The sequence below is a fragment of the Dasypus novemcinctus genome, chromosome 7, assembly GCF_030445035.2.
Source record: "Dasypus novemcinctus isolate mDasNov1 chromosome 7, mDasNov1.1.hap2, whole genome shotgun sequence".
Lineage (NCBI taxonomy): Eukaryota > Metazoa > Chordata > Mammalia > Cingulata > Dasypodidae > Dasypus > Dasypus novemcinctus.
The window spans coordinates 120,938,472-121,010,560 of NC_080679.1; positions in this window are offsets into that span (position 1 = coordinate 120,938,472).

Consider the following 72,089-nt stretch of genomic DNA (forward strand, 5'->3'; position numbering starts at 1 on the left):
CGGGGGTTTTGGAACATGTAGGGGTAGGTTACCGGGCAGTTGCGGGTGGTGAAAAGGAGCGCATCAGGGGGAGGCTCAACAGAGACGTTAAGTGGGGCTTGCCGGGGTAGAATGCGAGGATCGCACGGGAGGCTGAGGTTGCAGGAGGAGTGAAGGATGCGGGGAAAGAGAGGGCTGGATGGTGTGAGAAAGAGGAATCCGGGGGGCCGTTGGACGGCGGCCCAGAGCTCCATGCCTTGACCTGTGGTGGCAAGCGAGAGCATGATTATAAGCAGGGGTATTACGCCTTGGGGTTTTTCAGCGATGCGTTGCTGTGCCTTGGCTTGGTGGTAGAGTTTGATGATCGTGTCTAGACCATCCTTCTCCTCCATTGATGCTTGTTTCAGTCGGTGACACAGGGCTCTCATGCGGCGGCGTTCTTTCCTTGTGGTTGGCCGCTGTGGAGGTGGCTGGTTTGACGTTTCGGCCCGGGATCCAGATTGGCTGGGAGGCATCTTCTGGAAAGACACAAGCAAAACCTCTCCCTTGGGTGAGGAGGGGGCTGGGCCCTCTCCAGACATTTGTTTCTGGATCCTTCCAGTGGACCATCGGCATGGGTGTGGGCAAATAGGATGGTCCCCAGTGTTTGTGAATGGCCGAGAGGCCCTTGCCGCCAAATGTGAGGAGGTTAAGGTGGATGAGACATGCTGTGATGATCTCATCTGGAGTGTGGTGGGGATGGGTTTCCCTCTCCTTTTGTATTAGAGTTTTCAGGCGATGGTGTGTGTTTTCAATAATGGCTTGTCCTTGAGGGTTGTATGGGATGCTAAAGTGGTGTGTGATGTTGTACGTCTGAAGAAATAAGTAAAAGCTATTGCTGTGGTAGGCAGGCCCGTTGTCAGTTTTTAGGTCCCAGGGGATGCCCATGAACAGGATGGCCTGTCTCAGGGCCTTGATGGAGTATTTGGCAGACTCCCCTGGGAGGGCGGCCGCATAGGTGAGATGGGAGTATGTGTCTATAATGACGTGGACATACTTAAGCCTCCCGAAAGAGGGGACGTGCGTAACGTCCATTTGCCATCTGGAGTTGGGATTTAGGCCTCTGGGGTTGACCCCCTGGGGCTGCAATGGCCCAAGTGGAAGGAAAGGCACGCATGTTTTGCATGCACGCACCAGGTGCTTGCAAGTTTCTATAGGCAAATCTGGCAGCAGGTGCTTTAGTGAGGCTGCCGAGAAATGGAACCTGGCGTGCAGGGATTTTGCTTGATTTATGTGGTCTCCCGCCATGGTAAGGGCATGGACGGAGACGGCGCAGTCCGCCAGCTCGTTGCCTGCAGCCAGGGGTCCCGGTAGGGATGTGTGGCTTCTGATGTGTGCAATGTACCATGGCTTATATCTGCCCTCCAGCAGCTGCTTCAGAGCGAAGAGCGCTGCATCGAGGGGTGTGTTCTCTGGAAAGAAGGTGGCATGGGCGATAGTTTTGCAGACCTGCATTGTGTATAGGCTGTCCGTGAAAATATTTACGGGTTGGTCTGCGAAGGCATGGAGGCAGGCAATGACTGCTGAAAGCTCGCCTGCCTGTACAGAGTCTGGGTTAGTGAAGACCTGTTTTATTGGGAGTTTCTTGTGCCTGGCATATGCAACAAACACGAACTTATTTTTGGAGGCATCCGTGAATGCCATAGTACAGTGTGGCAGCGGAGTGGAGCTGGGAAAGGGGTGGTGCTGCTGAGCCAAGGGTATGTGGATTAGACCTTGGAGGAGCTTATGAGCGGGGTAATGATTATCAAAGGCCCCAGAATATCACTCCAGAAGTGTCTGCACGGACGTGTTCTCCTGTATGAGGTAATTGGTGTCCTTTGCTGTGAGAGGCCAGATGATGGAAGCTGGCTGGGTATTGTAAGTGTGAAGGCAGAGTGTAAGGAGGTCGTGTGCCAAGTTGATATAGGCTTGGATGGCCGGGTATATTTTTGGAAGTAAACTGCCGCAGCGCCTGCTCCGCCCCCGGGGTCCCCAAAGTGGAAAGAGGCAGACCTAGGCGGGGCGAGCATAGTGCTCATTGCCATTAGTGGCGAGCCTAGGTAAGGCGGCGCTGTTGGAGGCTGCGAAAATGGGTTGGTTGAGGGCAGCGCGGGCGGCGGCGGCCTGGGTGGCACGGAGGCGCCTCCCTTGCACTCCGGGCTGTCCTCCGTATAGGCAGGAGGGGCATCCGGGTAAGTTTTTTGCGCAGTGGTGGGCTGCGCGCCATTTTGGATTTCAGGTGGAAATGGAGGCCGCCGGTCGCCATTTTTTGCGTCGCTCGGAAAAGAAGGCGGAAGTTCGCCATCTTGGTGGCTGTCCTCGGGCTCCGGCGGAGTCGCGGCATTGAGGGTGTTATTGAGCCGGGCGACAAGAGACTCGGAGTCGTCGCCTGACTCCCCTTGGCCCTCCTCGCAGGAAAAGACTGCGGGGGGCGCGCTGCCTTGAAGGCAGGAGTGGATGGTAATGAGCGTAGGGATGAGGCCAGGTGGGAAGCACTTGTGCTCGTGCTCCGTGGCGGCCGACACACGGTCGATAAGCAACTGGTATGTGTTGGGATCCCAAAGGTTGGCTGTAGACAGCCAGGGGTTGAAAGGGACTAAGAGGTTCCAGTAGTGCTGTAGCTGTTGAACTGAAACCTTGCAGCTGTGGCACTCAAGGAGCGCAGCAAGCGCCCGAACCTGCGGGGCTTGGCGGCGAGTGAGTGAAGCTCCCATGCCGGGCCACAGGGTTACTTACCTGGGCGGAGATTCTCAGCTTGCCCTTGCCCCACGTTGGGCACCAGTTGAAGTTGCGGCTCGCTGAGTGAGGAGTCCGCAGAGGGGCCGCAGGCAAGTAACGACGAGGGGAAGAACCCACACGGAGACAAGGCTGATGGTGCAGGTCTGATTTAATGAGGAAGTGCTTGACAATATAAGCCTGAGGGAACGGGGGTGGGGCTAGCATGGGGTGAGAGCGGATTGGTGAGCACGGGCAGAATACCCTTATATGGCCAGGAGATGCAGCGCTGCAGACTAGTGGGTGGAGATGGGGCAGAGGTGGGCTGGCGAGGGGGCGTAGCCGGGGGCAATGTGAGGGCGGAGTCACCCGTACCAGGCGGAGGGCGTAGTCACCCATTCCCGCCACCCCTCCCGGGCAGCTGTGGCACCTTACAGCTGCCCCGGGCTGGCCACAGAGGTTAACCATACCTCGGCCTGCTTCCTCTCCTCACCTGATTACTCACATTTATTTTGCTTCTCTGCAGGGTTTGCACCCACCTAGTTGACAGGCAAGGACAAGAGACTGGGCAAGAGGAACTCTGGAGTGTTAAGTAGGGACAGCTTACAGAGTTTCTCTGAGAACAGAGGCTGAGCAGAGGACATTGGAGGTTTTGGGGTGATCTTCCTCAGAAGACTATGGTGTAGAAACCCCAGGTTGAGTTGGTGAATAAATGAAAGTATTCATATGCTTGGAAATGATGCTAAGGTTGGAAACCATTTGGAAAATAGTCAATTGGTTTATTAAATGGAAAGATCTAGAACAGAATTAGAACATTTTTGCATTCTACAGGTCTGTTTCCCCTCTCTTCTTCATGGAAGACACTGTTAATTGATAACACAGCTATTATTCACTGAGACCAGCTACAAGTCAACTCTCTTGCTGCAATTGCCAATAAAGTGCCAAGAGATTTGAAAATAAGGTAGGAGAACTAATAGGTATGAGGTAAATTATGACAAAGCAACTAAAATTTGAGACTACCAGCCTAAATATTGAAAATCTGTAAGTCTTCTATTTGAGAGACAGCATTACTTATGGTTAAGAAACCAGACTCTGGAGCCAGTCTGTCTGGGTTTTTATCCCATCTCTACCTCACTAGATGTGTGACCTTGCCATAGTTACTTCAACATCTCTGGACCTTAAATAGAGGGAGATTTGAAACATGGAGAGTAGGAACGGATATGTCCTTGGAGCAGAGATTGGAGGGACAGTAAATGTAAGCTTAACTCAACCTTTTATATACTGTTTAATATTCCACCGCATGCTGTGCTAGATGCCTTCCTTTTGTCTCTGCAGATTCAATATCCCCTTCTTTTCCACCCTGTTCTCAGCAAAGGGAGACAGAAATTAAATGACAACATGAAGGGGCTCTCCAGCACCAATCCCTTCCCTGCCCTCTGGTTTCTGGTTGGGTTTATCAATGGAGTGTCATAAAGAAGGAGATAAACAAGGTGAGTTGCTTATTTCTCAACTTCCTCCCACCTTTCTCCTATGAGTTTGCCATCTCTCTCTCTACAAATCATCATACCTCTTGTCAGGTGTCCTTCTACATACAACTGTCACAAGGTTTTGTTATAGCGCCGACACCCTTCCCTTCCATGTCCAGCAATATTAGGAGCTTGCCTGGGATCAGGATACAGTTCAATGGGCATCTTTAAACACTTTTTGCTGTACATTTTGTGAATGTTATTTTACAATTGATATTTGGAAGTGGAATATGGGGGTAAATATTGATATATACCACTGAAACTTCCTTCAGAAAGGAAGCACCAATTTACTCTCTTTCTAAAAGTGAGAGGGAAACGGACTTTGGCCCAGCGGTTGGGGCGTCCGTCTACCACATGGGAGGTCCGCGGTTCAAGCCTCGGGCCTCCTTGACCCATGTGGAGCTGGCCCATGCGCAGTGCTGATGTGCGCAGGGAGTGCCCTGCCATGCGGGGGTGTCCCCCGCGTAGGGGAGCCCCACGCGCAAGGAGTGCACCCGTAAGAGAGTTGCCCAGCGCGAAAGAAAGTGCAGCCGAGGAATGGCACCGCCCACCTTCCGGTGCCGCTGACGACAACAGAAGCGGACAAAGAAACAAGACGCAGCAAAAAGACACAGAAAACAGACAACTGGGGGAGGGGAGGGGAATTAAATAAATAAAAATAAATCTTAAAAAAAAAAAAAAGTGAGAGTACATATTTTCCCACTCCCTTATCATCACTAAATTCTATAAACCCTTCATAAAATATTATACAAAAATTTGATCCTGTTATGGCTTTAATTTTTGCTTTACAAAATACTGAGATTGAACTTATTATACTATACGTTATTGGTTATTTATACTTCTTGTCTGAATTGTTAGCTCAAGTCTTCTGCCATTATCATGAGAACATGGAATGCCTACTGGAGGACATGATGTGTTCTAGCCAATGCCATCCCAAAATAGGCAGCCCTGGCTAATTCCCACTAGCTGAATGCAGACATATGAATAAGCCCAGTCAGAATCAGCAGATTCTCCTGGCTGACTTGTATACTCACAGGATTAAAATAAGTTACCTTAAATGCTAAGAATTGGGTGGTTTGTTAAGCAGGAAAAAATAAGTGTTATAATCACAAATCATTGTTCTAAACATTTCTTTACTTTCTTGTTACTATTACATCCCACATTTCCCCAGTTCTCACAAGAATGTCTCCTGTAAGATTTTCAATTGGCCACTGTTTTATTTCCATTATTCTTCATAATACTGTATCTGGAGATGGGATAGGTATCTTCCTTGTCAAATCCAATCTAATGTTTTCTTCTTCCCCCAGTTTCGATAATGTCCCTTCTTCATCTTTAAAGACACCCACATTTATGCTATCACTCTTTGTTATGATTATATGTAGACCCTTAGGTTTCTTCTCAACACCTTTGAAATTTTATCTCCCAGCTACAGACACTGTCTGTAACATTACTTCTTTATAACTCATAGTGATTTAAATATTGATATAGATAATTAACCCAACAATCACAGTCAGACCCTTGAACCAATCATTACAAAAAACTGCAAGGTTTCCATAAATTTATGCTCCTTTCTGCTTACCACCTTTCTTTTCCCAGCTTATTCACACTAAAACCTACAACACTAATAACCAGAGTCTTAAATTCATTGATTCTATTATTTCATATTGTTCTGCTCCCATTTCATGCCTTTGCTTTTATTTTTATCCAGCTTAAAATCCACAGTAAGCCATTATAATCAAACTTTTGGATATATTTTCAACTCCCACGTTCCTCTCCAGTTGAGATATACTCACTTGGTAAAACCACAGCCCTCGTTCACTCTCTCTCCCTATTTCTACCTGTATCCATTCAACTGAACATGGTGGTTTAAAACACACTACCGTATTGATGGTTCCATTTAAATTCATGTTCAATAGCTTCTGGACCTATGCTACTTTCCAATAATGACATCATTTTTTCCATTTTCTCTTCATCCTATGACTCTTCTGGATATCCATCTGTATTAGTAAGCTAAAGGGGTACTGATGCAAAATACCAGAAATTGCTTGGTTTTTATAAAGAGTATTTATTCGGGGTAGAAGCTTACAGTTACCAGACCATAAAGGGTAAGTTACTTCCCTTACCAAAGTCTTTTCCCATGTGTTGGAGCAAGATGGCTGCTGATGTCTGCCAGGGTTCAGGCTTCCTGGTTCCGCTCTTCCTGGGGTTCATTTCTCTCCAGGCTCAGCTCCTTTTTATTCTCCATAAGGTCAGCTGTAGACTATGAGGCTCTCTAGGCCTTGCCTTTCTCCAAAAGGCCAGCTGTAGACTATCAGGCAACTGGCTCTATCTCTCTTGATTCTCTCCAGGCTCAGCTGCTCTGCTCCTCTGTGCTTACTTCCCAGGCTCCAGCTCAAAACTCCTGCATCAAAATTCCAACTAACTCCTCTGTTCTGCCATGTAGTTTTATTTGTGAGTCCCTGTCCATCATCCTTCTAATGTGGCCAAGTAAAGCCCTAATTATAATTTAATCATGCCCAGGAACAGACCAGTTTACAAACATAACCCAATACCTAGTTTTGGAATTCATGAACCATATCAAACTGCTACACTGCCCCAGGATTATCTGCTCTTCTCAAACCTCTAACACTCTTAGTTGATAATTTCACTTCCTGTTTTACTGAAGAAATTAAAGCATTCATAAGAGAACTTGTACACCACCAATACAAATCCAGCTGATTGTAATTGTGACAATATATATATGTTTCTAGACAAAGGTGACACCTTGAATTGTTCAGTAGAATCTATTCCCTTTCATTTCCCGAAGTACATCACCGCACCAATTTTGCCACTCTTTCATTTATTGTTTGCTAGCCATGTTCATGATCCTTCCTACCATCATTCAAATCTCTTCCCTTTTTTCTTATCATAAAGTGAAATAAAACAAAACAAAGGTCCTGTTACTCCTTGTCCACTTTACATAACAGCCTGGTTTTTCCCCTTTACAACAAAACTTCTTAAAAGACTTGTCTAACCTTGTTTATTCTAATTCTTCTCCTCATTTTATCACTTTAACCCACCAGAGTATGGACTGTTTCTCCTATAATTCTACCAAAACTGCTCAGACAAGGCCGGCAAAGGCCTCTTGGTCAATAAATGAAGTCGCCAATTCTTAGTCCTCATCTTACTTGATCTACCTGCAACATTTGCCTCTCTCATCCTTACATTACATTTTTAACTTGTGTTCCAGGCTGTCCATACCCTCCTGGTTTTCCTTATAAACTGCCAATCTATTCTCAATTTTCTTCATTGTTTTTCTCATCTCCTGCTCTTTAAATACTGGAATACCCTAAGGCTCAGTTCTTAGAATTCTTCTACTGACATATACATGCATACACTTATCTAATATCATTTCAATTTCATGTTTTTAAATGCAGTTTATACCTGCAATTGGTCTTCACTCCTGTTTTAATTTCATAGATACAAAAACAAGTACTGGAATTTATTGGCTCACAGTTTTTAGGCTAGGAGAAATCCAAAATTGACATGTCAACAAGATGATGCTTTCTTCCCAAAGACGCAGCATTCTGGGGCTGGCTGCAAGCCATCTTTGGTCTTTGGCCTTTCTATCACATTGCCATGTTATGTGGTGGTGTCTTCACCTTTCATTTCCAATTTCCATTGACGTCCAGCTTCTGGCTGCTCCCCATGGTTTCCTCCTTCCATCTCCAATTTCCTTTGCTTATCAGGACTTTAGCCATATTGGATGAAGGCCCACCCTCATTCAGTTGTGACACAGCTTCACTAACAACATATTCAAAGGTCCTATTTACAAATGGGTTCACACCCACAGGACCAGGGGTTGGAACATGAGCATGCCTTTTTGGGGAAACATGACTCAATCCTCAGTGACACCTGAACAAAAAATTCATATAACCAATCTGCTACTTGGTGCCTGTACTTGTTAACTAGGCATCTCAAAAGAAACATGCCACAAACTGAACTCTCAGACTCCCACATCTCACCATGACAACTATTTTTCCTATGGTCTTTGTCATCTAAGTATAAAGCAACACTTCGTTATTCCATACTCTTTGAAAACAAACGATTTCAAATGTCCTTTAAAACTTAAATAAGTATAATCAATATAGATATTGATAAATAATGAATTTGAATTAGGGTATATCCAGAATACAATGAATTCTCCACATCTGCACTGCTACCTTTTGGAACAAGCCATGATCATCTTTTTCCAAATTATTGAAATAGCTTCCTACTGGTCTCTCTGATGCCATCCATATCCAGCATTTAGGATATTCCCAATGGTACAGCCAGGGTCATTCTATTGAAATGCTAAACACTATTATTCCTTTTTAAGTTCTTACCTGACCTGCCCCATGATCTGTTGGTTTCAGTTCTTCCTACACTCCCTTCGTTTGCACCACTGTAGTCAAACAGGCCACGTGCCATCTCCTCAGTGCTGCTCACCACTCAAAGTCATTGTACTTGCCATTTCCTCTTCTTGGAATACCCTCTCCCAGATATGCACATTGTTAACTGCCATATTTTTCCTGGAGCTTTTTTAGTATTGTCTTCCCTGGATACTTTATCCAAAATAGCAACCCCTGCCCCTCAACTTTACTGATCCTCCTTTCCTGCTTTATTTTACTCCTTAACACTTATCATAATCCAAAAAAATACACTCTCTGTTTTTTTACCATGCCCCATGTCTGCCATCAATTACATGAGTGTAGGGGTAGGGTTTGTTACCTGCTTCCTTCCTAGAGGTGAAAATATGCCTGGTACAAGATGGGCTCTTGATGTGGTGGATTAACGGAATAAATGAATATCTGTAAAAAATATTAGATTTATCAATTATATGCATACTTGTTTGTCCTTTGAAAGATATGCAATTATCAGCCCCTTTACCTTCATATTAATATTCTCATACATGTTTTTCTAATACTTCTTACCTAAAATCTGATTTTTCCCTTCTTCTCTTTCACCATTTATCAGATGTTTTCTTTTTAAATGTAGCACTTTAAAACAAGGGGAAAAAAATCATTACTTTTTAAGCCCAATCTGAAATCAAGCATTTAAATTGTTGAACTTTACATGTACATTTGCTTTGTGATTACTGAGATATTTAGACTATTTTCTGACAACTTATGTTTTCTACTTTCTTACCTTTTAAAATGTTATTATTCTTATCTTTTGATGGACTGATGCAGTTTTTGTTCCATTTTTTTTCTGGTTTGAGACTTTGACATACTAGTAAGACTTAATGGTTGCCCTTGAAATTGTAATGTGTATATTTAAGCTTTGGCATTTCTATGCATGTTTAATGTTAATCATTTTCTTTACATTTTCTCATATACATCAAGAATCTAAACACTGACATTTCTTTTTCCCATCTCCTGTCATCTTCCATATAAGTGGATTGAAAACTGTTCTAATCTGAGACCATCAATAAATTATTTTTAAATTAAAGTTGTCATTTTTCTCCCTTTATAAAAACCTTTATTTAACCCTAGGTGTTCATTTTACTGGTTTCATTGTTCTTCACTATTTCTTGTATACTCTTTCTATCTTAGAGTCATTGATATCTTTTTTTCAAAGTATAGTCTTTAGTTATTCTTTCAGATAGAAAGATAAATGAGAAACTTTGTTTGTGCCTGCTTTGAAACGCTTTTATTTAATTCTTTTTAGTATTAGTTTGATGTACATAGAGTTCTAGTTTAAATCTTTTTATTTGAGAGATTTAAAGGCATTATTCAGGGACTTGTGTCTAAGATTACTTGTAATCTAGGGTTACATTTGGAATGACTGATTACAAATAATACTTGAGTAGAAGAAGTAAGTTTCAGTGAATTCAGTCTCACTGCTCAGCAAGGATTCAAATTTAGCTCATAGTCACACATTGGCAGCAATAATATTTTCCAGGAATAACTTAGGGTAACAATTTAGAAAGGATAATTGTCTTGGAAAAAATACAGAACTTAATTTTTCTCCAGGAAAATAATTTTTTATGCAATTGCTTTTATGTATATGGAACAATATTGCCTTATCTAGATAGCATGACTCAGTATTATAATTTCCTATAAATTATCATGAATACAGCAATTCATATCACTGAAACAACCATTTTGAGTTAAGCAAATATAACAGATGATGAGTAATAATGGCAAAAAGTCACCTAGATCAACTCTTCACTTTAGTACTGACAGTTCTAGAATGTCAAAGAGATGACTAAACCCACAAATGATAAAGTATCTGTATTCATCAATCTATGCTGTGGTTATTAAGTATGTACATGAAAGGAGAACTTAGAGCTCTCATGTTCAGAGATTATGTGATATTGTCATAATTGTTATATGCCTATCAAATATCTGGACAAATAAAAATAGCCAATTTAAATCTAATGGATGAGCTAATCAGTCCAGATAGCAATAGGAAAAAGTGTGAAAAGTTAAAAACAGACTTTAACAAATAGAAAAATAAATTACCCGTAAGAGTCATCAGAGAAATAATTTATAATTTCCTTTCAATGGAATAAGACAAGTTATTACAAAAACATTTCTTATGATAAAACAAAGGGTTTGAGAAAATCCATTTTCAACATTTGTTAGGCAATGACCCTATCTTCACATGGAAAGTCAATGGAAATATCATTGAGATTCACTATATTTGTAAAATACAAATTCAATTCTGTTCCACTTGAATTAATTTTTAAAAAATTATTTTTTTTGAACCTAGGAATTCAAGACATTGTGGAAGACGTCAAGCAGCATAAGATTCATCCTTTGCAGCATAGGGGCAAAAAATGAAAGTGCAGTAGTAGTCACGTGGGAGTAGCTGTAATCAAATACAAACATGTGCAACAATGGATAACAAATACAATGCATTTTAGAAACGTGTAAACATGGTAAATAGCAGTCTCCCTTTGAAGATTTCTGTGGGGCTTGTAAAATGAAAGAAAACATCTACGGAAAGAATACATGTCCACAATTTCTTATCTATAATTCAGAATTCCAGTGTCAGAGAAATAGAGTTGTGGGGTTTTTTTCCCTCAAACCTTTCTTGGCAGACAACCCTGACCTGAACTGAGTGAGAGGATCCTGGAATAGTTATATATCCATACTCAGTGTGGTTATTCACATGTGTTGCTAAAGACATGGTAACAGGAAAAGTTACTATAAAATAATCATGGCTATAGCAATTCATACGGATTTTGGGGAGTGTTACTTACAGATGATATATTTTTCTAATTCTAAAAAGTTCTTATATCTGAAATATGCCTGACCCCATGTTTTTGTGTTTTGTTTTGTTTGTGTTTGTTAATTGTTGCAACATCTCATTTTGAACATCAAACATTGTGCCAAAGTGAGTCATTCATCGCAAGACAATTGTCCTTACCATAACTAAGAGTACTGTACTGATGTTTACACTTTGTTTCTGACAATTTGGAACTTCTTAGTGGCATTACTATCACTACTAATCAAATACTTCATCATAGACTGAACTTAATTATTAAATTGAAAGGGCGAAGTTCCCCCCTCCGTTTTTTTTAACCTTCAAAACAAACAAACAAACAAACAAGTTTTCAACTGTAAAGAGCACTAGACATAAAAACTCAATTTCAAACCAGTTTCAATAAACCCTGGAAGTTCTAAACCATGGGAAAACAGGGCTTCTCAGAGAAATGTGAATTTGAAAGGAAGATAAAATTCCTTGAAGAGCCTGTGTTTGCCAACTTTTGAGGAGAGAAAGCGCTAATCTTGTTCTCTCAAAGGTCTGGGCTGCACCTCCAGGAGTGGACTGCAGCCCGGCTGCGTGCAGGGCGCGGAGCCCAGCGGGGTTCCACCGGCGGTACCCCCAGGCATTTGGCTAGCTGCTGCTCCTCAGCGATCCAACCTCGGTGCAAAGGTGTGGACCCAGACTGAAAAACACTCCCTGGAGTTTTCAGCAGCTTTGATTTTAGGAGTCCTACTGGTCAGTTATTTTCTTTTCCAACTGAAAACTATGAAATGTTTCTATTAAGCACAGTACTCAAGTATGGGGCTGAGTTAGCACGCCTACCCGTACATCCTTAAAGCCGAAGATGATGCTGATGTCTGCCTTTCACAGAAGTACAAGCTTAAAACCCAGGGACAAAAAGGCAAATACTACAGGCAGATGGAATTCAAGAAGGTGCCGTTTAATCAATGGAGCAACTGAGAAGAGCTCGATGTGATACCCCCCATCCCTGAAAACAACGTGGGGGTGGGGCTGCGTCATCAATTCACCACCTGAAAAGTCTGTACGAACCCACTCAAGGGCATCTCTCTTTCACAGAAAGGACAAATGCCCTTTGTACCAAATGGCAATGGACTTTTAGCACAAACTTAATACTTTCATAACACTATAGTAATAGTAAGTCATCTATGTTCCTTCAGGAAAGAAACACTAGCAGTGATTTTGTTGTACTTCTACCCACCCATTCTCAAACAATAACTGTATGAATTCAAGTCTAATACCATTTAATATTAAATGGTAGCTACAGCACATTCAGGTGATTTGCCTCTCTGCATAACATATTTCTTAAACTTAACTGAATACAAATCATTTTTTTAAAAAGGTCTACTACTCTTAATATGGAATTTTATCATGATACTGAATTTTTATCAATGCATAGACTCAGTGCTTTCATACCACATTCAACTCCAGTGAATTTCAATAAAAACAGGAGAGTTCTTCATAAAATGTTGAAAAACTTTAAAATGAATTGGGTTATTTTCTCATTACATGAAAAAAAAAAGTTGCCTTGAATTTTGAACAGTAATACATAAACAGTTTTTTAAAAAGAACATGACAAGGAATCAAATTTATGCCAGTCCAAGTACCTACACTATTATGATAGAAGCATTCACTGATGTTTCACATTATTTCACTTCCATACTTCTAATAACAAGAAGCTCTCCCTAGAAATAATGCATTAACACTAGACTCTCAAATTGGAGGTGTGACAATTCACTTAGTTAATTAAAAAAATAAATATTAGGTATTTTCAGCTGGTCAAGGTTGAAATGGCCATTTATATTATTCCTAACTTTATCTTTAAAATCAGATGTCTTTGACTCTGATCATCCAACATAAGAATTTGTTTTGTCTGTCCTGACAGAATAAAATGGTGAATTAACAATCAGCTAATCCTTTGCCAAAAAGAAATATGTTCTAAATTTATATACTACTATCTAATAAATGGTGTCTGCATCTATTCATTTCATGTTTATATTATGCAACATATTATGTAGGAAGAAAAATTTCATAGTTTTTCAAATGGTATATAAAAATATCCTAAGAATGTCAATTTATACATATGAGTTCTGAATAAACTGTAAGTGGTCATCTTAACTTGACTATAACAAGCCCCTATAATGCAAAAGTTTACTCTAAAGGCTCCTTATAAAGCATTGAAATTCAAAATTTAGTTATTACTTATCTCCAATACAAAGTCATCTGGTAGTCTTCACTGTTAACTTCATGCTAAATTGCTCCAGGTTTAGACTGCTTTATCAACGAAAGGAAAAAGTAATAGTTTTCAAATTCCGAGTTCCAGGAAAAATCCTTTTCATACAGTAATGAAAAATGAGCAAATGCAGGTTTGTGATTACAAGGACACCCTTCATTAATACATTATTCAAATTTCTCCATGGCATTCAAATAGTAGTGTAAAACCCAATAAAGAAAAAACCACTTAAGCACAAATTCAAACTCTACTGTGAAATAAGGAATTACATAAAGCTTATTCAGTCCTGAATATTTAAGACAACGAGCAGGGTATGACACTCTTCATCTAAATGACACCATTAAAACACTCTATATAATAATATTACTAAAATTAATAAATGTTGTACATTATGTGATTCCAACCATTCAGTAAAAAAAAAAAAAAATCATGAGTAACAGCATCTCCCACCAGCTTGGAGCTTACAAACTTGATTACTTCAGCTATATCTTTCCAAATAATTATTGATACCTTTTAACATTACAAACGTAACTACAACTTGTACTAGAATTCTAATATATTTTGGTGCCCCTAAGCCTGCCTAAAAATCAAAGGCATCCAAGTGAACTGCATTATATACTTACTATAGCCCAAAATTTCAGTGCCTAACATATTGTATGTTTTAAACTCATTCCTTTAAATTGAAATTAACAACCTATGTTTTCTAATACAGAGTAAGAGAACACAACTCATTGATATTTGTCAATTTTTATTTGGTAAATGACTATTTGCTAGCATTCTTTCTCTATGGCAATCCCCACCAAAGTATTCATATAAAAAATGTGAAATTGCAGGATTAAAATCTCTACCTCTGTGGAAGTGGATACAGTTCAAGCAGGTGGACACCTGCCAGCACATGGGAGATCCCAGGTTTGGTTCCTGGTGCCTCCTAAAGAAGATGAGCAAGACAGCGAGCTGGCGCAGTGATCTGCCACAACAAGCTGATGCAATGAGGAGACACAATGAGAAGACACAACAAACAGGGAGTGGATATAGCTCAAGTGATTGGGTATCTCCCTCCCACATGGGAGGTCCCAGATTTGGTTCTCAGTGCCTCCTTAAAAAAAAAAAGATGAGTAGACACAAAGCACACAATAAACAGACACAGAGAGCAGACAGCAAGCACAAACAGTGGGGAGTGGGGGGAGGAGAAATAAATAAATAAATCTTTTAAAAAACCTCTACTTCTAGGGAGCAGATGTAGTTCAAGCAGTTGAGAGCCTGCTTCCCAATTATGAGGCCCTGGTATGTTAAAAAAAAAAAAAATTACCTCTATTTCCAAGAGGACAAGGCAACAGAGAAAAGACATTGTGTTCAACAAATGTACTGGAAAACATGACATCCTCAGGCAAAAGTTTAAAAAAATCTAGACACTAACATTATGCCTTTCTCAAAAATGTGACCTGTGTTTGGCAAAATAATTTTATATACAACACCAAAAGTAGGATTTATGAAAGAATAAATTGGTAAGTTAAACCTCATTAACGTAAACACATCTGTTTTGTGAGTGACACTGTGAAGAGAATGAAAAGACAAGCTATGTTCTGGGAGGAAATATTTGCAAAATATATATCTGCTAAAGGACCTGTACACAAAATATATAAAGAATTCTTAAAACTTACTAATAAGAAAGCAATCAACCCAATTTTAAAAATGGAAAAAGAGGTGAACAGACCCCTCCACCAAGAATATATGCAGAGAAAATAAGCATATAAAAAGACATTCAAGCAGCCAAAAATGAAACCATTGTTTATACACTTTGGATAGATCATATAGTATGTGAATATATCTCAATAAATATGCTTAATAAACAAATAATTGTGCAAGAAGAGCCATAAATAGCAACTATGTACAGCAGGGGAAACAGAGATTGAGAGATGAGGAATTTTCTTGTTTGTCTGACTGGTTTTTGTTTATTATTATTATTATTATTGAAATAATGAAAAGGTTTAATAATGATTGAAATGATGAATGCACAACTATGTAATTATACCAAATACCATTCATGGAAAACTCTGGATAAACAGCATGCTTTGTTAATATGTATTAATAAAGTTGATTTGTTTAAAAAAATACATTCAGCATCTTATGTCAAAGGGAATTGCAAATTAAAGCAATAATGAGATATACCACACACCTATTAGAAGGAGTAAAAAACTAGAACCTGGACAACACAAAATCCTAACGAGGTTGTGGAGTAAGAAGAACTCTCATTCATTGCTGGTGGGAAAGCATAATGGTACAGTAACTTTGCAAGACAGTCTCGCAGTTTCTTACAAAGCTAAACACAGAATTACCATAAGATCCTGTAACCACACTTCTCAGTATTTACCAAACGAGTTGAAACTTAAGTCCACAGAAATACTCTCTCATAAATGTATATAGCAGCTGTATTAATAATTGTCAAAATCTGGAAGCAACCAAGATGTCTTGTTAAATGGATAAATAAACTGTGACATCTCATACAATGTAATATTATTCTGAGATAAAAAGAAATGATCTATCACGCCATTAAAACACATGGAGGGACATTAAATATATATTAGAAAGGGAGCGAAGTCAATCTGAAAAGGCTATACACACTGTATGATTCCAACAATTTAGCATTCTGGAAAAGTCAATATTGTACAGACACTAAAAAGATCAGTGGTTACTGGGGTTTTGGTGGCAAGGGAGGAGGAACGAATAGGTGGAGCACAGGGGTTTTAGAACATTGAAACTATTCTGTATGAACTTCAATGGCGGCTGCACAACATTATGCTTGGTAAATGCCCATAGAAATGCACAACACAAAAAGTGACTCCTACTATAAAGTATGAACTTTATTTAATATTAATGTATGGACTTTATTTAATATTAATGTATCACTATCAGTTCATGCATTTTAACAAATCTTCCATAAATGCAAAAGGGGTTGTATGGAAACTTTTTAAACTATCTACTCAATTTTCTGCAAACCTAAAGCTGAATTTAAGTTAAAATACATTAATTTAAAATAATTCTATCTCTTATAATTACATATAGTTTAATAGGTGTGTGTGTGTGTGTGTGTGTCTGTGTACACGTGTCTGTGAACTCACCTAGGTCAGTTTTTCCATTCAGCAATTGTTAGTTTCTTGGGTAAATATCTGTAGGTCCTGGTGGTTAGAGGTAGGGGGAACCTACATGATTCCTCACCCAAAACCCTACCACCAGGCCTATGTTCCAATGAAAAATAGCTTTATACTACATTATTCCAAAATAAAAATATTAATTGACAGCAGGCTCCAAAATAGGTGAGAACATGTTCTTGAAATCTCAGGGAAGCCCCTCCCCCTGTGCTCTGGTATCCCCGCAAGGCTTTCATAGGAAAGGTTCACAACCTATATATACAACAATATTTTGACAGCATGGCAAGCCAGTCTTTTTAGTGGTGCAAGCAACAGGGTCCCATCTGGAATGGGAGAGAAAGAGTAAAGGGAACATTAGACATACAGCAAGTCTTGAATTTATTAAAACATCTGAATGTGCTGGAATTTCATACCATATCTATGTGAGAGTGGTGATGTGTCTGTGTGTGTGTGTATATATATACATATATATATATAAAGGATATGTATATATCCTTTTTAGCAACTTTATACTTTGACTACCGCATAAATTTCACAAATCAAATCTTCACAGCCATTTAATTGCTCTCATAACTACTTCTGGAATGCCAAATGATAATATCCTCATTTTCTGTTTGGAACATGGTTTACAGCAAAGGGCAGTGTCATTCTCTTAGGAGAGATTTGGAAAGGCAACAGGAAGTTTTTGGATGTCACAATGACTTGGCAGAACTCTTAACATTTTGTGTAAAGTATTAGCATCAAGTATACATTTACTGAAGTCTCAGAAGGACACAAAGAAGAGCAGGAGTTAGAGGTAAATTCCTAATTTCTGGAAATCACTGTACCTAAATAATTACAATTATTTTCTCTGCAATCTCAAGAACTCTGTAAAATTAATAACCATCGTATAACACATCATAAATTATGATTTGGGGAAAAATGCATCCTAAGTTATTCAACTAGAAAAAATAGTGAAAGGAAGACAGGAGCTCTTCAAGTTTCTTTTTAATGTTTTTTTTTTTTCGTGAAAAATCATTATATATAAATGAATTTGGGGCTGATGTACAAGTAGGTACATAGATTATAAAGAAATACTACATGAATCTAGACTGATAGTATTTCTGTACACTCTCAGACTATAACCTGTGTTTATAGCGTACTGAGTATGTTACATTGGCAGCATGCTTCTATCCCTTATTTATACTTTTCACTCTAAGTGGTAATATGTGGGCTATGGGTGGGAGGCTCTTCGTCTCTTGGGAGATAACTTTAACCTAGGCTGTCTGTCCTGACTTGGTAACCATGGCAACGACTCCAGTCCTGGGAAACAGTTTATCAATGCAAACTCTATAAACATTAAATATTCAGGGAAAATGCAAACCAAATGTGCTAAAAGCTTATCTAGAATGTATGAAGTCCATGCTAAAAGCTTACCTAGGATGTGGAAGATATATGCTAATTCAAGCCTATTGAGAACTGAAACAAAAGGACCATTTGATCCTTCCTCTCTGTATAAAAGGAACTCAAAAATCTTGTTCTGGGCTCAAGTTAGAAACAGAAAGCTCCCGAGTCCGGCCGGCCGTCAATAAACTATTTTTCCTTCTCAAAATCATTCCTGAGTCCTGGCCTCTCTATATGCAAATAATTGAACCTCTCATAAATTCTACAACAGTATCTGAGGGATAAAAACTGTACCTACCATTCATAGATTTATCTGCTTTCCCATCCATATTATACTCCAACATATGTTATCTATCTCAATATTTTCATTAAGATGAACAGCATAAAAAATCTCTTATTATATTGTAACTACTCTTTATCAATATATGTCTCTTTAAATGTTGTTTCATGCAGATAAATCTTGCAGCTGATATTCTAATAATAAAGGGAACAAATGGCAGCAATTCAACATAGGTTTTCCACAATTTACTTCACTTTAATTGAATATGAAAAGAAGGTGAAATGTTTGCTCCAGAGACTGAGGGAGATTATAAATCAACAAAATTGATCAGAATATTCACATTTATAGACCTTAAATATTCTTCATTCACATTTGCCTACTGGCAAATGGGAGGCATCATGGTGGAATAACAGCAACTAATAAGGCATATTGTATTTTTAATTAGTTTGATAGACCTACATATTAAGATTATTCCATGTTAAATTAGCACATCCAGTATGCCCATTATACAAGGTATTTTTACTTGTATATCACAACCTAAAGAAAATGATGAAAAGTCTCTTCATTGCACGTGCTACACCCTTGTAGCAAAATGACATGAGATAGTATTATTGGGCCATTCTTTATTAAAACATTTATGTTTTCACATGGTAGTTCATTTTACACATAATCCCATGATTTATATTAAATTTGTATTACCACATTTTTAAAAAATTTTATTATTTTTATTTCTCTCCCCTTCCCCCCCTCCAAGTTGTCTGTTCTCTGTGTCTTTTTTTTTTTTTTTTTTGCTGTGTGTTCTTTGTCTGCTTCTGTTGTTGTCAGCAGCATGGGAATCTGTGTTTCTTGTTGTTGTTGTTGTTGTTGCGTCATCTTGTTGTGTCTGCTCTCCATGTGTGAGGCACCATTCTTGGGCAGGCTGCACTTTTTTTGCGCTGGGCGGCTCTCCTTCCAGGGCACACTGCTTGCTAATGGGGCTTCCATAAGCAGGGGTAACCCTGCGTGGCACGGCATTCCTTGTGTGCATCAACATTGCACATGGGTCAGCTCTACATGGGTCAAGGAGGTTCAGGGTTTGAACCATGGACCTCCCATGTGGTTGATGGACACCCTAACCACTGGGCCAAGTTCACTTCCCTGTAATATCACATTTACTTTACCATATATTAAATAGAGGTCAAAATACAGATAAGATACCCAAGAATGTCACTAAATTAAATGAACTGTAATCTTTTGAATAAATAATGCATGGCACATCTAAAATGATTGTTAATCATTTCTCCTTCCTTCTTCACATTTTTCCTTTTTGGATTTAATGGGAAATGATGATTAAATAAATGAACAATATTATTCAGACTCCTACATCATTTCACAAGCCAGCCCACCTCAACTAATGATCATTTCATCTTATTGTATTTTCTAGCTTAAGCTATCAGTCCATTGAAGTGTGTGAAATATAGTGTACATTTTCTTAACCTAAGAGTGATATTAACTTTGTTAAATACTTTTCTTCTGTGAGATAGTGTCATCATGAAAGAGGTAGCAAGAATAAAAATAATGGGAAGAATAAGTGAGAGTTAGACTATTGCTCATTCTTCAAATGATCAGACCTCAAAATCTCCTGAAATGCAAGGCAAAAGTCCAGAATGTTTTAAATCTAGCAACTAAAGTTGGACTATTTTTTTTTCTTATATTCAACAATTTTTATTTAGTCCCCAGTGTTTACTGAACACTGAGATAGGCATTGGAAAAAAATACACACACGCACAGAGACATATGCACATACATTTAATGACTATGAGTAGGGGCCTGCCTTCAAGCAACTTAAATCAGGGAAGGCAGAATTTCTGGGCAGTTTTACTTTGTATGAGTTTTGGTAGTTTGTGTCTTTCAAGGAATCAGTCCATTTCATCTAAGTTATCAGATTTGTGGGTATAGAGTTGTTCATATTATTTATTTATCATTTTAATATCCCCATTATCTGTGATGAACACTTTTATTCAAGTAAATTTTTTTTATGTCTTCCCTTTCTTTTTCATTGAGTAACCTGGCTGGAAGATTATTAATTTTACTGACTTTTTTCACAGAACCAGAATTTGGTTTTCTTTATTTTCTCTATTATTTTCCTGTTTTCAATTTAATTGATTTCTGCCTTAATTTATATTATTTGTTTATTTTGCTTGCTCTCAGCTTAAATTGTTCTTTGTCTCTAGTTTTCTAAGGTGGAAGTTTAAATTATTGGTTTTATATCTTTCTTCTCTAATATATGAGTTTAATGCTACAGTGGAGAATAGATAGACCTTTACTAGGGAGAACAGCTGGGACATATTTGTGATGGTTGTTTTTTCTCTCCCTAGGCCAGAGCATGAGATTTTCCTTAACCCTTCACCTGAGAAGCTGGTGGTGTTCCTATTGGTGAAATCCACGAAAGTGTTGGGGCCCCCCTAAGAATGTCTCTGGATTTGTCAGTGTCCTAGATCCCCAAGTGGAAGTTTGCCCTGCAACCTCAGTTCTCTGGTTAGTCCAGGAAGAGTCACTGATTTTCAGTTTGTTCAACACTTTTTAAACTGTAGCAATGGGAGTGACACCTTTGAAGTTCTTTACATATTGAAGCTCCTTCTGTTCAGTTTTAACCTGTTTCTTAATTATTTAGTACCACATTTGTAGGAACTCAATATATGACATTTCATTACAGATTTTGGAATACAGATGATACTAATTAATTTTTATGACTTATGAGTGACCACATTGTGTCTCATAATAATAATGCTAAGATACAAATGACTATGTTGTAAAAGTTGTTCCTCAGCAATGCATTTGTCTGTGCATTAGAATAAGTCTACAATCACTTTCTGAAGTTAATCATATTTTGATAAAATATTTAAACATTTTAATTTAAAAACCAAATGGATAGATGTGCATAGTGACACACTGAATGGGACAGGAGAGGTTTTGTTACCCCCACTTACCTCCCCATATCCTGGTCCTCTCCTTAGGCTAATCCCATAAAGCCGTTTCAGATTTTTTTATATTCTGGTGGTTGCCACCAGAATTTATCACCTTGTCTAGGCAAGAATTTTTATAAAGACTTTGCCCTAATTTGACTCCCCAATTTCATAAATGTATGTCAAACATATCCTAAGTTTGATTAATTATTAAGTCTCATTCTGCAGTTAAAGCCAATGTAGAACAGCTTCAGTTTATCATGAACTCCTCACCAATCGGTACTGTAAAAAAGCTTAGCGAAGAGAAACAAAAGTTATGGAGGATTTCTAAGAAATATAAATTCACAATTTTTCTCAATAATGTAAACTTGATGTCTTACTTCACCCAAACTATCACAAAGACGATATCAGAACAATCAGAAAAGCATCTAGTAGAATTTTTTTCACTGAATGCCATTTTGGCCCATTCACAGAAACAGAACTACAAATCTGAATGCTGTGAATTCTAAAATGATGCTGAGAATAGTCATTGCATTGCATAAGAGCCTCTTCCTGAGGTCCACCAAAGAGATTATTCATATCAGGAAATTTTATGCTTCTCCAAAAATTTGGTTTGGATTTATCTTGTTTATACAGAGCCTATTTTAACTGATTGCTTTTCACATTTCACTTCCATTACTCTAAAGGTTAAAGTCAAATTTACGTTTCAAATCTTCCATTTCAATATTTTCTGTTTCGTTACAAGACTCAGTCATGCCTTTACCTTACTATGTTGCCTATTTTCCAGTTGGCACATTTCTCTTATTTTTAAAAATTATTCATTCAGCATGATATACAAATGCATTTACGCATGGAAATAAATATACATATATGCATAAATATGTATAAGTATATGCATATATATTAATTAAAGATGATGTAAAAAAGTACTGCCATTCTGGGTAGAGTGTGTTAAGTACTAAAATCTAAAAGAGAGATATATAATAAATACAGCTTTGGGGAATAAAAGGTGGCAATGGTCCCAATTATGTTAAAGAAAGTCTAGAGAGAATTTAAGGAGGAATAGCTTGAAAAATGAATGGGTTTCATCCGGCTGAAGATGGAGTCATGGCATTTCTGCCAAGGACACAAGGAATGATAATTGGAAGTACAAGCAAGAAAGTATTACTTTCTGAAAAAGCAGAAGCAACTGCCTATGGGAGGATAAGAGCTGGACAGCAGGAACTCAGAAGGAGCCTGGCTCCCTAAGAATTATGTCTAGCATAGCCACCTCGCTCTTTAGCTCATTATGCTTGGTGGAGCAAAAGCTGAATAGTAGGTGAGTGAATAAGCTTAGCTTGATATATTGAAACAGCTGTGTGGGATCTTCAATCTCACTACCTGAAATATAACAAATAGTTATATCTAACTAGAATCGTTGAGGTTTCTGATCTCTGGGGAGAGAAACATGAAAGCACTCAAATGAAATAAAGCTGGATTTTGTCATTCTTTTTTGATGTATTTCTGAAGTCAATCTCTATTTTTTTTCTTCAACTACTACCAGTTGTGAAGCAAATATTAAAGTGAAAGAAAAAAAGATGAAGAGATTACAATGCTTTAATTAGCTCCTCCTGTTTTGTTGTTCCTACATGTGCTGTAAAAGCTGGTCCATTATTAGACAAAATAAAACATGAAGCACTTAATTTCAGAAAATTTGCTTAAATAAAGGGTGTTCTTATTCATGCATGTTGGTAATTTTTCCTTTGTAAGATGGAAATATCTCAAAAGGCACAGCCAGAGCCAGCCTATTGTGCAAGTACAGAGATAGTGTATTATTTGAAGAACTAGTCATCTGTCATAGCAGCCATTATACATAGTGACAAAGACATCAGCTCATTTAATTCTCACAATGATACAGAGGTGAAATTAGTAATCCTGATTTATGGGTAAGGAAATGAATACAGAGATGTTAAGTAATTTCCTTGGTGTTGCATAGATGGTAGTACTGTGATTTGAACCCGCCCCTCTTAATTTTCCTCATTTACCAGAGAAGATTCAAGAGCTTAGGAAATTCAGTCACCCTCCCTTATAGGGTGGCAAAGTCAAGTTCAATGTTTTGACCGGATGACTTACTGCCTGGATGAATGAAGAGCCAGAGGGATGGTGTTCTGTTACTGTTATCTAGAAGAAAAAACCTGACTTGAACTATCTGAAGGGGAAAAATTAAAATTTTGTTAGAATGAAAATTGACTTGCAAATAACTGGTAGGGAAACTTTGCAGTCAATCTTAAGCAGTTAATTAATGTTAAAGCAAAGAATATAGGTAACCAGGGGATGGGCAGGCACTGGAACTGAGGAGTTAATGTGTAAATTGTACAGTTTCTATTTGGATTGATCATAAAGATTTGATGATGAATGGGTGACAGCATTGTGAATGTAATTTACAGCACTGAATTATATATGCGAATGGGGTTAAAAGTGGGGAAATTTTAGGTTGGACATATGTTACTGGAATAAAAGTTAAACAAGCAAACATAGGACCACAACACAAGCAATGAAACTTACTGTAAATGATGGACAATAGTTAACAATACAATTATAAAAATGTTCTTTCATGAATTGAAACAAATGTATCACACTAGTGCAAGATGTTAATAATGGGGTGTTATTTGGGAACTCTAATTTCTGTATTATTTTTCTGTAAACTTTATTTATAAAAAGTAAGTGAAAAAAATACATTTAACCACAACCTGATTAGTGTTCTCTTTCTAGTTCAGATTATTTCATTTTCTTCTAGAATATCTGATTTGTGGAAAATCACCCTTTCCATGGTTCTTTTTTTTTCCCCCCTTGCTTTTCCTTTACAAATTTCTGGAAACTTTATGTATTGAAAGGGGGAGAAATTATAACATAAAGAAAGAAGACTTAGACTTAAACATCTCTTAGTCTGTTGTTAATTTAGTACCATATCATTATCATTTCATGTATTCTGAATGAGTTCTAGGAAATCTTTGTTTTCCTTCCAGCTCCAGGTGACCCATTTGACAATTTTTATATTTCTTTCACATGGAATGTGACATCCAAAATTTTCTTTCCACTTGACATTGTCTTTAAAAATTAACATTCAATATTTAGAATATACACAAGCTATAAATAAGGATACGCAAACCAAATACTTGAATCCCGCACACAGATTGGGAATTATGACTTTACCAATATAGTTAAAAGCAAATCTATGTATTTCTCCCTTATTATGTTATGCATATTTTCCTTCTTTCTCTATTGAGGAAAACTCTATCCTAGATTAAATGGTAATGAATACCATGCAGGGCAGTGTACTTTTACACTTCTAATTTCTCTATGCAATCTATGACTATTATTGTCTAAAGTCTGTCTACTAATTTTGTCTTCTCACCACTGTGTCTGAGTGCTTACACATAACAACAAAGTCATCTCTGCCTGGTACTAATTGATATCCTTGTCAAACTCTGGGATCAAACCAGGATTTTACTATGATTTTAATTTGTACTACTTAATGTAGGTCAGGGCATCTTTACATGTCTGTTGGCCATCTTTGTTTCTCTTCTCCTCATTTTTCTTCTATTCATACTTTTGATATTTTCCACTAGATTTTAAAACTATTTTTGTAGAAATCTCTAACACATTTTTAAATCACAGATTATTAATAAGAATCTTATTAGTTACATATAATTCAGATCCTTCTTTCAAGGCTATGACTTGTCTTTTCATTTCCTCATAGCATAATGTTTTTAGATAAATGGAAGTTTTTTTTAAATTTGATTAGTCGTAAATTTTTGCTTTCAGTTTTAATGAAATTAAATATACCAATCAGTTCTTCTTTGGCTTGTATTTTTTGAAACTGTATTAAAATTTCTTCTATAAACAAAGGTTATAATTAAATTATACTCTCAAGTATTTTCTTCCAAAAAGATTAATTCGCTTTTCTTATTTTGCTCTTTGACAAACACAGAATTGATTTGTATATGGTGTAAAGAATTTTTCTCTAAGCAAAGATTCCATTATTCCAGCATCGTAGTTGAAGAGCCCATTATTTCTTGAGTGAGCACTACATCAACTGTCATGTATAAAGTTCTTTCTCATGTGTACTACTGCTTCAGGGTCTTTGGTTCTGTTCCTTTGATTGGATCTTTTCACATATATGCTAATTTTCTTGTGAGGTGATTCTTCTTTAGGTATTTTCCTTTCTCATTTTAACCATATACATTTTTCATTCTCCTTTAAATATATTTCATGTATTTTAATAGTAGATTTACAGAGTAATTCCCACTTTTATTTTATTATCTTATTTTCTGAATGTTTATGCATTTTAATTTTGATGTTTTTACCCACACTTTATGAGAATATTGATGTTCTGGTTGCTATATTTAGCACAACAAATACAGGCTTTCCATGAAAACTCAGACTATACAAGTTCCCCCTGATGTCTAGAACCCAATATCAACTTCAATTATTTAAAATAATTGAATTAAAAATTAAATTAAATTCCTTTTCTATTGAAAATAATTAGCACACTCCAAAGACTTCACTTTTGACAATTTTCGATATTTTAGAAGATTGGATATTAATGGCAATTAGACATGCTGCAAAGTTTAAATGCTTACAATAAATTAGACAACATCACTGCAACAAAAGGCAATCTAACTGATATAAAGTGTTAATTATCTCCAGAGAAAGAGAGTAACATTTTTATGATAACCATTTGCATCCAAGGGAAATAATTGAATTTTGTATCTCAACCATCTTCTTAATTAAAGGGAAAACTATTATTTAAAAGTTACCATGCCAATAGCAGTTACCCTCTATCCCCTACCCCCTGAGCTATCTCTAAAACACTGAAAAAATAAAAGAATTTTCTTCATTTATGTTTCTTTGATACCACTGAAGCTGATTATAAACGAAAAATAGGTTTATAAGCTTGCAGTGTTTTTGTCTCCTTATTACTAATATACTATCAGGCCGTTTTTTAAAGAAAAGGAGAACATGTAAGATCATATGATTTTTCTTTACTGTCTATGACAATATTTAACCAAAGAGGGTACAGTTTAGTTTAGAGTTGGGATGAATAGCATCATTTTCAACAACATCCCTACCTTTCACCTCAAACCTCTACCTACCTAGGTGGCCCAGTGGACAGGGTATTCATCAGTGGAAAGAGTTCACTCTGAAAATTAGGAAAATCTGGGTCCGAAGCCATATTCTTCTTTGAAGCAACCAAGGCAAACTTGACCAAATAGCTTACATTTTTGGATCCTTAATATCCTTGTGAGAAAACTGCTGTATGATGCATCAGGGGAACACAAGACTGGAGCAGAATAGAAACTGCCAGCAAATTACTTACACAGCCAAGGGGAAGGGATCCCTTCGTGGCCAGTCTCCCAGGGAAGCCAACTGCGCTGGTGGGAGTAGGTATGTGGCAGTCCACACCCCACTTCCACTCAGAAAGGAGAGACAAATACCTGCTGCCGGGCGGGTGTGGTTTCTCTGCAACCCCAGGGGGAGGAAACCTTATCTCTGCGAGTCCCCATCCTGAGAAGCAGCTGGGACCACTCCTTCAGGTTTCTGGTTTCAGTCTTTTCCTTGACACCTAATATCTGCTCCAGGCTTCAGAATGGAAATATTCCAAAACGTCTGCACACAATAGATAACGATGGCTGAAGGGGAACCCCTGGATTTTCTGGGTTTTTAACCGGAACAGAGAGTTGAAGTCCACACCAAGACTGATCACACATGGAGAAGAGTTTATTAAGCTGGCAGAGGTCAAGAAGGCAGTCTCAAGTCTGCCTCCCCAAACAAAGGAAGGAAGGGTTTTTATTAGAGTTAAACAAAGAGAGGTGGGAACAGGGATGCCAGCTGGCTAACTCTACCTGTAAACTAGGGTCTGCAAAGTGGCACTGGAGGAGGGAAAGAAGGGATGAGCTATAGCTGCTTGTTTTGCCCACTTTTTGCCCTTTAGAGTGTCCTTTGTCTCAGGTTTCTCCATCAAGTGTCTATGTTTTATTATATTTAATTGACAGAAGAACATGAGGTTTTATTTTTATTTTTTAGGAAGTACTGGAGATCCATCCCAGGACCTCTTGGGATGGAGGCACTCAACCACTGAGCCACATTGGCTCCCCAATGAGAGGCGGTTTATTCATTTGTTTTGTTTTTAGAAGGTACCAGGGATCGAATCGAGGATCATACATGGAAAGGGGGTGTTCAACCACTGAGCTACATCTGCTCCTAACATGAGGTTTTAGAGAAAGGAAAACAGGAACTTGCTAGGGTGTGAAAAACAGGAATTTGCTTTGCGACTAAAGTCAGTTTTCACTAATAAACAATGATGAACGGTTACATGCTACAAATTACCGGAGTGAGATTACCTAGTTAAAACTAAAATATCATTCATTAGCTCAATCTAAAAATGAAATCTGTAGTGTATCATATATCATGTGACTGCTTTTGGTCTCTTTCAGTGAGGACGATGGGTAAGGGAGGGGAGATGGCTGGTAGGTATGTTCCAGACTTCTCCAGAATTCCTTTAAGGTATAACGAAGATTTATTAATAAATAATTATTAGAAATAAATCAATTATTAACAAATATTTAAGTATAAATAATATTGTTCTGAAATGCAATAGACAACTTTATAACATTGAAATACAAATCACAGTAATTAATATTATCAATAAAATTAGGATGTAATCCTTAATACCTGCATGATATATGGGTAATAATGGTCAAGGAGAGAGAGATTTTTTCAGTGTTCTCTCTAAAAATTCACTTTAACAACAGAAGAAAACATATCCTTAAGCAATGACATTCTTCTAGCTCTAGACTGTAAAATATGAAGCACACAAGCAGATGAAATTAAGACAGCATGCTCTGAGCCAATGCATGCCTTGTCAGACCTCAACCTGGAGGTAATCTTTCTTGACAGGATCACTATATTGAAAGGCATATAGCATTTCTTGATTGAACCTAAACTTAGGCTAATGGATTAGCTATATGGAGTGGGAGGAGGGCCAGCTTTCAACACCAGAAGAGAGAGGAGGAGTTAAAAGAGAAACCATGTAGCCAAGCCATCGCTAAGTCATACACCTAATGTCCTCTTCAGAGGAAATGTGATTAAGCTTTGTGCAGTTACCCTTGCATATTTTATACCCCATTCTCAAAAAAAAAACAAAAACAAAAACACAACAATCCATAAACAATGAAAAGAATAAGCAAAAATGAAAGTGAACTTCAGTTCATTGGTCGTCATGGCTCAGAAATTCTGGAATTATTTTCTATGTATTTTCTGCTTGAGTAAATAAGTATTTAAGTAAAAAGAGAATTTATTTTTTCAGATTCCTGGCTAATCAGGCTTTGAACAGTGACAAAACATAGCAATGTACACACCTAAAGCTCTGAGTAGCACTCCTTGTTGAAATGGATTCATGTCAGGGCTGAGGAAAGGAGAATACAAGAGGAAACTGGAATAAGTTTTCTGCTCAGAAACTGTAGGACACCCATCCTAAAGACACAACTGCCAAATTGAATGGACTCCCACTGAGAAAATAGGGAACAATTTAAGTATCACAATAAATAATGGGAGTGATTGATGGCATCCATTGAACTAAGACGAGAATCCAAGAAAGGAGTTTACATGGTTATGAATAAATAGATGGAGGAAAAGGACAAAGTTTTCTTTTTTATAAAATGGCATTAAATACAGCAGGGATTATGAAGTTAGAATATTATAAATGGATGCTAAAACTATGGATAAAATTTGGTGAGGAGCAGGTGTTTATATAGTCTTGATGTACTTCCCCAAATGTAGGTATTAATTACAGGAGAAGAATATAGTAACATTACAGTGAAAAAAGCTAGCAAACACTATCTTATCCAAATAACGCAAGCCAATATATTCAAAGCTGAGATGAAGACTCACATCATATTTGTTCTGGGATGATGCACTAAGAGCACAATATTCAAAGTCTATAACCTAAATCTAGTCATTAGGAAACACCAGACACATCAAAGTAATGAATTTTCCCTAATATAACTGGCCTGTATTTCTTCAAACATTTCAAGGTCAGAGATGAAGAAAAGTTAAGGACATGTTCCAGATGCCTAAAGTATACAACAAGATGCTAAATCCAAGAGAAGCAGGGATTGGATCATGAACAGTCAGCAAGGGTGGGTGGTAGATAATATTATTAAAGAAAATTATTGAGGGAAGTAGACTTGGCCCAATAGTTAGGGCATCCGTCTATCATGTGAGAGGTCAGCGGTTCAAACCCCGGACCTCCTTGACCAGTGTGGAGCTGGCCCACACAAGGAGTGCTGTTGCATACAAGGAGTGCCGTGCCACACAGGGGTGTCCCCCGTGTAGGGAAGCCCCACGCACAAGGAGTGCACCCTGTAAGGAGAGCCGCCAAGCGCGAAACAAAGTGCAGCCTGCCCAGGAATGGTGCCGCCCACACGGAGAGCTGACACAAGGTGATGCAACAAAAAGAAACGCAGATTCCCGTGCCACTGACAACAACAGAGGCAGGCAAAGAAGAACACGCAGCAAATAGACACAGAGAACAGACAACTGGGGTGGGGTGGGGGGGAAGGGGAGAGAAATAAATAAAATAAATAAATCTTTAAAAATAAATAAAGAATATTATTGAGACATGTGGGAAAATTCTACTATGGTATTATTCATGTAGATAGATGTCAAAGAACAGTATTGCTTCAACGTTAAATTTCCTGATTTTGAAAATTGCCACATTGTTTTGTTAGAGAAGGTCCTTGGTTTTAGGGATAAATTGTTTGAGGTAAAGAGACATGGTACTTCCAACTCCTCTCAAATAGTGTCAGAGTTTCTTGTACTATCCTTGCTACTTTTCTTTTAAACTTCAAATTATATCAGTATAAAAGATTAAATACTACAAAACGAAAGACTATATAGACTTTAATTTCCTTTAAAATGAATGAGTGCATATTTTATCAGAACTTGGTCAAACTGTACATAACCTTTAGTCATCAGATACACAGTTACAAATTCCATTGCTTATGATTTCAGATTCTGTCAACACTGCAAATCTTCTCACTAATAAAAGAGTATTTCCTCTTACTTTCAAAATTTCTAATGAATATTTTTGCTTCTCCCTAGGGAAAACAGGCAAATAAGAATGAAGCCTTTTCTATATGGAGTCGTTATTACACTCCATTATTTATTCCTTGTAAAAATAGTTGTATATTTCACATTTATTTGAAATAAATACTGGAGTTGTCATCATTAATTTATTAGCTCTCCCAAATTGTCTAATAACTTGCTCCATCTTTCTTCTTTGAAATTGCCTGTTAATAACTTTAGTTTTTTTTAATATAAACAAGTGCAAGGGTATAATGGCCAAAAGAGTTTTCAAATTATGTACCTGAGCTTGAATTTTGGCTTCACACATTTCCTAATTCTATAACCCTGAGCACCGTTCTCAACCATTTATTCTTCAATTTCCTCACCTTCCTGGGGTTGCTGTGAATTTGGGATATCAATAAATGCAAAAGGGAATTAATACTTATGTATTTGTTTTCAATTAGATTACATGACTTCAAAAATTATTTGCTGTAAGATATATACAATTCCAAAATGTGCATAATAACACCTTTTTAAACAGAAACAAAAGTAACCCAAAAAAGCATATTAAATCAGTGGTTCTCAGCCAGGGGTGATTACCTCCCAAAGTGACAATTGGCTATATCTGAAGATATTTTTGATTATCACAGGTGGAGGTGGAGCTAAATATTCTACAATGCACAGGACAGCCTCCCACAGCAAAGAGCAATCGAGTTCCAAAAGTCAACAGTACCGAAGTTGAGAAACCCTGATTTAAAGGAAAGAGATGAACAATTTTACTAATGTATGTTAATATAAGTGAACAACAACATAATTCTAAGCTTCTCCATTGCCAGAGCAACAAAGGAAAAATTGAACCACATAATCTCCATTTTTTGCAATATGAAACTATACCATTTCTTTGGTTCTTCTTTATTTTTTATGCTTATTTTCCAAGAAATTTTCCAAATATACAAATAATTTACTGTATTTCATTCTCAGGATAGCTGTATGTTTGAATACATTTCTTATTTCAAGGATTTTTATGTCACTTAATCATAAAGCACAGAAAGAAATTTAGCTAAAAGGGAGATTTTTAATATCATGTAAAGGGAATATTTTAATATTACTTTTCAAAAGTTATGTTTCTGCAATAAAACTTTTTCTAGATGTTCTTCAAAGGTGAATTACAACTTAAGTTTTAGTGCCAATGCCTCTCTGTCAGTTGGCCTTACTTTGGAATATATGCTCCCCAATGTAACAGAATTAGACTCACTTAAAATTTCCCTACACTTTTATCCCTTGTATTTGAACCTATAATTAGCACTATACTGGTTAAGTATATGTCCCAGAGACATAATTCTTCTGTTTGTTCATATTATAGTAGAGTCCTGAATCTTAGCAGAATTATAACACCTACTCTCCAGTTCTTTGGACTCACCCAGGACAACTAACAAAAGGATGATGATGGACAATGCCCATCCCAGAAAACAGAGAGTATCTACAACTGCAAGCAAGACAGTTCCATGCATCTGCCCCATGCTCTAAGATTGAGGAATGAACACACATGAGGGGGCAAGGCAACTATGGTCTAAAGTAGACTTACTATTATTCTAGAAATGGAAGAACTTGCATCATTGATATAAAGGCAGAAGTCACCAGAGGAGAGGGAGAAGGAAGAATAGGTGTAATATGGGGGCATTTTGGGAACATTGAAATTGTCCCTGCAATGACAGATTATTATACATTTTGTCAAAACCTATAAAATTGTGTGGTGCAAAGAGTAAACTATAATGAAAACTAAAGTCCGTGGTTAGCAGCAATGCTTCCATATATGTTCATCAATTGTAACAAATGTACCACACTAATGAAAGATGCTGTTAATGGGGGAAAAGATGAGAGGGAAGGGGGAGGAGTAGAGAGGGGAACCCCCTATATTTTTGATATAACATTTATGTAATCTAAAGCTTCTTAAAAATAAAAATACTTAAAAAGTGTCAATGCCTTATGTAAATATATGAGTCATATGGCTCTTGAAACAAATGAAAAAAAAGTCTTAAGTAGTTTATTCTTCTATTTTTTTAATAAGAACCTCTGTACAAAGTTACCATTTTTCCATAGATACACCTAGGAATGAGGAAGTAAGGAATTTGTACAAGTAAGCAAGGAAAAGGAAATACTTTCAAGAGCTTAGGTATTTTAGGTATGAAGAAGTAAACTTTCACTGATAATTTTTCATTTTTCCACATTTCCCTTTCAACATGTAAACCGTCCTTTCATACCCAGTATACACCGCCACATATCAGTACCTCTGGCAACAGTTCTACTTCTAAATATCTGGTTTCTATATTCTTGTACATATCTCTGCTGATCACCTGCCAAGATAAACCATGAAATGAAGAAATGAAGAATATTTATATATAAGGAAGGATTTTTCTCTACTGGCCAGGCTTTCTTTCAATTTTGTTCCAATCTAGTCTTTTCTATCATAACTATTTAACATTAGCAAGTTCCAGACCCTTTGCTACACACAGGAGACAATGAACAAATAAGACAGGCTCCTAGTCTCAGTGAACTTACTGAGGTTTGGGGGAAAATGGTAAATGGGTGAATCTCATTGAAATGATAGAACAGAGCAATGAGAAAAGAAAAGAATTGATAATGGTTTCACAGGGGACATGAGACTTGAATAGAGTCTTGAAAGATTGGTAAGGCGTTAACCATATATAAAATAGTAAAGCTACACGCATGTGAAATTTAACAGTGCAGTTATGTGAAAGAGTTTCTACCTTTTGAAAAGTTTGATATGACACTTGTTTCCTGAAGTAGATGTGGTTGCAAATGTACACAAGGGCAAAATTGTAGAAACGATGTTACCATGCAGAGAAGTGAGGACTTTATCATGTATGTGAGTGGTAGCAGCCTAGGATGATCTTTAAGCAGTGCAATAACGTGATCAGACTTCGGCAGATAATTTGGTGGGCCAGTGCACATGTGGAGGGTTGTTCAGAGTGGATTTACCAAGCAGTCTAGATACAAAAGGATTTGAGGTACAGCTTAACCCATCAGCAATAAATCATTCAGTATTAAATTTGCAATATTTGTGTGCATAATATGCTAGAAATCTGGAGAGCTGATAAGCCTAAAATAAGAACAAGGCCTAGAGCAGCATTGTGCCTGGGAATTTCCTCCTGTCAGCTTTCATGTTACTCAAATGTGGCCAGTCTCGAAGCCAAACTCAGCATGTAAATGCAATGCCTTCCCCCCAGCGTGGGACATGACACCCGGGGATGAGCCTCCCTGGCACCGAGGGACCACTATCAACTACCAACTGATGATGCAACTGGAAAATGACCTTATACAGAAGGTTCAATGCAGAACAGCAGAATATCCCTGTCTACATAAAATAACATGACTTTAAAATGATGTTTGACCTAATGTAAGGGGGAAATGGAAAGGAGAAATGAGTTTATATGGCTACGAGTCTCTAAAAAAGAGTCTGGAGGCTGGCAGAAGGATTGCCCTTATGCACAACTGAGCAGAGTCTGAGAGACAGATAAAGCAGATACAACCCCCAGATATTGGTTCCTTTGAGGGCTAAAGAGACCCATGGGAGTTATGGTCATGGCCGATGGGGTTAACTACCAGGTCAGATGGCCCCTCTTTGGAAATGGTGTTTATGTGTGATGAATCTGGACTCAGATGGGATCTCTCTTCATAAGAATTTCATGCTAATGTGCTGGAGGTGCAGTTAGTGTTGGGGTTTAAGATATATTTAGGGGATTTGAATCTCTGGACTGACAATGTGATAGCCAGGTCCTGAGCCTCAACAGACTCCAGCACCTACAATCTGATTTATTGGACTTACCACACTCAGCTAAGATGGAGTTGAAGAAGGACAACCACCACACCATGGAGCCTAGAGTGATTACAACTGAAAGTGGGAGGATTGCATCCAGCATCCATGTGGAATCTGAGCCTCCTCTTGACATAGAGGTGCAATGGACACAACCAATCCAATATCCACATAGAAGAGGTGGCATTGGATTGGGAAAAGTGGACATGGTGGCTGATGGGTATGGGGAAAGGCAGGAAGAGATGAGAGGTGGAGGTGTCTTTGGGACATGGAGCTGCCCTGGATGGTGCTTCAGGGGCAATCACCGGACATTGTAAATCCTCACAGGGCCCACTGGATGGAATGGGGGAGAGTATGGGCCATGATGTGGACCATTGACCATGAGGTGCAGAGGTGCCCAAAGATGTACTTACCAAATGCAATGGATGTGTCATGATGATGGGAACGAGTGTTGTTGGGGGGGGGAAGAGGTGGGGTGGGGTGGTGGGGTTGAATGGGACCTCATATATATATTTTTTAATGTAATATTACTACAAAGTCAATAAAAAAAAATAAAATAAAATAAAAGACACCTTAGGTATACCTCTAGTTGTCAGGAAGCTTATAATCTGGTTACTGAAAGAATTAGGTGGTAAGTACGTGCTGAGGCATGGAAAAAGGACACATGCCATTGAGGTAATGAATTCCTGCAAGAAGCAGCCTATGGTTCACATCTGCAAAAGAACATTGGGAATTGGGGTTAAGAAAAAATGGAAGAAATATTTATTCAACATCTATTCTATGTTTGGCATCAAGCTCAGTGTTTGCTACTTCATTTAATCCTCACAATATTGGTGTAAGGTTGTTATTTTGGTTTCTCAGAATTTAGGGAAAAGAAAATTATTACTGAGAAACTTTAACTTACTGAAGATGGTGAAGTCAGGATTTGTGCCCATATCTTTCTGATTCCAGAGTCAATTCCTAAAAAAAACAAACAAACGTGGAAAAACAAAACACTAGGGGCCTTAACAAACTTCTGAATTTTCCATTTTGCAAAGAGAGTAGCAGCAGCAGCCTGCAGTTTGTTTCATTCCTAGTCCACCTGGGAAAGAAAGAAAATGATGACCTGGTCAAATCTCCTTGGTAACTCGCCGGTAACAGATTTCCAAACAAACATACTGATGGTTTTTACTTGCGAGAGACTCCATATCTATGCTTTTAGCACATTTGTATGAAGTTCATTTTGATAACTTAGATTAAATAAATCACACTGAAATATATGGCCTTATAAGGCATAAAATATCACATAGGCTATGCAATTACCAGAGTCTAAACCAGAGATGTTTTATGACACACATAGTCCTCTTTGTGAAAAAGTTCCACTTGGATGCTAAATCTGGGCCAAAACACATTCAAATGTGAAGACCTCGGAGCAGAGAGGGTGCTTCATGCCTCACCTGTATCTTGTGATTAGATGTGCCTTGGCACTATTAATCAAATGATAGCGAACACTATCTCTAATCCTGTGTTATCTTGCTGTCTTCTCATAGTGTTCTTCTCTTTGAAAACTCCTTGTTATTATTCCACAGATTGGCTCAATATCAATCTCCTAAGCACTCACTATGTGTCTGGAACAGCTGACCACATTGAGGCCAATGTCACTTCTTTAATCACTTCTTTAATCACTTCCTCCCTGGTCAGTCAGAAGTGATGTTTTCTCCTTTATTCTTACAGCATTTTGTACATACTTCTGTTTTATTGTCATACTTTCTCTATTGTGTCATACTATCTATTAATGCATCTGGCTCCTAGCCACAGAAACATTTTCAGGTGAGGGACTCGATGTCGTTTCTACATTTTCTTTTCCAATTCGTGCATGGTGCATGATAGCTTATCAATAACTATTTACGTGTGAATAAATCCTATTTCTCTGTTTCATATATTGCTCTGATCTGCCTTTAGTTCAAATAAACACAAATAATAGATTTTTTAAAAATTATCACTTAAGTAAATTATGCCCATGGGGAAAAACATTGTTTTCTCAAATTTGTAAAATTATTGTTATCTTCCCCTCCATACCTGTTGTTACTTTTTATCCTAAAAGAGAAAGGAAAAACATAAAGGTCAACAGAAACTGATGTTAACTTTAAGACCCTGCCTCTTATTTAAATTTAAGATTTATTTTCAATTCTTGGGTAACCATCAAATGCATGATGTGTTGTCCTAATTTGGTTAAATGACATTCCAACAAACTTGCTGCCTTTACTGAGCACCCACTCTCCATGTGGATAAGAAAGAACAAGTGTTTCCTCTTTGTCACTGTGTTCTGGGGATTCAGAAATAATTTCTCAGGATTTATGAATTCTAAATAAATCAGAAAAGATGAATCTGCCCCTTCATCCACCTTGAAGAGACTTGTTCATTCACTTGTACTAAACTCCACATTACGTGTGGACTCTATATCTTAATTAACTTTTAAAATCAAAATAAAGATAACAAGAATGTGGCATTTTTGCATCCTTCCCTGTTACATAATTGTAGTTTTTTTGTTTTTTTTTTTTAATAACACTTCAGTTCTGCACATGCAGCCAATTTTCTTAAGTAATTAGGTTGTCTATTTTGGGTAAATATTCTACAGTGTGAGAATATGCAAAAGTGTCTGTGTGACTTGATATAAATTATGTTAATTAAACACACATTGTTTAGAAGCATTATCTTCTAAAAAACAACCTCCAGAAAATTCGTTTTCTATGTAGTAATCAGATTCTGGTGGTTGGAAGACTTAAGCCTAATGAGCTACAGAAAATATCAGCAAGTGAAGAGTTTAGTTTCCAGTGACCTGGACACACTGCAGGGCGAGAATGCCGGGAGGGGCTTGGTTTGCAGTCAGCAAGTCAGTCACCAGTAGGGACAGCATGGAAGACAAAACGCAGAGAAGGGAAGCGGCATTAGAAAATGAGGAATAAATATGCATACCATAATTAAGGCCGTGTGCTAGGTGATATGCATGACATTTTTTTTGCAATCTACACCACAACTATATAGGAACAAATGGTTGTCTCTATAAACGAGCCAATGAACACAAAAGAAGTACCAGAGAACTTTACAAGGCTGAAGTCGTATAACTACAGCAGCACTTGAATATATATTTTTACAACTCCAGAATGCTAGCACTTTCTAAGATACCAAGGTTCTACTCCAGGAGTAGTAGGGTAGGGAGATGGACAAGAAGAGAAATGAAGGAGCAGACTAAGATGTAGAATATAAGAGAAAAATCAGAGAATATTTGAGCTATGTGAATCAAGGTTACCAACCACACTGATTTTATTTTGCATATAAGAAATTTGGCCAGTGTCTTACTTTGCCAAGGCTGCTGTAACAAAGTGTCATGGACTACTTGGCTTAAAACACAGAACTATTTTGTCTCACAATGCTAGAAGCTAGAAATCTGAAGTCAAGGTGTCTGTAGGGCTATGTCTCCTCTTAAAGGGACGAATTCATTCCATGCCTCTCTGCTGGCTTCTGGTGGGTCCCTTGCAATTCCTGACATTCCTTTGCTTGTGGCGGCGGAACTCAGCTCTGCCTCTGTCACATGCCTGTCTCTCTCTTCCTTTCGGTGTCTTCCTGTCCGTGTCCAAATTTCCCTTCCTTGTAAGAACATCAAGCACACTGGATTCAGGGCCTATCCTAATCCAGTCTGGCCTCATCTCAACTAATAACAACGTCATCGATCCTCTTTACAAATAAGTTCATATTCATGGGACTAGGGGTTAAGATTTGAACACGTCATTTAGGGAGACGCAATCCAATGCAATCCAACATAGCCAGGATAGAATAGGTGAATTGGTCAAAGTCACACAATGAATGACAGACTAAAGTTTTACAAGCGTAAACCAACATTCTTTTTGGTAAAATATACCAACAATTTCTATATACAAATTTAACCAATTATTTAAATTTTTTTTGTAAAAAAGTTGTCAAGTGATAAGCTGGATTTTTAACTTGAAGATACCTTCCTTAACCCATCAACATGCAGGCTTCCCAAAGTGAGGGATTGCATCCACTTTGCTCAATTTTGCATCTCTAGAATTTAGCACAGTGGCCTGGCATATCACATGTAAGTGCTAAATAAATATTTGTTAAATGAGTGATTAATAAAAATAGTTGTTTTTTGTGTTTAATTTGAATTTCTCAGATGCTTGAAAAAGTAATATAATTTGTACGTCTGGTTTATATACCAAATTATCAATCAGATTTTTTTCCGTGTCTTGTCTCTTATTTCCTACCTCAATCCGAGGAAATCTACTGGTACCAGTAAAATGAGAACCACATGATGCAGAGCCATTCTTGCGATTCAGACACATGAAGCTTGAGGAAGCTCTGCCCCAGGTGACTCCACACCTATTACCATGATGATAATTATATATTGTATGCCTCTGAGGTTGGCTTAATATGGAATAATAACCAACCAATAGAAAATGGTGTTTTTTTCTGTTATTGCTGTTGGTTTGTGTATACTTTAAATTTTTGATTTGGATAAAAAAAGAATTATCCAGAAGTTTGTGTGTGTCTATTTTTTTCCCACAAAAAAAATTAATCAAAAACATCATTCCCAAGAAGAAAATTTAGGGCTTGAGTATGCATAAACATCTAGTGAGTGGAAATAAACCCTAAAGTGATACAGGAAACTGCTAATAACAAATATTCCTTGCATCACAATTTAACTTTATTTTTTATTTATTTATTTTGTTTTATTTTTTAAAGATTTATTTTTATTTATTTAATTCCCCTCCCCTCCCCCGGTTGTCTGTTTTCTCTGTCTTTTTGCTGTGTCTTGTTTCTTTGTCCGCTTCTGTTGTCGTCAGCGGCACGGGAAGTGTGGGCGGCGCCATTCCTCGGCAGGCTGCTCCCTCCTTCGCGCTGGGCAGCTCTCCTTATGGGTGCACTCCTTGCGTGTGGGGCTCCCCTATGCGGGGACACCCCTGCGTGGCAGGGCACTCCTTGCGCGCATCAGCACTGTGCATGGGCCAGCTCCACACGGGTCAAGGAGGCCCGGGGCTTGAACCATGGACCTCCCATGTGGTAGACGGACACCCTAACCACTGGGCAAAGTCCGTTTCCCTAACTTTATTTTAATCATAAGAAAATGACCAGAACTACTTTCTAAGGTAATGCAAATAATAAACTGGTTTAGTTTCCTGTTGCTTGTACCAGCTTCATTCTAAATCCCATTTAATTAAGTGACATTAAGAATCATTAAACTTAATGTATAACTAGCCCCAGCATAGCTCTCTATGTATTATTTTTTAATATATATCCTAAGAATTTCACATGCATTTTGTTGAAGTGAATCTTGGCAGTGAAATCAGGGAAGAAACCTTCACCTAAGCTATTGCCATCATGCTAGGGAGGATAACTGAGGACTGAAGATATTACAGGTAAGAAAAAATCTCAGTTCTAAGTTTCTTTCTTCAGAGAGATACGACATCAATAGTTCATTAGAATTAATACCAATGCCCCAAATTCTCAAATGTAAAAGCACATCATTCCATTTGAAGCTTTCTACAGGCCTGAATTATATATCAATGAAAGGTAATGCACTAGGGATACAATGTTTCAGACATTTGTAAATAATGGGAGAAAATAGTAATTATAAGTATAATGTAATATAAATATTTTTAAGGCAATGTAGCTGAATGGCTATGATTGGAGCAATCAATGCTTTAGAGAAAATTAATAAGAAGCTGGGAGTGTGAGAGTGACAAATCAGCAATTAAATGTTACATGTAAAAATCAGAAGACTTCCTTGGCAGTATACAAGGAGACTCTCATCTTCTATAGTGGGAAGGCACAAGAAGCTCAGACCAAGCCAGGAGTTAATGAGAATTGCAACAAAACTCTGGAGAAGGCTGAATATTTAGTGCCAAAAGGCCTTTTGCCCCAATGGTCAGGACTCTGATTAGGAAGGAAAAGGACCCTTAGGCACAAGGTTAGGGACATATGACTTCATGCACTTGAAAATCCTGAGTCCCCATGGATTGAAAAAGAAAAGAGGTCGATTCCTCCCTATTAAAGACAAGAGCTATCCCCATGAATGAAGATGATCAGAGACCTCTGATTTACAAGACATCTCTTTTAATCTTTCCCAAATTCTCATTGGCTACTACATCAATAACTAGGTTTAAGCTGCAAATTGATGGAGCCAGAGTAATGCTGGAACTTGAAAAGTGGGGAAAAAAGACTGTGTGCTAAAAGACTTGCAGAAATGATCAACATATTCAGGCTAGAATCGGGACAGTATATATGGGATGAATTCTCAGAGTGCGATATCAAGGGGGATGAAACATAAAGCTAGATAAAGTTGAGTTAATTCAAGTGGGAGGCCTCTTCCATTTTGTAGAATTAAATTCAACACAGTAATTGAAATAGATATATCTGGACCATTGTGGCAGTCAAAGGAAGAAGGCATCAAAAGGCTCAAAGAATTGGTTATGCTAGAGTGGGTATATAGACTGGGATACTCATAAGATGACTGTGCTCTTGGTGGACATTTCATTAACCAAAACAATAAAGAATGTGCTAGAGAGATGTACCGGTATAATTGATAAGCCTTCTAGTAGATATTCTCTGAAGTCCATGGTGGACAGTAAGAGATGCTATTACAGAGCAAGAGTATTTGAATGTGATGAGGATGATAGGATCCTGAAAGGAGAGAAGTTAAAATCAAATTAGGCACAATTGTTGTAATAATTAGAAGGTCAGAGTGGAAGCTGGAGGCCTTACTCATAGAGAATTATGGAGATGGTTAACAGCACATAGGAGTTCCCTATGAAGTTAAAGACAAATGATGGCACCCTGTAACTCTCACTAATGTAAAGAAACCTGATACATTATAAGCCTCTTTGGATCCTAGAGTCACCATGATCCAATCTTGAGAATACTGCTCAGATAACATATTTGATGAGATATAAGGTTACTAGCTTCATGTGGGCCCCAAGGTATGAAAGGACTTTGCAGTAAGTCCAAGTTGAGATGCAAGTGGTCCTGTCAATTATGCTCTATAACTTGGAAGACCCATGGCATTAGACTTATCGTGGTGGAAGAAGACTCTGTTGAATTTATGGGTAGCTCCCATAGCACAAGCACGGACTAGACCTCTGTTTTTTCTGGAGCAAGTCCATTCCACCTGAAGCAGAGAATTATATACTTTTTAGAAAACTGCTCCTGATACAACTATTGGCCCTGGTAGAAATAGATTGCTCAAGAATGGGGCACAACTAAGTGTGGAGAGGAGCCAGTGCAAGTGTGTGTGTGTGGGGGTGTTGGCCACTTTCTGTTCAGAATTCTTGATTCCTGTGGCCCTGCTCAGAACTGAATGCATTATCTAGATCTGTGAGATGGTGGGTCTGACAGAAGCCAGCTCATGGCAGTTATATCCACATAGTTCACACAGATGGCTGCATGGGAGATTCTTCAGGATGCACTGACAAAAAGGAAAAAGGCTGAGAGTTGTTCATGATTGGATAATCTCAGGATGTGATGCAAGCTGAAAATGGATGGCAGTTTTACTATAGTAGTATAGCCCTATTCAGAGATGGCTCAGAATAACAATATTGAGGAGAAATCCTTACAAAGGGGCAGAATTCCAGATCAGACATCAGTCATCTACATTGTCTGAAGAGAGAAGGTGCTGAAGTTAGAATTTATACTTTTAGAAAGAAATCTGTTCCTGTAAGAGAATGAATGTTCACCCAATTGTGGAGGAGAAAAGAATTCTATTAACAATCTTACAAGAATGGGCTCATGACCTGAATATAATGGCCGGCGAGCAGAACAACAATAAACAACAGCATTTATACCCTAAACTTAGCACACGGGTCTCTCCCCTGTTCTCCACTGATTGGGTACTTTAGAGGTACAGTCTATCGGAGTGGTCTAATTAATTTTCATTGGTTCCTGCTCTTAGTTACCATTCCCATTTCCTACATTCCAGTGACTTGGTAGTTGGTGCTGCTTTCAAACTTGGTGCCACTTTTGAACTTGCCTCTGCCTTCAAACTTGGCACCAAAACTGCCAGAGACCCCTTCTCTCCCTCCCTCAACTGAGGATTGGGCCTCAGCTGGTTCCCCTGTCAGGAAGTGGGTGGCTGATGCAATAAACCACGAGGATGACTTTAGTTCTATTTCCCCAATCCCATATCACCTTCATGTGAAAGCTAAACTTAACCCTTTTCTCACAAACCCCCCATCTTTCTTTTGGACTCTTTTTAGTTTTCACAATTCAGATTCTCAAGTTTGCTAAGAGCTTCCTCACATTCTTCGTCATAGAGATCTTCCTCTTTAATGGGTATAGCTTGTTTTGCTTATACTGTATGGGCATCTCTTTGGTTAGGGTTGTTTCAATGAGTTTTTGAGTTAACCCTTGGCACATAGGATGATGCAACATCCAGCGACTGTGAGTATCCCAGTTATAATGATAAGTGAAGTCAGGACAGACTGTACAACCCTTCCATTTTCCAAACCAGCTTTCCAACCATCCCATGAGGAGTGTTATTAATGTCAAAATTTTCTGCCAATTCCTCAGTTAAGTCGGTTAAGCTCTGCAAAACTTCGGTGATAGTCCTGTCTGGTACCATATTATTGAGGATGAATGAACAACAACTAGCCCCAATGATAACACAGACACCCCCTTTTTCAGCTAGCATCATGTCCAGGGCCATCCTATTTTCCCATGTCATTTGACTAGTAGCATCTAATTGTCCGGCTATTCCCTTAACTACATCTCTGGTGTAATTAATAAATCTTTGCTGATTGTAATATATATATATAGTCAATCCAGTCCACATTTTTGTTAACAGTGGCCCACCAGAAAAGAAATGACTCAAATCATGCAGCTACTTGATTTTTAGCCTTAAATTCATCTGAGATTCTCTGGGGGAATTTGGTCATCAAAAGAACCAAGCAAACTTCCTTTCCTTTTTTTCCCCTGGTTTTGTGTTTCTTCATCTTTTTCAAATGCCAGGATAAATGAAATTGTCAATTGAACTGGAGCACAGGTCCCTCCCCACTCCTCAGGTAATGTTGGTCAAAGGACACCTTTCCCACAGTACCACCAGGGGTCTTCTCAGGGTACAGCCAAACTGGAGAAATTGCCAGTACTATCCTTAGTTGTGTTCCACCCTCGTGTGTATAAGGTCACTGCCCCAAGATCTTGGAGCCCTTCTCCCCATCTAGAGAGACAGGCAGAGTGACTTCCTGGACCAAGGTGGGTATCTGGTATGACTTTTCCTTTCTTGACTGGAGAGACGAGAGAACAATGTGCTGCAATTTTCACCAGGAGTAGCATTCTGGAAAAGGAGCACCATGCACTTAAACTTGCTTTCATGCTTTTCCATACCTAGCAGAAAGGGTACGATATGAGCAGTGGGCAAGCCTTTTGCACAAACATAACAGTTGCTTTTGTTCAGACTCTGGGCTGTATATTTGACCCATTCTACCTAAGCATTTCATTTGTGTCCCCATATCCTGTCTCTGTTTCTTTAGTTTGCTTTAAATTTTCTGTCTTGAGTATCCTGATTACTGTGGGATTGATTTGAATTGGGAAACTGGCCTCCAGCCAAGTTCCTTCTGATGTCACTGAAGAGCTAACTGGAGAGGGTGTTGTTGGTGTCATGTTTGGTGAAGGATGGAGACCTGTATATGGAACCTCCCTAAAGGATCTTTACCAGTAACATCCACCCCCATCCCACAGACTCTGTCAGGGGAAGAATATTAGTTGTTGTTGCTGACTTTGTCTGTCTCCCTGTTTATTATCTCCTGGTTGCACTGGAGAGTTTTGCAACCTGGTGGGGTATTACTTTATAAAAGGCTATCTTGTCTTCCAGCAGTTTCCAGTGAGTATGACCTCTGCTGTTCCCAGTGGTCCAGCCTTTGTATTTGGTAGTCCACCACACATAGTTCCAAGTGAAATAGGGGGTGAGGTTGAGATAACCTCTTGGTGACTCTGGGCATAGATATATGTTTTGCCCACTCAGCTACCACTGGTGTTCCAAATTCCCAAAGTCTTTTCCTTGGCAGAGTATCAAACTGCATAACCTGGGACTCTAGACCTTGGTTACCTTTACTACTAATTTGAAGGGGCTTGTTGGGTTCCAAATCTGGATAATCATAGCCAGCATAATAATTCTAATTCTCAGACTGAACTTTAAACCCTTTATCTGTCAGTCTCCTAAGGCACTAGGCAAAGTGGTTATGGGTAATAGCCTGCTCTCTACAAGTTACATTCAAGTGGAGGGATACCTTCCTACAAAGTTCACTGATACAGGGTTCAACCAATTCCTCCCCCTTTCCTGATATATCCTCCCAACTATTGTCTTTTCAGAGAGATCCTTAAGGGATCCAGTGTTGGAGTTATTTTCCAGGACTCAGACGTCATTGTTGGGTACTTATCGCTTGGCCCAGGTACTGGTCTTTTACTTGGGTATAGTGAGTCCAACCTCCTTCTGCTGTCTGGACTGCAGTTTCAATGGTTAATAAAACTTGATAGTGTCCCTCACAGGATGGCTGAAGTTTGGACTCCTTCCACAGCTTGATCAGGACCCAACTACTGGGTCAGTTTTGATGGACAGCAAATTCAAGTGGCAGGGTCTGGGCCAGTAAACAATGATGCCCAAGGGATGACAAAGTAGAGGACAAAGCCTGTATATAATTCTTAAGGAAGAGATCCTTTGATTCTAAGGAAGGAGTTCCCCAGTCCTCCTAGGAAAAGGCAAGTTAAAAGGCATTTCATAAGGAGAGATTCCCAGTTCTTTCCTAGGGGCAGTTTCTAATCCTCAACAGGGCTATGGGTAAGCACTTAATTGCAGGTAACTTTGTTTCTAAAATCAACTTAGAAAGATGCTTTTTCAAGATTTGATTCATTCTCTCCACTCTCCCTGAGGATGGTGGATGCCAGGGTGTAAGGAAGTTCCATGTGACACCCAGGCTTCACATAACATTTTACAGAACATGGAGGATAAAGTGGTTACCATTGAATCTATATTTTCCACTAACCCATAACATGGAATGATTTGTTCAAGGATAATTTTTGCAGTTCCTGATCATGTAGCTGAAGCCAGAGGATACGCCTCCACCCATCCTTTCAGATGATCTACAATGACCAGAACATTTGTTGGCTGACCCATTGGTGGCCTATCAGTGTAATCAACCAGAATGCCATGGAATGGCCTGAGGTCTGGCTCCCTTCCCTTCTTGCTTCCTTAAAACTTTCTTATTAACCTTTTGGCAAATTATAATCATTCACTTATTTATTTAGCTACAGTATAAAGGCCCACACATCCAAAATATTTAAGAACCAGATCACACATGGCCTGTATCCCCCAATGACTTCCTTGGTGTAGGACTGCTAGTACCTCTCTCATTATTTGTTTATTCAAACTTTGTCTGCCATCCAGGAGGAGCCATCACCCTTGGCCATCTAAGGTTGCTCCCAGTTGTTCCAACTCTTTCACTTCTTTCTCAGAGAATGTAGGAACACCAAACTCCTTGGAACTAGAGGGTATTAGGACCATCGTCCTCGAAGGCAGTCAGAGGGAGGCCTCTCTAGCCTTTCCATCTGATAACCTATTGCCCTTTGCCTCACAGTATGGCCTTTCTGGTGCCCATTTACATGCACCAGGAATGTTTCTCTGGGTAAGAGTAAATTGGCTAATACCTGCTTTACTAATTAACTGTGGACTGGCTCTTTTCCTTTGCTGTTAATTAATCCCTTCTTTTCCCAAATTTTTCCAAAAGTGTGGACCACTCCAAAGGCATACTTAGAATCAGTGCAGACCATACCGTCCTTTTCCTCTAATAATGTGAGGGCTTGATTTAGTGCATACAATTCACAAGTTTGAGCTGATCAGTCTTGGACAATCAGCCAGCGTCTTTTAATTCACAAGTTAGCCTGTTCACTACTGCATAGTCATTGTACGTTTTTCCTTCTAAGACTCTAGAGGATCCATTGATGAAATAGCTTCCTCCTGAGTTAAGGGGGAGTCCCCCTATGTCAGACCAGACTCAGGTCTGGTACTCAACTAGATCTTTTTTTTTTTTTTTTTTTTTTTTTTTTTAAAGATTTATTTTTATTTAATTCCCCTCCCCTCCCCTGGTTGTCTGTTCTTGGTGTCTATTTGCTGCGTCTTGTTTCTTTGTCCGCTTCTGTTGTCGTCAGCGGCACTGGAAGTGTGGGCGGCGCCATTCCTCGGCAGGCTGCTCCCTCCTTCGCGCTGGGCGGCTCTCCTTACGGGGTGCACTCCTTGCACGTGGGGCTCCCCTACGCGGGGGACACCCCTGTGTGGCACGGCACTCCTTGCGCGCATCAGCACTGCGCATGGGCCAGCTCCACACGGGTCAAGGAGGCCCGGGGCTTGAACCGCGGACCTCCCATGTGGTAGACGGACGCCCTAACCACTGGGCCAAAGTCCGTTTCCCTCAACTAGATCTTAACAATCATGCTCAGGAGTCTCCATTTGGTCAGGTCTCTTCCAAAGGAAGGAGGCTGGGTTCAAGCTATGGTTCGCTGTCAATACAAAATCATCTTTTAGTTTCATACTTCAGAATTCAGGAGTCAGTCAACCACCTTCCTGCTTTCTGAGACAAAATAGTCCTGACCTAATAAGGGGTCAGAGCAACTAAAGCTGACAACTAAAGCTCTCTCAAAAGTCAGCTTCCTGCTCTCTTCTACCAGGAAAGCAGTTGCTGCCACAGCTTGAATGCATCTGGGCCATCCCCTGGAGACAGGATCTAAAATTTTGGAAAAGAAGACTAGAGGTTTACTTTGGCCTTCCCAGATCTGGGTTAAAACTCCCAAAGCCGTCCCTCTATATACTGTAAAAAACAGGTGGAAAGACTTCTCAAGGAAGGCAGGGCTAGAACATGGGCTTGAACCACTGCCTATTTGAGTCCCTCTAAGGCCTCTATTTCCCACTCTTTGCATTCTAATTTGTCAGGCTCTTCCTCCAACAGTTTTTGATATAGCCCTTTAGTTTGGGATGCATAAGAATCTACAATATTTCACCAATCCCAGGAATTTCCTTACTTCCCTTTTTGTCCAGGGAAGAGATAATTCAATTATGGCCTGAATTCTCTCTGGATTTATCTTCCTCCTTCCCTCACTGTTGAGATGGCCCAGGTACTTGATTCCCTTTCTACAAATTGTAACTTACTTTCTGACACCATTAACCCTTGATCCCCCAAGAAGTTCAATAGATCCTTTGTAGCTTGACTCACCTCCTGCCTTTCTTTACCTGATACTAACAGATCATCTACATACTGTAAAAGGTTGATTTCTGATGGAATTAAAATTTTTTCCAACACTTTCTCTATTTCTTGCCCAAAGAAGTTTGGGGATTCTATGAAGCCCTGGGGTTGGACTGTCCACCTGTATTGCTGCCTCCTTCTAGTGAAAGAATCCTTCCATTCAAAGGTGAACAAGTCCCTACTCTCTGGATCAAGGGGACAGGCCCAAAAGGTGTCCTTCAGATCTATTACACTAAACCACTTATGATGGTAGGAGATTTTGCTGAGCAGAGTATAAAAGTTGGGAACTACAGGTGCCGAACTTGGACAGTTTGATTAATGGCCCTTAGATCCTGTACCATCCTCCAGCTACCATCCAATTTCTGGATGGGCAAAATAGGGGGATTGAAGGAAGACATACAGGTCTCCAAAGTCCATCTTGAAGTAGACCCTCAATGATGAGTTAGAGTCCCTATCTCCCCTTTTGTGGAAAGTGTTATTATTGTCTTTGACTAACTACTTTCCCTTCCTTCTTCAATTCGATTTTAATAGGGGGAACTCTTCTGTTTCTTTCTTCACCCATACTTCCTTCTTGATATCTTTTTCATTTTCTCAATAAGTAGGGCTAAAACAATATCTATCTGCCTATCCCTTACTTCCAAATCCAGCCACATGGGTATTATCAGGTCCCTTCCCAACAAATTACTCCCACCTTCTGGGAGGTACAACAGAGGGCTCATAATTTGGTTATCCTCCCAATAAATATCAGTAGGCTCAAGAATAGGAAATTTAAATCCCTCCCCATAACCCCCAAGACTGAGGGAACTACCAGAGAGTTTGGTCCCTGTTGGAGGTGGTTCACAGAAGATCAAGCTGCTCCAGTGTCCACCAAAAATGTAATTTCTTCTTGATGCAGGCCCACCTTTAGATTTACTAAAGGCCACCAGTGGGTTCTTGAGATTTGGATGACTCCCCTAGGCCTAAAATTCGTCAGGGGTATGACTTGACCTTCTTTCTTTAAATTTGGGCACTCCCTCTTGAAATGACCAGGTTTCCTACAATGATTAGACCCTGAGGAGTCCTGCATTTTCTCAGTCCTTTATCCAAGCTAGCTTAGTCTTCTACCCTATCTCATCTCTGCCTGCCCCCTCCCTACCTTGCTTCTAATATTTTCTGGACCATGTGGTCAAACATGCTCATCATGACTTTGGCTTTTTGCTTATGCTTTTCCTCCTCCCTTCTCACAAACATTTTCTGAGACCCTCTCAATAACTCTTCTGGTAGTTTATCCATCCATCCATCCATCCATGCATCCATCCATCCATCCATCCATCCATCTTCTGGATCTTTTTTTGAATGTTCGGTCAAGATCTTTAGCATTCCCTGGGTCACAGGGTCATCAGGGTCCATTCCTGAATATTTCCTCAACTGGTCCCTCAACCTTTGCAGATAAGCAAAGGAAGTCTCATCTTTTTCTTCATTCACCTCAAAGGGCTTATTTAAATTTTGAGATTTAGACATGGTCAATTTTATCCCTTGTATAACGAGGTCTCTACGATTATTCATTTGTGCTCTATCCCCCTGATCATTATTGTCCCAGCTAGGGTCTAAATTGGGGAACTTTTGCTCTGCTGCCATACCCCTTGTCTGGGTGGGTGCTGCCTTTCCCTATCCTTCATAGCTTCCCTCCTCACCATTCCTCTTTCTTCTCTTGTAAATGTGATACTCAGTATGGACATAAGTTCAGGCCACATATATATAGACTAGGGCCTAGGAATTGATCCACTTGTACAGCTAGCCCTGTTGAATCTTGCATTAATGATTTCATTTCCTTTATGAAGAACCTGACTTCCATACTTGTCAGGGGGACTTTTACACAACCAACCTCTCCTGGCCCAATCAGTACCTCTCTCAAGGGGTATAGAGGCTTAATGGGATTATGGTTTTTCACTTCCCTTCCTTAGGGGTCTTTGGGAATGGAAAATTCTATATATCTTTCTGCTTTGTTCTAATTCTTTCCTCAGCTGTTGGTGGGTCACAATCAGTGAGGCAGTTGGCACCAATAGGCTTTCTGATTCCCTTGGGGCCTGGGTGGATCTTATTGGGTCTTCAGAGTCCAACAGTCCCTGCCCTGAGAGGGGTGGGGAAACATAAGGGAGTGAAGGCTCAATAAGGAATCCCAGGTTTTAGTTTCTGCTGGCTTGGCTTCTGGGTCTGAAGTTTTAACTTTTTTGGGATAAAGAGTGATCTCTTTTCCCTTCGGCCAGCCCATGGCATAGTCAGAGTCTTCCTTGGGAAAAGGTTCATTTTCATTAATACCTAATACAAGGTCAGCACAGAGCCAATCATAATCCACCCCATATTTTAGCAAGAATACACTGGGTAGTAAAATGCTTTCTTTGATCCAAATATTACAGCAATATTTGATCATCTCCTTTTTTCCTTTCCCTTGGTCCTATCATTATTGGTCTGATGCTTCAATATACTCCCTAATGGACTATCTGGAGGAATGTCCCCAGGGGACCCTACAGATATGTCCCTTCCTTTTTTCCAGGTTGGCCAATTGCCTCTATCCTGATTCTGAGTCTTGTCTGGGTTTCTTTCTCTCAGATCCTTTCACTTCATCCATCTCCAGTCCTTTCCCTCACAGGAGAAGGGAAACACAAATCAGGACTCTTCCCTCACTTCACACAGTATGTTGCACATCTCATGCACACAATCAATTTCAGACTCATCAGAATTACCTGACCACCAAGGCAATACTTAAATAGTCCTTTTTCTTACCTTGGTCCATGCACAGAGTTGCCTGGTCAATGAGAGGGAGAGGCAGGCTTTTCCCTTCCCTTTCTTGTTCAAAATCATCAGGTCTAAGCACCTGGTCTCAGGTTTTTCCAGCTATCTGAGGCAGGCCCCCAATGGTGAAATCTGAGACTGCTCAATCAGTGGGTCATGCCTTCCCCTTGTCCACCCTTGGGTGCCCCTCTGAAGCTTCAGATCCTGGATGAACCCCCAAAGCTGTTAGAAAGGAAGCTGTACCTGGAAGAGAATGAATACTCATCCAATTGTGGAGGAGAAAATAATTTTACTAACGATCTTGTAAGAATGAGTGTGCAATCTGAATATAATAGCTGGTGCACTGAACAACAAGAAATAACAACATTTATACCCTAAGCTTAACATGCAAGTCCCTCCCCTGTGCCCAATGGATTGGATACTTCAGAGGTTACAGCCTATCTGAGAGGTTAACTTACATGGGTTCCTGTTTTTAGTCACCACTCTGATTCCCTACATTCCAGTGACTTGGTAGTTGGCACTGCTTTAAAACTTAGTGCCACTTTCAAACTTGCCTCTGCCTTCAAACTTGGTGCTGCCTTTGAACTTAGTGCCACTCTTGAACTTATCACTGCTTTTGAACTTGGCACCACTTTCAAATTTGGCACCAAAGCCATCAGGCTTTGCCATCTCCCTCCCTCAACTGCAGAGTCAGCCTCAGCTTGTACCCCTATTAAGATGTGGGTGGGTGGTACAATAAACCACAAGGCTGATTTCCTCAATCCCACATCATTTTCATGTGAAAACTAAACTTAATCCTTTCCTCACAATATAAACCCATGGACTGATTGGTCAAAGGGTCTGGAAGGAGACAGATTGAACATTGGGAAGAAGAATGTGTATAGAAGAGACATATGAATGGACGTATTGATGTGGGCTATGGGTGGAAGGCTCTTTGTCTCTTCAGAGATAACTAAGCTGTTTGACTTGTGAGTGTGGAAAAGTAAGAGGCTGCAGTCCTGCCCTTAGGGAAAATGGCAACAGCCTCCAGTCCCAGGAAATGCTTAACAATGCAAGGGCTATAAACTTTAAGTATTTAGGGGAAATGCAAAAAGTAAATATGCTAAAAGCTTATCTAGAATATCTGGAGTCCATGCTAAAAGCTTACCTAAGATGTGGAAGATGTATGCTAATTGAAGCCTATTGAGAACTGAAACAAAGGGAACATTTGGCCTTTCCTCTCTGTATAAAAGATGTTTGAAAATCTTGTTCAGGGCTCGGGATTCAAACTGAAAGCTCCCAAGTCTGGCCGGCCGTCAATAAACCATTTTTCCTTCTCAAAATCATTCTTGAGTCCTGGCCTCTCTATACTCAAATAATTGAACTGCTCTCAAATTCTACAACATTTTTGGTGACTCTGGTGGGACAACAAACGAAGGCCAGAGATGGTAGCATTTTGCTGCCCCTTCCAAATCCCCGAGGAATCCGGGAGGACTTGGGTGAACCCCAAATCTGGGCGCCCCTGGATTAAATTTAATCCAGAAAAGATGTGGGCTCCACCAGAATCTTCCTGACAAAAATCGAGGGCAATGGAAGGTCTGAAGAGAAAGATTCTGGGAACGAAAAAGAACTCCGAACATGGAAGAAGGTAAGACTCCCCGGGTGAGCACAGTCTGGAAGGCCCTAGCTTTAATTGCTAGGAAGGGGAGGCTGATCACCTCCCGAGAGAACCCTAGTAGCCCCAGAAGGTTGGGGGGAAGCCGTTCTCTCTAGGCTTGGGAAAAGGAGAAAAACCGGGGAAAAGCCCTGGTGTTTTGGGTTTGTCTAACTGCATGTTAGAATCTGGTACTGGTCTTATATCCACTAAAGGAGTGGAGTCTCGATTTTAATAGGAAGGGCTATTTATAGGTTCAAGTCCTAATGTCCTGGAAATTGGTCTAGATTAAGGAAAACAAAACTTGGTTACAGGAAAATGGATCGGCTTCTCTGGTGGAGCTTGGTCTGGGTGTAAAGTTTAAACAGTGGAAAAGTCTAGCTGAAATCTTTTGTTTTGGTGCTAATTTGTGAATGAATTCGCTTTATACCAAATGTTAAGTGTTCTGAGGTTTGTGATGGCTGTGGGGGGCAGCCATGGTGAAAATAAATATATAACTTGTGGGTCAGATTAGTGACCTTTGTGCTTCTCTCTGTGTCAGCTCAATGCTAGTGTTGGAGTTGTGTCCTTATGTAAAGTAGAATTATAGCTGAGCTGGAGCCCTCCCTTGCCATTGGCAAGGGGGTGAAATGATTCTGGTGCAAAAGCTGAGGAGTCTGGATGTTTGCGGAGTCTAGATGTTTGTGCATGCTCTGCTGTCTTGTCTCTGGTCTGGCCCTTTGCCGGGGCTTGGAGGCCATCTGTGTCCGCGCCAAGCACCCAAGTTTGTTGGGAATGTCCCAGTCAGGGGGGCTGGGTTCCTGGGAGAGTTGCCAAATTTGAGTAGGTTCTGTCTGCCCATTTTGGCTGAAAGCTGGAAAGGGGGGAGCGGCTTGCCCCTTTCCAGTGAGTCCACCCTTCTATTCATAAGCCGCATTCCTGTTTGTTGTGCACCCGACTGCCTGGAAGGGGGGGAAGTGAAGGGGGTGGAAAGCAGAATCAGAATAAATGCAGTAAAGTTCCCTCCATAGGGTGTCAAAGCCAAAATACGTTTGCATTCTGCTCAGGTTCTTAGAAGGTATTGTAGTAACCTTAAGTAAGAGAATGTGTTCTGTGAAGGTAAAATTTGTCTTAAGGGTATAAATAATTATAAAAGTTTTACAAAGCATTGTTTAAATTAAGGTATTTAAGTGGCTAATTGCAGAAAGTCATTATTTAACAAAACTGAATTAATAATAATAAAAGGCAATTTTATAACAAACTTATTCAGCAGCCAATCTCCCCTGCCAACTTGCTTCCAAAAAAAAAAACTGTTTCTGGTATTACATGCTACTAAGTATTTAAGGTGAAAAAAAGTTCATGATTTTAACAAACTTGTTTAGTATTAATGGCAATTATATGTTGTAAGAAGTTTGCCTGGTAACTTAGTATGTGGGATATATGGAGTGTGTTTTTATTGTTAAGGAAACAGAAGATGATTTTGTCCTAAGATAAAATGATTGATTATTGGAGAGAGTAGAGTGTGGGACAGAACCTGAATGAATACTGAAAGTGTAGAAGGTTTGTGGAAGGAAAATTTTTATGATTAAAATTGAGTAAGATCAATATACAAAGAAAATCTTTTATCAATAGCTTCTTGTGCTTTAACCTCATCATTTCCTCAGTGTTTGAAGAAGAGTCTTACCTCTTTTAAAAGAACATTTTATGTTCTAGAAATCAAATCCTGAAAAGTAGCCTTTTATTTCAAACTAACTGCAAGAGATTTATTCTTTTACTTTAAAGGAAAAATTAAAGTAATGGTTAAGTTCATTTAATATGTTATAAGTCAAAAGAAAGGTATTTAAAGGTGTTATAAAATTAATAGGTTTTCTTAAAAAAATTAATAAAAACTGTAACTAAGTTAAAATCATTTAAAAATGCATTTATGTTATAAAACAGTGGAAAGGTAATAACTGAAATTATAGCTGGGTGAATTTAGCTTGAAATTATTAAGTGTAAACTCTAAACTTTACCTTTCCTTAGTTTATGGTTACTTCAAGTCTAACCTCACCCCTTGCCTTTGCCTATGGTTATTTCATAATAGCTTCTGCCCCTATAGGCCAGAGAAGAGCTGGGACATCACTGTCTCCTCTCCTGGTATTAGTAACCCTTTCTCTCATGAATTCAAGTGTAAACTAAATAAATGGCTGCCTGATGGAATAAGGTTAAATGGCCACTGGAGTTTTATTATCTCCAAAATCAAAAAGGGGGGTGGAGGGGGAGAAGTCTCCTGCCTTGACGGTCAGTGTTCCTAAGATGGCAATTCATGAGAGAAAGCAGTCTGTCTCCCTGAGGCTTCAAATAGCCTCAGTAAATATATATAAAATTAATCTTGTTGCTTATCCAAAATTCTAATTTCAAAGTAAAATATAAAGTTCTAAAACAAAATGGTGCTAAGGCATTGAGAACATTTTGGTTATTACAATCCATTAAGTAAGAAAGAAAATTCTTGTGGTAAACTGCATGGTCATAGTGCAAATTGAGAAGAGTTTCAAAAGTCTTTGAAAAGTTTAAAGTAACTAAAGCCATGTTGTTGTGTCAAACTATTCATGTCTGCCTATTTGCTCAAATTGTTGAGGTTAAATATGCAGTTATATAAGTAATATGTATTTCTGGACCCCTAATTAATTAAGCTAAACAGTATATAAAATAATGCAAATTATAAGTAATATCAATGAGTTGTGTTTGTGTCTAACTCTTTGTGTCTGCCCATTTTAAAAAAAATGCTCAATGTATGTCTTCATACATCAGGATAATATCAAATTAATAAAAATTCTTAAAAGAGGTCTATTCAAATTGTTAAAAATTAAATATGCAGTTATATACGTAAATAAATATTCTTAAAGCCCAAATTAAACTAAGCAGGATGAAAAAGTCATAGAAATCTGATTATAGAAACAATTGGGAAAGGGCCTCCTCTTTGCAAGAGCTTTAAAGGCAAGACTAGGTGTGGCAGATTAAACCTATCTACTAGGCTAGGGAATTAAGAATCAGTTTGCCTGGTAATTTCCCAGTTTAAACCTTTTGTCAGCCATAAAATGCAAAAACAACAAAGATTAGGTTAATTTTCACATAAGAAAAATGTTGATGTAACCTGGTGGCCTGCTGCCTCAGTCTCCCACTCCTGGGTTGGACAGCAGTGGAGGAGACCAGTTTAGGCCAGTCCTATGGGCAGTGGAAGGATGCCCAAGAAGGAGCTAAGTCGGTGCCATTTCAGCACTAAATTCTATTCCTTATTTGACAAAGGGGGGAGCAGGTAAAAACTAAAATGGTTGGAATGTGATAGAGGAAGCAGTTAAATCACAAACTTTTGCACAGGAAAGTTAAATCTTAGATAAACTTTAACTTCTGAAGTATCCAATCTGTAGAAAAACAGGAAGAGCTTGCATGCTAGGCTTAGGGGTATAAATTGTGTCATTTTTCTTTGTTCGGGGCACCAGCCATATCTGGCTCTGCGCCCCTTCTTGCAAGATTGAGAATAAATTCTTTTCTTCTCCACAATCTGGTGAGCCTTATTTTCTTCCAGAAGATTTCTTTCCAACAAAATAAAGGTAATTAGTGGCTCTATTAACAAATTTCAGTAAGTAAAGGAAAGTCCATAAAAACTATGGAGAGATCTTTCTTGGGTTATGATTTTTAAAAAATTAAGTAATTGTGTAATGTGTTTTAAAACCTGGTAGTCAGTATGCATGTGTTTTAAAACCTGGTAGTCAGTATGCTTTTAAATTAATAATTTTCATAACTTAAAGAAAAGAAGTTTTTAGCTTCCTGTAAGGGAAAAAGAGAACATTCCTTGCATAAACTATTATGGTTTCAATTTTATTTAACTTGAGTGTAATCTCCCATAGCTAACTTATAAACTAAATTAACATTATGTACGAAATCTTTAGAGTAATGAAAATTGTAAGTTCACTTTAGTGAAATTAGGCTAAAGAAAAAAAGATTGTAGATATGCTCTTTTAAATAAAGAGTAAATTTCTTTCATTATTAATTGTAATTTAGTAAGTTTATTTAAACATGAGGTGGCTAGTCAATGTGGTTATAGTCAATTATAAAGAGTTTGTAAAACATCCTCCAACTGAAAATGTTTAAATAGTTCTAGTTCTAGAAAAGTCATTGTTAACTAAAACTTAGATTGGTATTGGTAGCAGAAATAACTTAATGATAACAAAACCTGTCTAAAGGCCACCACAAAGTACATATTTAAGTAAATGGTAATAAAAAGTTATCTTGATTATATTGGAAGTCTTCTGTTTTCATTTTAACAATGAAAAATAATATTTTTCCTCTATTACTAAAGTAAAGTACCTACTGTTATCTTCATAATAAAATTGTGTAAGTAGACAGTCATTTAATATATGATGTGTTGCATTAAATTGTTTAAAATATATATATAAACAAGGAATAAACGTTAACATTATCAAACTCTTGTGCATTCGAACCAGGCCTTGTATACATTACAGGTGGCCTCTCCATGTGAGTTATTGGCTAGGCTGGTCACTGACCCCTCAATTAAAAATATGTGCTATATCAGTCTCTGGTTCTGCTCCTGAAGTCGATGGAAACTATATTGCAGTTTCAAGCTCCTGCAGCCAATAATGACTCGGTACAGCCAAGTGTACAATGGATATCGCCTCCAGACTGGCACTGTTCCATAGTGCCAGAGAGCACTATGCACCAGGCTAGTAGAATACTGGAAAATCTCTCTAAGATCAAGGATGCTGCGACTTGCTCACTGTGTTGAAGAACATGCTAAGTGGAGCCATGATACCAGGATACTGTAAGTGAAACTTAAACACAATTGGCATTATGGCCTGCTCTCATGGAGAGATAACATGTAAAGTATTACAAACCTGAAACTCAAAACTAATAATTGCAACTCTGAATCCTTATGCATTAAGTAATACATTAGTTAATATTAAGTGCTGTACTTTTATCCTGTACTAAATATATGCCTAATAATTGTAATGTTATCTTTTCTATTTTGGATCAAGTGCAGAAGTATATTAGACATGTTAAATTCCTGGTCAAATCATTTTCTAAACAGTTAATAACATGTCTATAGAATAAGGTGGCAGTCTCAGCCAGTCTCAGTCAACTTCTATATTCTGCTGTACTCTGCTGTGTAGCAAAAGTGAGGCTTGCTTGCTGATGGTGAGTTACCTATTGAACAAGTCAAAATTGCTAGAAATTGTACAATGAAAACCAAGGTGTAAAAATCTTTATTCTGTAGTTCTGATCACTCCCACAGGTGAAAACTAAGAGTATTTCCAAATTAGTGTTCTAATCCTGAGTGAAGCCAGTTGCCCAAGGAGTGCCAGTTCACCAGGAGCATCTGACAGAGCGAATGAGTGTCAATCATTGAACAGCTTGGAATGTATCTTCAGACAAAGCTAAGTGTCTGTTGCAATTTCTCTTAAAGATGGATAACTTAAAAAAGAATATATATGCTGTTCCCACCAGCTTTTAAGGAATGCCATCTTTATAGGCACCTAACCTTGTCTACCTCTGTAATCCAATGTGTCCTCTTTTAAAAATGGGTATTCCAAATTTTTAATTAAGTTTGTTTCTTTCAGAGTGAACATCTTATTAACCATATGAAAATTTCATTCAACTTCGTACAGAAGGCCAGATTCATCTTCCTCCAGTTAGAATAAATTAAGAGTTTTACACCTTATTAGGCAATGACTACAGCCCATGGCCAGCAGGAAGCAGTTACAGAAAAGAGATCCATCTCCCTTCAGCACCCCTTTTAAATTAAAGGTGTAAACTCTTCAAGGGTAAAATAAAATTAATAGATGGATCTGGAACCTGACTGGAAATCCACGTGAGTGCCAGTGGCAGCAGAATAACTGCAGAAGACCCCTGCCCAAGATTCTGCTGTCCAGAATGAAAAGTTCTAACCTTCTAAAATCAGTCCTGGCTGCTGTACTAAAGACTGATAAATAATCAATCAAAACAACAAACAGCCATCCACCTCATAGCTCCAACAATAGTTATGCCAAAGCTTAGCAAGTTAAACTTTGGCAAAAGGGGGGGAATGATGTGGGCTTTGGGTGGAAGGCTCTTTGTCTCTTCAGAGATAACTAAGCTGTTTGACTTGTGAGTGTGGAACAGTAAGAGGCTGCAGTCCTGCCCTTAGGGAAAATGGCAACAGGCTCCAGTCCCAGGAAATGTTTAACAATGCAAGGGCTATAAACTTTAAGTATTTAGGGGAAATGCAAAAAGTAAATATGCTAAAAACTTATCTAGAATATCTGGAGTCCATGCTAAAAGCTTACCTAAGATGTGGAAGATATATGCTAATTGAAGCCTATTGAGAACTGAAACAAAGGGACCATTTGGCCTTTCCTCTCTGTATAAAAGACGTTTGAAAATCTTGTTCAGGGCTCTGGATTCAAACTGAAAGCTCCCGAGTCCAGCCAGCCGTCAATAAACCATTTTTCCTTCTCAAAATCATTCTTGAGTCCTGGCCTCTCTATACTCAAATAATTGAACTTCTCTCAAATTCTACAACAGTATGAGAATAGACAGAAGATGTGAAGACTTTGTATCATGTGTTAACTCCCACCAGAGAGACTCTACCAGAGTTAAGGCTCTAAATAACAAAAATAAATAAATACAGAATGGCACAGAGGTAGTGTACAGCACTCATTGGTCATACCAGTGCTGGTACAAGAGTTCATTAACAAAGTAGCCATGTTGGCTTGGATGGCGGTTACACATAAATCCCAAAGCAAGTGATCTCTTTTCCCAAAGTTGATTTAACTACTTCTGCTATCCTACCTGCCAGAAACATAGACTACCACTGACTCTCACACATCATACAATCCCTCAAACAGATGGACCAGCCATTTGGAAGCAAGTTGACTATACTCTGCTCCTTTGGTCTTTGAAGAGGAAACAATTCATGTCAAGTAGAATAAATAAATAAATAAATAAATAAATAAATAAATAAATAAATAAATAAATAAATATAACCTGTACATAGGACATAAACTAGCAGTATTATCTGTGAGCTCATAGAGTGTTTGACTTATTAACACAGATCCAGTACAATGAAGGGGTCCATTTTACAAGTAGGTTCATCAGGTACAGCATATACAATGTTGGAATAACCTAATGAAGTCACAGCTGAGTCACAAGCTTTAAAATCACACCCTGCAAGGATGGGCCAGGAAGAAATATTTACTCCCAATTAATCACCTTATGTAGTACTGCATCTGCTTGAGTTCAGGAACTAACCAGAATTCATTCTGACCCAATTGGAATACTTCTTATTTTCTTTCTGGACACTCTAGGTTCTGCACATTTATGTCTTGTCCTTAAGACTGCAGGTCAATCTTACATATGAATAAATAAAAATTTGTTATTCTCCATTTTCAAGATTTTCAAAGAATACCCAGCCAAAATACATAACAAAATATAAACATCTATTCATCTACACCAATTGTGCCTTAGAATAATGTGTCATTATAAAAGATAGGAGTCTTCAAAATGACCTTATATGAAAAAAAAACAAAAACAAAATGACCTTATTTGATCCTCTGTATTTTCAGTTAACAAACCTAAGTATAAGGAATATTCAGAGTAATACTAATATCATATAACTAGCAAATAAAGTAACTTTCAATATAGCATTATTATCTTCATTCTTTGAAAATACAAATCATAACCTGGCTAGGGTACTGATTTTAGATGGTCCATGTGAAATTTTTAAGAAGCATCATTCTGTAATGTTTTTCTAATTAGTTATTTGTGTTAAGAAAGGTAAAAAAATAGATGTGCAAACCAAACAAAAATCATGATTAAAGAAACTAACAGAAATTGTTCATGATTAAAATGGCAAAAAGCTTCTAAAATTGGTTTATCAATTAAGTAGTCAACTAAAAAATCCATTGTCCCTTTACATTAGAAACCCAAGATGCAAAACTGTGAAGAAAAATATAATCTCCTAAATAGAGGTCTGAGATCAACTTAAAGAGAAGAATGCTAAATGAAATTTAGTAAACTCTCCCAAGGAAGGGCATATGGACAGAAGAAATCACAAGGTAAAGAAAATTAATTAAAAATTCTCAAAGAATATTAAATTCAAGAGCTCTTCTAAGACACAATAATTTATTACTATAATGTCTGGAGAATACAGAGAAGAAGAAATAAGCAGAAGCCCTTTCAAGATGTTAATGGGTAGGTGTTGACCTTTTCCAAACCCATATTAATCAGAATGGAAAGGGTAAAGAAATAAGGAGAAAATATAGATCATAGACAGGCATTTTCAAAGTTGTAAGATATCATCAGTCAGGGTTAAATTTCCCTAGGAAAAAACTGATCATGTTTTTTTTTTCCATCAAAAATTCTCTAAATTTATTTTCAGTAAAGATTTGACTTTTTAATGACCTGTGTGAAAACCACAAGCTTTGTGCATGTTTTGGAGCTAAGCATAGTTGCAGCAGTTAGTGGAGTCTTCCTAGTCTGCTTCCAAGCCTTGCTTGCCTCAATGAGTTAATTTAGAGAGGATGGTAGTAGAAAAAGCTTTTAGAGATATTGATGCTGATTTGAATGGCAATACATTATAAATAAATATGAAGTGAAATAAGTGCTCTAAGAGAGATAACTATCTGTTTCAGTAAGAGTCTATTCATCAGAGATTTTGTATTTTCCATTTGAACTTCACATAAAGATTTAAATAAAATCATGTAAAATCTCCATGAAGAAGCTATAAAAAGCAAACTATTTTCACTAAAACCCCCCAAATTGGGACTATGTCAAGAAGAAAACCAATAGCCTCTTTCGATTTACCTGACGCCTCTTTCCAAATACCTTTCCTATCCCCCATGATACTTTGAAGTTATTTTATGAATTCCAAAAAGAAAAAGATTATGTTCTTGAGCTAATCCATTCCTGGGCATGTGGGACCCTTTTGATTGGAATGTCAGTGAGGCATGACTCACATTGGGTCTTTACCCTCTTACTGGAGTTTTAAATAAAAACAGAGACACAGAGTAAGAGACAGAAAAAGGAAGAGACCCATTTTGATTCTGCCATGTGAAAGGAGAAAGTAGAAAGAAGACTCCAGATTTGCCTAAAGCTGCAGAAAGGCAAAGAAGCTCTGAAGGACAGAGATAGGTCTTGAATCTGGAGTCAGCAGAGAACAGGGGCAAGGAAAGAGACCTCCAACGGGTTGGCAAACAGAGCAGCTCAAGGTTGAGGAGCCCTGCCATATGCCTAATCACCATGTGGTAGGATGCTAGGATCACCAGAAGCTGACTGGTGTGAAAGCATTGCTGATAGGGCCTTGATCTGGACATTTCATGGCCTTAGAACTGTAAGCTTTAGCCCCAAATAAGATTTCCATTATAAAAGCCAACCCATTTCTGGTACTTTGCATGAGCAGCCCTTCAGCATACAAAGAGACCCCCAAGTTATATATAATCTATTTCTAGGCTTGAAGGCAAATTCCTTGACATATTTTCTGTTTTTTTTTGCATGTGAAATTACTCTGAAGACAATTGTTTCATTGTGCTACAGATGTTCTCAGAAAAAAAGTACTTTGCTCTAAGGTAACACTAAAGGTTCATTTATATAAAAGGGACAAGAGTTAGTCTGATTTTTCTTACATTTAGATATTGAGGGGATAATTAAAAATGGGCATACATATAAGGCATATAAATGTGTTCAAATGTTCATGGGGCATTGTCACAGAGGGTGGGGATTCACGCAATAACAGAAAGAATATCGAATTCTCATCCTGGCGAGCTATGCCTCATTTCTGATGGAATGGCACAAATCCCCCAAGTACAGAGGCAATGGCTAGTGAAGGAGGATGAGCCATTGATAGGTGCTAGATATTGATGACTTGTGCTTATGAACCTTACTCTTGAAATTGAAACTTAGCATAGTGTAATAAGGTGCCTGAGTACTACCTCTGGAGAGCCTGCTTTGTTGCTCAAATGTGGCCTGTCTCTAAGCTGAACCCAACATATAAATGCAATAACTTCCACCCAGCATGGAATATGACTCCCAGGGATGAGCATCCCTGGCACTGAGAGATTACTACCAAGCAGTAACTAGCAATGCAACTGGAAATAGACCTTGACAAAAAGGGTAAAAAGGTAAAGATAAATGAGTTTATATGGCTAAGAGACTTCAAAGTGAGTCAGGAGGTCATTCCAGAGGTCACTCTTATGCATGTCTCAGCAGGATCTCATTGACTACCAAATTAGACACTACCCCAAATAGCAGGGCTCATGAGGGCTCCAGAGACATCCAGGCACTATGATTAGGGTAGATAGCTCATGAGTTTGGTGCCTTGACAATAAGCCCTACTTTGGGATTTGTGCTCCCACTTTGACAGAATTGGACTCAGTTGTGATTTCCCTACACATGGCTCTTCTGTCCCTTCTATTTGAACCTATACTTGGTGCTGGAGTTGGTATGTGTACATCCAAGAAACTTGCATCTTTGGACTGTCCATGTGCTAGCTGGGCCCTGAGCCTCAATGGAGTTGCAAACCTACTCTCCAGTTCATTAACAAAGAGATGATAATGGGCAATCACCATACCAAGGAATCGAGAACCTACAACTGCAAGCAGGAGAGTCCCATCCATCTACCATATGGGACTGAAGCCCCCTCTCAATTAGAGATGGAGTGGGCATCACCATTCCAGAATCCTCAGGTTTGGGGAATGAACAATGGACTAGAGAGGACTTATTGGTATTCTACTATAGACTTATTGTGATTCTAGCAATGGAAGAGCATATATCATTGATGTGGAGGCAGTGGTGGGGTTGGGGACAGGGAAAACAGGTGTAATACAGGGCCATTATTGAGACTTGGGATTTGTCCTGAATGACACTGCAATGGCAGACAGCCCATTATATATCTTGCTGTAACATACAGAATTGTGTGGGAGAGAGTGTAAACTACATGCAAACTATAATCCATGCTTAGTCAGTGCTTCAAAATGTGTTCATCAATTGCAATGAATATATCACACTAGTGAAGGATTCTGTTAATGTGGTAAATGTGGGCAGTGTGGGGAGCAGGCATATGGGAATCCTCTATATTATTTAGGTAACATTTATGTATTTATGTAATCTAAGACCTTTAAAAAGTTAAAAAAAAAATAATGGTTAAAGGAATAATGGTTTCAGAATTGTTCCTGAAATTTCATCAGAATGTTGTCATACCCTGGAAAATCTTGCTACAGAGGTTTGAACTATTTTATTTTTCTTGAACTGTGGTATACTAATATGAGCTGAGAGAGTTCTTCTGTGACTGCACTCCCTTGATATAGTATGCTTAAATAAATGTGTGTGTGTGTGTGTGGACATATATATAAATTCAGCTCCTCACCCAGAAGCTTTGTCTATGTAGTGTCAAGTATCCAAATATTTGGAAACATATGATGATTGACTGGACATTTTCACTTTTCAACTAGAAATTCTGGCAGAATGTTGACCAAGCCTTTATCTGAAAAACCTCTTTTACTGAGATAGAAACAAATTTTAGAATGATTGGCATATCTTAAAATTAAACATTTTTTGAATTACCATTTCATTGGGCTTTGAATTTGCAAGAGAAGAATAAAAGAAACTGAATAAAATAAAACACAAACCATAGAAAATGATTAATATATAATCATAAATTTTAACCCTTTTATGTTTTCTTAATTCTGAAGATACTTTTACATATCAATATAAAAATTTCTTCTACATGCTTTCTAAGGCTCCTTATATAATTTTCAAATTAGATGAATATGAATTTCATTGGAGAGTTTTGTTTTGTTTTTAAATCATAGTCTCTTTACCATTAGATTTTGCTCTATTATGAATGAGGGAGAAGAAAATGAGCTTATCTTGAGACATACTCTGCAAGAATTCAACTCCATTAGGGTAAAAAGTTTTGCATGTTTTCTTTTCTTCACATATATATCTCAAGTAGTGACTTTCACATCGTAGGTCAGTAAGTACAATAAGTATCAAATGAATTAATCGATAAGAGGCGTTTTGGACATCGTTAACTAATAAGACTGTGACAACAACTTTTTCAAAGTGTCTGAGAGATATATGATCAGATATACGTGTGGCCTGTTTCTTTATTTTTCACTATGAAATTGAAAGAACAATGCCAGGGACTTAAAGAAATAATTGTTACATATTACTCCTTGGAGCTGTATCAGAACAGATCCCCATAGCTGGGAACCTCTTGCTTAAAAGAGCAGTCTGCGCACTCAGGCTTTTCAGGCACCTACGTGTTCTCTTAGGATTCCAGTAGACATATCCTACCAGAAATGCCAAAGAGAGTCCTTTAGGATGAAAGAAAATAACATGAGACATTAACTGGAAGCCCTTTGAAGAAAGTAATATTGATAATAAAAGTAGCAATAAATAGTAAATACAAATGCTAATATTATTGTATTCTTAATACATTATTCTACTTTAAATTTTTACATGATCTAAAATACAAATGAATAAACACAATCTTATGTATAACTTGTTGGGTACACAAAATATAAAGATGTAATTTGTGAGAAGAACCATATAAAAGGGGGAGGGGGGAGTTAGGGTATAGAAGCAAGGCTTGTGTATACTATTGAAGTTAAGTTGGTATCAATTCAAATTACATCATTATAGATTGAGGATGTTAAATATAAGCCCTATGGCAACCACCAAGGAAATATCTAAAAAATACAGAAAAGTAAACGAGAATGGGATCAAACTGTGTCTCTATGAAACATCAAATATACATGAAAAGAAGGAAGCAATGGAGGCAATAAGGGACATAGGATATAAGATATACAAAAGAAACAAATATCAAAATAACTGAAGTCCTGCTTGATCAGTAATTATTTAAAATGTAAATGTATTAAACTTTCCAATCAAAAGACATAGAATGGCAAAATGATTGGTTGAGAGGATTTTTTTTTTTCTTTCCCCACTTTAAATCTATCATTCTCATGCCGTTTGGCTTCTATGGTGTCTGATGAGAAGCCTGTTGTTGATCTTTTTGTGAATTCCTTATACGCGATCAGTTGTTTTACTCTTCTGTTTTCAAAATTTTCTTTGTCTTTTGTTTCCAACAACTTGATTCAAATGCTTCTCTTTGTAGGTATCTTGTAGTTTATCCTAGTTGGAGGTAATTGAGATTTTTGGATGTGCACATTAATATTATCATCAAATTTTGGAAGATCTCCTTTATTAATTCTAGAAATATTATCCATGTTCCTTTCTCTCTTTTCCCTCTGAGATTTCCACTCTGCATATGTTGGGATGCTTGAGAGTGCCTCAGAGGTCCCTTTGGCTCTGTTTAATTCAAAACATTGTATTTTCTTTCTCTGCCTCAGAGTAGATCATCTCATTTGATCTATCTTCGACCCACTCTTTCTTTACCTGCCTTCTCACACCTGCTCATGAACACCTTAAGTGAATTTTTCACTTCAATTTTCATGTGTTACAGCTCCAGATTTTCTATTCCTTTTTATATTTCTTTTGCTTTATTGATAGTCTCTATTTGGGTAGGACATCATTCTTCCGGTTTTATTTAGACATTTGCCCATGGTTTCCTTTAGCTCTTTGAGCATATTTAAGACCATTGATGTAAAATATTTGTCTAGTAACTACACCATCTAGGCTTCCAAATCCATGGTTTATATTAATTTATTTTTTCCTGTGTAGAGACCATTCTTTCTTGTGTATTTGTATCCTCAAATTTTTGTTGAAAATGGATATTTATTGTTATAATATGGCAATGCTGGAAATTAAACCCTCCTCCCCCATGGGTTTGTTTTTGCTGCTTGTTGTGGGTTGTTGTTGTTTGTTTGCTTAATGACTTCTTTTTTTTTATCTTTATTCATTTTTTTAATATTACATTCAAAAAATATGAAGTCCCCATATACCCCACCCCCACTTGATGACTTCTTAAATTATTTTTGTAAACACTATATTCTATGTTATATATGACCACTGAAATCTCCTTTGCATTGCTTTGTTGGCCAGCTAGTGAACTGAGAGAGATTCTCTTAATTTCCTGAAGCCAAAACTCAATTCCTTTCCCAGTCTTTGAAGATAAACAGGTATCTTCCTTAAAGTGGAAGTGGTAGATGAGAGCTCCAAGGAAATTGTGCTGAGTGTGAAAAGTATATGCACATGGAAACCTTTTCTACTCAAATTCCTTATGCTTATGCCAATATTGGAGTGTGAGATTATATGCCTTGTTTCATTTAAAACTCCAAACATATTTTTTATGATTTTCAAATATTTATTTATTCATATGAATGCAAATATAATGTGGTCACACCATCTATTTTGCCCCACAAAATTTATCATTAGCACCTGTGATTAGTTGCATAGTTTATCTTTATATCCTTAATTCAGAAATTATGATGAAGGATCACTGAATTTAAACTTTATTACCTCTTAAGAATTACAACATCTGAGAAATATCAGGAAGGTTCCTAAAGGCACAGGTAGTTAAAAAATGGATTGTTTCTTTGTCTGCCTGGTGAAGCTGTTGAGTTAGTTGCTAGCTTTTCTACCTTTCACATGAAGGAGCATACTTTGACAGATGGATGTGTCTCTTATGAAGTGGATTTGGCTCAATGGATAGAGCATCCACCTACCATGTGGGAGGTCCAGGGTTCAAACCCAGGGCCTCCTAACCCATGTGGTGAGCTGGCCCATGCACAGTGCTGATGCACACAAGGGGTGCTGTGCCATGCAGGGGTGTCCCCTGCATAGGGGAGCCCCATGTGTGAGGAGTGTGCTCCATAAGGAGAGTCACCCAGCACGAAAAAAGTGCAACCTGCCCAGAAGTGGTGCCGCACACACAGAAAGCTGATGCAGCAAGATGATGCAACAAAGAGACACAGATTCCTGGTGCTGCTGACAAGAATACAAGCAGACACAGTAGAGCACACAGCGAATGGACACAGAGAACAGACAACTGGGGAAGGGGGTAAGGGGAGAGAAATAAATAAATAATAAATCTTAAAATAAAACACTTGCTTTAAAAGAAGTTGATTTATGATGTTGAAGAGCATCTAAGTGAGGCAATCCCAATAGGTCCTATATACTTTCCTTGCTTTCTTTACCCCTCAGTATTTGGGAATATGGGTGGAATAAACCAGACTAATTTCTATTTTAAGCACAAACATTATTTTACTTCCTATGAAGATGGAAACATTATGGGTTTCATGTTCAGTCTATTCCTTTATGCACTAAATCTTAAAATAATTATTGGTAATTTTTCCAAGTGATGGAACTTTTTCATAGTTCCTAATGTTTTTATTAGAAGGATATTTTCTCTTGAAGGATTTCTCAACAATATTCAGATAAGACAATATGTATATGCAAAAGTAAATCATTTGATTTAATGAATCTTCATGGTTTATGAAATATTTTCATATACATATATTCATTAGTTGGGCTGGTGGGGGTGGTTATGAGGTGATCTAGAGAATAATATTTGACAGGAGGTAGCATGCTAGAGAAATGCTGAAGAACTATCCTGAGGATATGCCTTTTGACAAAATACAACATTGTTATTCCACTTCTCCCTGCATACTGGAAAAAGAATTCAAAAGTAAGAGTTAATCTAACTTTCTTGGCTCCTAGAGCGGTTAAGATGCAGGAAAGAAACTAAAATGTAAAAATAATTTAAAGTAAGTATTTTATTTGAAGTGGCTACCTCCTGAATGATAGGTAGAAAATGACTAGAAAGCCCAGACAAACTCCCAGACATACCATTAAAAGCGTGACTGTGTTTATTTATTCAGAGCACTGAAATAAGGTTGGAAAGAGGGAGAAGTGATAATCCCCTAAGGTACTAAAGTGCCACAAAGGAAAATAAATGCGCGTTTCTAAGTGAAAGAAAAAGTGAAGAAAACCCATTTCCACCTGCAGTTTCAACCACCAAATAACCTCTCACTTCTTCATAACCTTGACTTACAGTCAGGAAATGATTTACTGAGGCCTGAATTTTACTCCATTTCATGCAAAAGAAAACACAAGAAGACATTCTTAGTCTGTGATGAAGTTATTTAACTTCCCATTCAACCTAGAAACACCTTCCTTCTTTCTATCTTTCTATGTTCCTCTTCTACAGAACCACTTCTTTGGTCAGGTTTTTCATAAGAATAGCTACACAAGGGTATGCTCAGATGTATAATTTAAAAGTCAGATGACAATAGTCAGAAGTTTTCCAAGAATAAAGGTTGAATTAGCAAAGTCTTAATTAAGATGCCTAGAGTCTGTGACCCAAGTATAGAACAGGGGATGACAAGAAGTCAGGGGAATAATGATTAAATTACGTATGATATATGTGAATCAGTTAGAGAACAAAGTCTACCTACCACAGGTACACGACGCTCAGTACTGTGATCACAGAGGTCCATAGCAAAATGAGTATCTGAAGTAAGAAACATAAAGTAGATACAAATACTTAAAATATTTGAGATGTAGTTTTAAGATAGTAATTTTAAGGTATAAACTGAGGCTAGAAATAGCTTCCTTTTCTTGGGAAGACAGTCTAGTTTCAGCAATACGGGGTATTCAAACACCTGATTCATACTGGAAGGTAATCATAGAGGAGACCTACAGTGTTTCATTCAGTAAAATATTTTCTCATTTATTAAATATTTAAGTAAGATACTTTTCTTCATGCCAACGAAATAGAAATGAGCCTAGTTGTGTAACAAAATTTTAGACACAAATAGAAAAAAAACAGGCATAAATTTAGAAACAGAGATAGAAAAAAACAATTTCATGCATGTAATGAATGGTGTTTATAGTGAGAGGAATAAACTTGGAATAATTGCTTAATCATAGGAAAAGAAATTTGCAGTGCTCTAAATTTATTACTTGCACCCGAAGTACCTAACAAATCTGGAGTGGATTTAAGGGACAGTGTGGTTCACTGACACAGAATAATCATAGCTTAGCAGGCTATTAACTTCTAGGTTGGTGTGGTAGATTGAATTACGTACCTGATTTAGACATGTTCTTAATCTTAATTCATTTCTGTGGGTGTGATCTCATTGTAAAAAGGAGCTCCTGAAGATGTTATTTTTAGTTAAGGTGTGGCTCAACTGGATGTGGTTTGGTCTTGAGCTAGATTATTGGAGTCCTTTACAAGCAAAAAAGAAATCCAGAAAAAGTCAGAAAAAGCCAGGGAGAGGCGTCAAAAGCTGGAAGTCAACAGAACTGGAAGAAAAAGAAGAGGACATGGTTATGTGACCCAAGGCAGGGAGCCAAGCCAAGGAAACCAGAGGATCTCTGGCAGCTAGCACCAGAATGCTATAAACCAGAGAGAAAGCATTGCCTGGCTGATGCCCTGATTTTGGACTTCTAGCCTCAAAACCATGAGCCAAAAATTTCCCTTTGTTTATTAAGCAAACTCATTGTGTGATATTTGTCATAACGACATCGGAAAACGAAGGCAGTTGGAAATAGTATTTCCTTCAGAATTTTTGGTGAATTACTCCATTGTTTAGTTTCTGGTATTGACATGAGAAGACCAAAATTATTCATTTTGATTCTCAAAGGTTTATCATTTCATTTCCCCCCTTCCTAAAAGATAGTAATAGTGTCTCTTCATTCTTAGCACTCTAAAATTTCACAACAAGGTAACTTCTTTCATTCACTGTGTTTGTCCTACTTTCTCTGAGTGTTTTTCAGTTCTGGAAAGTTTTACTTTATCGTTTCTTTGAAAATTTCTTTCAGTTTCTTTGAAACATATTTTCAAAGTCTGATGTTGGACCTCCAGAATTGATTACTTAATTTCTTTATCTTTTCCTTCTTGGTTTATGTCTTCTTAATTTTTACCCTATTTGATCACCTACCCAACACTTTTATGAAATTTTCTATTTCTGCTATTACATTTTAACTTTCAAGAACTCATTCTTATTTTGTGAATTTTTTTGTGGTCTCCTGCTCTTATTTTATTGTTTCAATATCTTCTTTTATTTCTCTGAAGATGTTAATACTAATTTTTTAAATAGTCTTTTGATCTCTGCATTGTTTCTCTTTCCTCTCTATTGCTTTGCTTTCTGGACTAAAATGCTAAAACCTGACAGTACCAATTCCTGGTGAGTATGCAAAGTCACAAAACTTACCTATTGCTGGGGAAAATGCAAAACAACACAGCCACTTTGGAAAAGAGTTTGGCATAATTCTACACTCCTTAAATGTAGGTTGTCCATAATGATTTTCTTCCAAAGAATACAGTATAGAAAGCAGGGGAGCAGTTTACACTGGAGAAACCTGTTAACCACTATCTCAGCAGGTGATCAAGGTTGATAGCAATGATAAGACCTGTGGATAATCTGTACCCCTACTGTGATGGAAAATAGTACTTACCTCCTTGTTCTTCCTCCCCAAAACACATGCCCTAATCGTGAGAAAAACATACAAATCTCAATTGAGGAACATTTTTCAAAGCTGTTAAGATCATCAAAAACAAAGTTTGAGAAAGGATCAAAGCCAAGATAAGTCTAAGGATACAAGAAAACTGAATATAATTTGGTACCTTACATGGCATCCTGGAACAACAGCAACAAAAAAGATTAGATAATAACTAAGGAAATCTGAATAAAGTATGGGCTTTAATAATAATGTAGCAATATCTCATTAATTGTGACAAAAGTACCATACTAATGTTTGGAAACCTCTACATTATCATCATAGTTTTCGTTTGTAAATTTAAAATTGTTCTAAAATTAAGAGTTCACTGAGATTTACTGAAATACCATTTCTTATAAGATTTTCTTAACTAAAAAATTTGACAACTCATTCTTTCTGTCAAAGGTGAAATAGGCACAAAAATGTACATTCCTAAGGAGGAAAATTTGTCCATTTCTCACTACATTATATAAGCTTTTATCTGTTGATCCAGCAACCCCACATCTAGGAATTTACACAGTGACAACACAGAAATATAAAAATACATTTCCCTGAAACCTTTCAATGATATCTGAAAACTGTAAAATAAAGGGGGGGGGGGGGGGGGAGGGCGACTGAGGTGTCTAAATGCCCAGACATGAGATAGTGGTTGAATAAAGCACAGTACCACAGTACACATAGCAAAGTGATGTAAATACAGGAGAAGGCATGAAAACATCTCAATGTGGAGTTAAATGTGTGCAGTGTGAAAGAGTGAATCTAGAATGCTATTACATATCTTGGTAAGAAGATGGGGAAATAAAGAAATCAACAAGGGTAACGGATATGGCTCAACCAATTGGGCTCCCATCTACCATCTAGGCAGTCCAGGGTTTGATGCCCAGGACCTCCTGGTGAGGGCAAGCTGGCCTGTGCAGCCTGCTGACCCATGCAGAGTGCTGACCCATGCAGGTATGGGAAAAGCTGTCCCACGCAGGAGTGCTGGCCAATGCAGAGAGCTGATGCAGCAAGATGGCATAATAAGAGACACAGAAGAGAGAAAATGAGAAGATGTAGCAGAACAGAGTTGCTGAGGTGGAGCAAGAGAATAACTGCCTCTCTCCCAATTTGGAAGGTCCCAGGATAGTTTCCCAGAGTTGCCTAATGAAAATACAAGCAGACACAGAAGAATATACAGTGATTGGATGCAGAGAGCAAACAATGGGGGAAATGGGAGCAGAGGGAGAAATAAATAAATCTTTAAAAAAAAAGAAATCAACAAAAAATAATCAGTACTTATTGGCTCCCCTCTTGGGCTGTTCTGCTTACACAGAAAATAATTCTACAAATAGAATTTGGATTGGAATTTGGAGATATGACTTGAATGCCAGCTTTCTGGAATCTTAGTGGAAGTGGGAGTCTCAGGGCCTCATCTTTTAGTGTGACGATTGTCACTCAATCCACTTTTTATTCAGGTTTGCCCTGCCCAGGAGGTAAGCATCAATGGTTTCCCACATTATTATCTAGTCTGTTTCCAGGTTCCATAGCAGAGGGAAAGAATCTGATGTTTTACAACTCTT